Below are 72089 nucleotides of genomic sequence, written 5' to 3' on the forward strand. Positions count from 1 at the left end.
AATATTGATTTCTCTCCCTTCAGGTAGCCTCGGCATTCCTTCTCTCTCTATCTCTCTCCCACCCAGTCACACTAGCTTCTCATTTTCACCCTACAAACAGCTTACAATGGCCTGTTTCCTTTATCATCATTACTTGTTTGTACATCAGTCATTCATTGTTCTTCATCTCTCCACATCACCGTCTACACACCTTGTTTCCCTTATCCCTAACCAATCTGAAGAAGGATCTCAACCCGAAACGTCACCCATTCCTCTCCAGAGATGTTGCCTGTCCCACTGAGTTACCTCAGCTTTTTGTGTCTATTCTCTGTGCTCTTTCCAGATTAATGGCATTTTTCCTATAGCAAGGTGACCACAGATGCACGCAATGCTCCAAGTGTGGCCGCTTCAATGTCTTGTATACTTGTCCTTAATGGGACCTAGTCTCTCCCTAGTTATCCTTTCTTCTTAATGTCATGGAATCTTTTAGATTTCTACTTTACTCTATCTGCCAAAGCCATTGCATGACCCCTTTTACATAGATACATAGATATAGATACAAGGACAATCGGTGCAGGAGTTGGCCATCCACAATCAGTACCCTGTTCCTGCCATCTCCCCATAGTGCTTGATTCCACTGGTCCTGAGAGCACCATCTAATGCCCCTGTCCCACTTAGGAAACCTGAACCGAAACCTCTGGAGACTTTGCGCCCCACCCAAGGTTTCCGTGCGGTTCCCGGAGGTTGCAGGTGGTTGCCGGAGGTTGCAGGTAGTGGAAGTAGGTAGGGAGACTGAGAAAAACCTCAGGGAACCTCCGGGAACCGCACGGAAACCTTGGGTGGAGCACAAAGTCTCCAGAGGTTTCCGTTCAGGTTTCCTAAGTGGGAGAGGGGCATAACTCTCTTTGGAATACATCCAGTGAATCGGCTTCCACTGCCTTCTGAGGCACCCACAAATTCCCAACACCCTGTGTGAAAAAGTTTTTCCTCTTCTCAGTTCCAAATAGCCCTTTATGCCTTCATATTTATCTTTGTATGTGTGTTCCAAATCCCTTAAATTCTTAAGGGACTAGCTTGATCCCAGCCGACTATACCTGATATATGCCTCTGTGATATGCTTCAACCATATAACAAACCATACAACAATTACAGCACAGAAACAGGCCATCTCGAACACTTATTCTCCCCTAGTCCCATCCACCTGCACTCAGACCATAACCCTCCATTCCTTTCCCGTCCACATACCTATCCAATTTAATTTTAAATGATAAAATTAAACCTACCTCCTCATCAACCTGATTCTTCCCACCTTGTCTTCAATCTCACAGGAGATACAGTGAGGAAACAGGCCCTTCGGCCCACCGAGTCCATGCTAACCCACGATTCACTCACATTAACACTCTCGCAAACACAGCAGGGACAATTTACAATTTACCAAGCCCATGGCGCAATGGGCTAAGCGTTCGGCTGGCGACCGGAAGGCAGCCGGTTCGAATCCCGCTTGGAGTGCATACTGTCATTGTGGCCTTGGGCAAGACACTTCACCCACCTTTGCCTGCGTGTGAATGTGTGTGAGTGATTGGTGGTGGTCGGAGGGGCCGTAGGCGCAGATTAGCAGCCACGCTTCCGTCAGTCTGCCCCAGGGCAGCTGTGGCTACAGAAGTAGCTCACCACCACCGAGTGTGACTGAGGATTGAATGAATAATGCGATGTAAAGTGCCTTGAGTATCTAGAAAGGCGCTATATAAATCCCATCCATTATTATTATTATTGACCTACAAACCTGTATGCCTTTGAGGTGTGGGAGGAAACTGGCGATCCTGGAGAAAATCCACGCATGTCACGGGGAGAACATACAAACTCCATACTGCCAGCACCCAAGCACAAGAGTTGTGACATCCTATTACAGATGTACAAAATGTTGATGAGATCACACCTGGAATATTGTATACCTAGAAATGTAGAAACATAAAAAATCGGAGCAGGAGTAGGCCATTCAAGCTTTCGAGCCAGCCATTCAATATGATCATGGCTGATCATCCAAAATCAGTACTTCCTGCTTGTTCCACATATCCCTTGATTCCGTTGCCTCCACTGGTTTCTGTGGCAGAGAATTCCACAGATTCACAACTCTCTAAGTGAAAAGATTTTTCCTCATCTTAGTCCTAAATGGCCTATCATTTATTCTTAAAATGTGACCCCTGATTCTGGACCCTCCCAACATGGGGAACATTGTTCCTGCATCTAGCCTGTACAATCCCTTAAGAATTTCACATGTTTCTGTAAGATATCCTGTCATCCTTCTAAATTCTAGCGAATACCAGCACAGTTGACACATTCTTTCATCATATGTCAGTCCCGCCATCCCTGGAATTAACCTGGTGAACCTACGCTGCACTCTCTCAATAGCAAGAATGTCCTTCCTCAAATTAGGAGACGAAAACTGCACACAATACTCCAGGTGTGGTCTCGCCAGGCCCTGTACAACTGCAGAAGTGCCTCCTTGCTCCTAATTTCAAATCCTCTGTACAGTTCTGTGTTGAAGCTAGAGGGATGTAGAAGAGTTTCATAAATATGTTGCTGGTACTGAGGGCTTGATTTATAAAGCCAGAGACTTTAAGATTTTGCCTTCCACCACAGTGAGGAGGTGTTTGGTGAACTCACTGTGGTGGATGTTAAATTTGTGTTGACTATGTGTTTTGTCATTTTTTTAAATTATATGTATGACTGCAGGGAAACAGAATTTCGTTCAGACCGAAAGGTCTGAATGACAATAAACGAATCTAATCTAATCTAATCTAATCTAATCTAACGAGAGATTGGATAGGCTGTGACTTCTGCTGCTGGAGCAGTGAAAATTCCAAGATACAGGTGTATAAAATCATGTGGGCCATCGAATCACAGCAGCAGAGTTGCTGCCTCACTGCGCCAGAGGCCTGGGTTCGACCCTGACTACAGGTGCTGCCCGCGTGGAGTTTACACGTTCACGCTGTGACCACGTGGGTTTTCTCCAGGTGCCCCGGTTTCCTCCTACACTCCAAAGACGTGCAGGTTTGTGGGTTAATTGGTGTAATGCAAGTGTTGAACAGACTGTGAGCTAAAATGGAGTTGGCAGGTAAATTAGCATATCCAGCTTGGGAAAACAAGTAGAATTTTCAAAGAATGCTTAGGCTAATACAAAGGGAGCTGTACATCACAAGGACACCTGCGAGATCCCTGAGATAAAATTAGCCTTCCCAGAGACACCCATAACTTCCTCAGTCTGACAGATCACATAATTCACGCTATTATGATACCAAGGCGTATAACTAGCTTGACACATGTTGATCACCTGGTGTTCTTAGAGATAAAGTTATGATGTAAACACATGCTTCTACCACGACAGCATGAGCTTCGTCTTCAGGGAGGGAAAAGACATTCGCCAAGAAGAGAGAGGGAGAGAGAGGAAGAGCTTCAACCGTGGTGTGTGCCGGTGCCAGCCAGTGTAGACAGGAGACTCCAATAGGCAGAGGGGCATAACATAGAAACATAGAACATAGGTGCAGGAGGAGGCCATTCGGCCTTTCGAGCCAGCACCGCCATTCATTGTGATCATGGCTGATCGTCCCCTATCAATAACCCGTGCCTGCCTTCTCCCTATATCCCTTGACTCCACTAGCCCCTAGAGCTCTATCTAACCCTCTCTTAAATCCATCCAGTGGTTTGGCCTCCACTGCCCTCTGTGGCAGGGAATTCCATAAATTCACAACTCTCTGGGTGAAAAAGTTTTTTCTCATCTCAGTCTTAAATGACCTCTCCTTTATTCTAAGACTGTGACCCCTGGTTTTGGACTCGCCCAACATTGGGAACATTTTTCCTGCATCTAGCTTGCCCAGTCCTTTTATAATTTTACATGTTTCTATAAGATTCCCCCCTCATAAGAGTTATTTTGTATTGTTTCTTTATTGATAGTTGATAGATTTTCTATTTCACTTGTGTTTGCTTGAATAGTTATTTGTGTTCTTCACCATGTGCTTCCTCCATTCATTGATCCGAATCCTTGAATCCTGCATATATTTAATTACAATAGGCTTCTGTAAATTGGCCCTTTATGTGCGGGATAGAACAAGTGTGACCTCGGTGGGCCGAAGACCCTGTTTCCACGCTACATCTCTAAACTAAATGGTCACAGTCTTTATCCCGAGTTAGTGGAGTCAAATAGCCCTGTCTCACGGTACGAGTTCATTCCAAGAGCTCTCCCGACCATTAAAAAAATCAAAGTTGTGGTAAGCACAGAGAATGAGCGTAGCGGGTACGTCGGAGCTTAGGGACGTCACTTAGCGGCTCATAACGCTAACAGCAGGTAAGAGTCATGAGGGTTTTTCAACATGTTGAAAAATGTCCACGAGAGCCCCGATTACCGATGAGTGGCCATTACCTTAAATCTCAGAGTTCGAATCGGGGCGAATTCGGGAGAACTCTTGGAATGAACTCGTACCGTGGGACAAGACTTTAAAACTAGATGCCATCGATGTAAGGTGGAAGGAGGATAGATTTAAAGGGTACACAAAATTGCTGGAGAAACTCAACGGGTGCAGCAGCATCTATGGAGCGAAGGAAATAGGCGACGTTTTGGGCCGAAACCCTTCTTCAGACAGATGGGGGGTGGGGGGAGAAGGAAGGAAAAAGGGAGGAGGAGGAGCCCGAGGGCGGGGGGATGGGAGGAGACAGCTCGAGGGTTAAGGAAGGGGAGGAGACAGCAAGGGCTAGCAAAATTAGGAGAATTCAACATTCATGCCATCAGGACGCAAGCTGCCCAGGCGGAATATGAGGTGCTGTTCCTCCAATTTCCGGTGTTGCTCACTCTGGCAATGGAGGAGACCCAGGACAGAGAGGTCGGATTGAGAATGGGAGGGGGAGTTGAAGTGCTGAGCCACTGGGAGTTCAGGTAGGTTGTTGCGGACTGAGCGGAGGTGTTCGGCCAAACGATCGCCCAACCTCCGTTTAGTCTCCCCGATGTAAATCAGCTGACAGACATTTTTTTCACACGAAGAATGGTGCACAAGAGGTAGTGATAGAGGTGAGTACATTTAGAACGTTTAAAAGACATGTACAGGTTCATGGCGAGGAAGGGTTCAGATAGATCAGGCCCAAACACAGACTGATGTGCCTTGGTCGGCATGGACGAGTTGGGCCAAAGCGTCAGTTTCCCTGCTGTATAACTCAATGACTTGATAACTTATTCACTCAGAAGGCAAACCTCCAGGGAGGTGCCTAATCTGAAGCTGAAGCTCAACTTTCATGCCTTGGACAAAGCCCAGATTCTTACAATAAAAAATAAACATTCACATGAGGTGTGTAATAATTTAAACCAAGTCTAGTTGGTGCTGTAACTTAGACATTCACAATAGCCAGCCTCACTGGGAAGACAATCACAACCTTTTCCCAATTGTGAACATATCTAAGATACAAGTGGCACAGGGGTAGAGTTGCTGCCTCACAGCGCCAGTGACCCGGGCTCGATCCTGACTATGAGTGCTGTCAGTACGGAGATTGCACCTTCTCCTCGTAACCTGTTCAAGAAGGAACTGCAGATGCTGGAAAATCAAAGGTACACAAAAAAGCTGGAGAAACTCAGCGGGTGCAGCAGCATCTATGGAGCGAAGGAAATAGGCATCGTTTCGGGCCGAAACCCTTCTTCAGTCTGAGTTTCTCCAGCTTTTTTGTGTACCTCCCCGTGACCTGTGTGGGTTTCCTCCGGGTGCTCCAGTAACCTCCCACACTACAAAGACGTACATCCTTGAAGGTGGAATCTCATAGGGTGGTAAAGAAAGCTTTTGGTATGCTAGCCTTTATAAATCATAGCATTGAGTATAGAAGCTGGGATGTAATGTTAAAATTGTACAAGGCATTGGTGAGACCAAATCTGGAGTATGGTGTACAATTTTGGTCGCCCAATTATAGGAAGGATGTCAACAAAATAGAGAGAGTACAGAGGAGATTTACTAGCATGTTGCCTGGGTTTCAACAACTAAGTTACAGAGATAGGTTGAATAAGTTAAGTCTTTATTCTCTGGAGCGCAGAAGGTTAAGGGGGGACTTGATAGAGGTCTTTAAAATGATGAGAGGGATAGACAGAGTTGATGTGGACAAGCTTTTCCCTTTGAGAATAGGGAAGATTCAAACAAGAGGACATGACTTCAGAATTAAGGGACAGAAGTTTAGGGGTAACATGAGGGGGAATTTCTTTACTCAGAGAGTGGTAGCGGTGTGGAATGAGCTTCCAGTGGAAGTGGTGGCGGCAGGTTCGTTGGTATCATTTAAAAATAAATTGGATAGGCATATGGATGAGAAGGGAATGGAGGGTTATGGTATGAATGCAGGCAGGTGGGACTAAGGGAATAAAGTTGTTCGGCACGGACTTGTAGGGCCGAGATGGCCTGTTTCCGTGCTGTAATTGTTATATGGTTATATGGTTATATGTTAGTAGGTTAACTGGCTTTGTTAATAATTGTAAATTGTCCCTTGTGTCTGTAGGTTAGCGTAAGTGTGCGGGGATCGCTGGTCGGCGCGGACTTGGTACCCTTGTATCTCTAAACAAAAACTAAATTAGAGAGCATAGCATTAAATATTAAAGTTTAAATAAGATGTGCCGGGAATGTTTTTTACACAGGGAGTGGTGGTGCCTGGAACGGGCTGCCAGAGGTCGTGGTGGAAATAGATACAATAGTGGCATTTCAAAGGCTTTTAGATAGGCACATGGATAGAGGGGGATACATAACACATGAATCTTAGAATAGTACAGCACAGGAACAGGCCCTTTCTCCCACAATGTATGTGCTGAATATGTGCCAAGACCATTACTTATCCACCTGCACATAACGCATATTCCTCCATTCCTTGCAAATCCACAGGCCTTTCACACAAAGTGTGGTTGGGTGCATGGAATAAGCCGCCAGAGGAGGTAGTTGAGGCAGGGACTATCCCAATGTTTAAGAAACAGTTAGACAGGTATATGGATAGGGCAGGTTTGGAGGGATATTGGGCAAACGTGGACAGGTGGTACTAATGTAGATGGGACGATAGGCATGTTGGGCCGAAGGGCCTATTTCCATGACTCTTTTAAATACCATTATCATATCTGCTTCAACCACTCATGGCAGCACGTTCCAGGCACTCACTGTGTAAAAGCCTTGCCTCTGCACATCTCCTTTAAATCTTGCCACTCCCCCTTAAAGCTGTGCACTCTAGTATTTGATTTTTGTATTTGGAAAAATAATGATTCTGACTGTTTGATAGCTTAAAGGGGATGCGTTGGGACAATTTTTTTGGCAGATATTGGAGGGTGCCTTGAACGCCCTGCCAGGGGTGGTGGTGGTGGTGGAGGCAGATACAATAGTGGTGTTTAAGAGGCTGTAAGATAGGCACATGGATATGCAGGGAAGTGCCTCATGTGCACGGAGAGGGAGATTAGTTTCACTTGACACTGTGTTTAGCACAGACATTGTGGGCCGAAGGGCCTATTCATGTGCTGTACTCTTCTATGTTCCCGCCACATCATCTTTCTTTCTTTGGACTGAATCCACACAGACGGACAGCAAGGACAATGCTGGGGAATGACCTGGTGAGCTGAAATCACTGGTGGGAACGTCATTGAGAGTGTCTCTTAGAGACAGGATCCATCAGCATTTCGAAGGGCAAGAGTTGATTAAGGATAGTCGGCATGGCTTTGTGTTGGGAAACTGTATCTCATGATCTTGAGAATTTCAGAATTTTTCCGAGAGGTAACCAAGAGAATTGGTGACGTGAATTGGTGGGGTAATGAGATGGTGCAGTGGGTTGCAGTGGTGGCACGGTGCTCGGGTTGGGATGGTGAGATAGTGCTGGTGCTGGACCCTTCCAAATGTGAAACCATGCGTGTCACCAGAAAGAGGAATCCAGGCGAAACATCTTACAATATACTTGGTGCCATCCTTGAAGAATCCAAACAAACCAAGTATCTTGGCATCAAATTGCAGAATGATCTGCGTTGGAATGGTCAGACTCATCGTGCAACGGTGAAAGCAACAGGTGTCCTAAACTTTCTGAGGCGCAACTTTCATCATTGTTCAACTTCTGTCAAGGAGAAGCTATACTTCACCCTCATTAGACCTCATTTGGACTACGCAGTTGCAGCATGGGACCCATACACAAATAAAAACATTTCATCCATCGAACGTGTCCAAAGACAGGCAGCTCGATTTGTTACTAACACCTATGAGAGAGAAGCGAGTGTCACCAAACTTCTGAATTCTCTGGTCGGGGTGGAACCCTCTCCAAGACAGACGTGAAGCTCACCGTTTGACCTGTTTTTACAAAATGTTAAATGGTCAGCTCGACATAGACTACAAGACCTACACCAAACCCAAACCAATTAGGAGCAGACGAAGGCATTCGATCCAATTTGTGATCCCAGCTACAAAGACAGATGTGTACAGCAATTCGTTCTTCCCCCGCACAATTAAAGCATGGGATAATCTCCACCCAACTATAGTTACCCAACCAGATGCAACTAAATTTAAAGTAGCTCTTTCTTCCCAATAACCCTTTCTGGCTTAAGCCCTCCCTTCACCACCTCCACAGTTTAAATTCCATTTTGGAATATTTTGGAGGACCAAGAAATCAAGAAACCAAGAACCAAGCTCTGGGGTGGTGAGATGGAGGAGATGAGGAGAAATGTCTTTCGTCAGAGGGTGGTGAATCTGTGGAATTCCTTGACATAGAAGGCAGTGGGGGCCAAGTCAGTGGATATTCTTAAGGCAGAGATAGATAGGTTCCTGACTAGCACACGTTTCAGAGGTTATGGGGAGAAACATAGAAACATAGAAATTAGGTGCAGGAGTAGGCCATTCGGCCCTTCGAGCCTGCACCGCCATTTAATATGATCATGGCTGATCATCCAACTCAGGAGGCAGGAGAATGTGGTTAGAATGGCAGAGTAGATTTGATGGGCCGAATGGCCTCATTCTGCTCCTATTCCTTATGATCCTTATGACCTTATGACATGGGTCTGGTGAATGTGGAGGAGAGATGGTTCTGGTGAATGTGGTGATGAGACGGTGATGAAAGTCTGGTGTGCTGAGATGGTGATGGAGGTCTGGGGTGAAGAGATGCTCCTGGGCATTGGGATGGGGTGTTGTGGTCTGAGATGGTGGGATGGTGCTCTGGGGGGTTGGGCTGGAGAGATGAGTTTGGGATGAGGATGGTGAGGTGGTCTGGGCGTGGGGGTGTCGAGATGGTCTTTGGTGTGGGGTGGTGAGAAGTTGTTGGAGGTTAGGATAATGAGATAGCACTAGGATAGCGCTAGGAGACAGATTGTGAGATGGTGGCATGGTGAGATGGTGCTGGGATGGTGAGATTTGTTTTGGACGATGAAGGTGCTCGGGGTTGAAATTGTGAGATGGTCCTGGTGGGGGCAAGGCTCAAGAGATGTACATGAGATTGGGATGTTGAGGTTTTTGGGGGGGTTGGGGTGATGAGGGTCTGGGGTGGTGAGATGTTGGTGTGGGTCAAGATGATGAGATGGTGCTATGTATTGGAATGGTCAGATGATGCTGGGGATTGGGATAGTGAAAGGGTGGTAGGGTTAACATGGAAATATTACGCTGGGGGTTAGTGTGGAGATATTGCTGGGGGGGTAAGCATGGGGAGATATGCTGCAGGGTGGGGAGATGGTGCTGGGGTTGGGGTGGCATTAAGGTGCGGGGGTTGGGGTGGTGAAATTATGTGGGGTTCGGGTGGTGAGATGGTCTAAGGTTGGGATGGTGTGATGCTGGGGGTTAGGATAATGAGATAGGGCGAGGGAATTGGAATGGTGAGATGGTGCTGGGGTTGAGATGGTGAGATGTGCTTGGAGTTGGTCTGTGGTCTGGGATCGTTAGATGGTCTGGGATGATGAGGTTGTTGTGGGGCTTGGGGTGGTAATCATCTGTGGAATTCTCTGCCTCAGAAGGCGGTGGAGGCCGGTTCGCTGGATACTATCAAGCGAGAGTTAGATAGAGGACTTAAAGATAGTGTAGTTAATGGGATATGGGGTGGTTGAGATGGTCGGTGGTCTGGTACAGTTCGATGGTCTGGGATGACCATGCTTAGGTCTTGGGTGATGAGTTTGTTCCAGAGTTCGGCCAGAGAAATGGTGCAGAGTATAGGGGTGGAGATAGAAACATAGACACATAGAACATAGGTGAAGGAGTAGGCCATTCGGTCCTTCGAGCCTGCACCGCCATTCAATATGATCATGGCTGATCATCCAACTCAGTATCCTGTACCTGCCTTCTCTCCATACCCCCTGATCCCTTTAGCCACAAGGGCCACATCTAACCCTCTTAAATATAGCCAATGAACTGTGGCCTCAACTACCTTCTGTGGCAAAGAATTCCACAGATTCACCACTCTCTGTGTGAAAAATGTTTTTTCTCATCTCGGTCCTAAAAGACTTCCCCCTTATCATTAAACTGTGACCCCTTATTCTGGATTTCCCCAACATCGGGAACAATCTTCCTGCATCTAGCCTGTCCAACCCCTTAAGAATTTTGTAAGTTTCTATAAGATCCCCCCAGTTTCTATAAGATCCCCCTGTATTCTGGGATGGTGAGATGTTGTTGGGGTTGAGGTGGGGAAATGACCTGGAGATTGGGCTGGTGAGATGGTGCTAAGGATTGAGGTGGTGAGATGGCCTGTGCTCTGGAATGATGTGGTGCTGGAGGTCGGGGTGGTGAGATGCTACTGGGCATCGTGGTGGTGAGATGGTTTGGGGTTGGGGTGTGAAATGGTCTTGGGGGTTGACATGGGGCTAGACATTGGCCTAGGGTGATGGTCTGGGTTTGGGGTGGTAAGGTGATGACAGGGTTTAGGTGACCAGTGGAAGAGTTAGTTCCAACACACAATGGCCATAATATTTCTCCTGGTCTACATTGACCCCGTCCAGAACACACTGTACCCTTCACTCCCAAGTCCGTCTGGATTTGAACATTAGGAACAATAAGACTTTTCTTTGGGAATTGGAGTTTTCTTTATTCCTTCGATCACTGCCAACCTTCCCACCCTCCCGCCCCATCCACTGAGTGGAGGGGGGGTATCGCCGGCCTCTCCACGAAATCGATCTCAGTCACGTTCATCGAGGGGCAGTGCAACAGGCTGCGCCATGGAGTGTGGTGGACGGGCTTTCCCCAAGGTGAGACGGTGAACAGTGAGCCCGGGGGGAGGAATTCCCCGACCTCCCCCCACGACAGTCAGTCCAAAGACCAGGCACCAAGGATCCAGGGGCATCGCCACCCCTCAGACGTACGCATTCTTCCCGTAGTTACTGGAGTTGTCCACCTCGGAGGGGTAGTTCCGAGACACTGGTCGCAGGGAAGACCTGGGGGCTCGGTACTTGTATGCGTACTCCCTGAAACAGACACAGACAATGAATGCAATGCGGAGGAGGTAATGCCCCTAGCGGGGAATGGTGTGCATGGAGGATCAGTGCCTATAGAGGGGCAGCAACCATGGGCACAAAATGCTGGAGTAATTCAGCAGGTCAGGCAACCTCTCTGAAGAAAGGGAATTGGTGAAGTTTCGGGTTGAGAACCTTCTTCAGACCAGGAAGTCTGAAGGTCTGAAGAAGGGTCTCAAACCGAAGCGTCACCTATCCCCTTTCTACAATAAAGATGCCTGACCCTGGTGAATCTGAGTTACTCCAGCATTTTATGTCTACCTAAGATATACATGTATTGGGAAAGGCAAGGATTGCTTAGGAATATTCAGCATGGTGTTGTATGTGGGTGACCTTGTGTCGTGGATTTGATTGTGGTTATTTGGAGAAGTAGCCAAGAAGGTTGACAAGGGCAAGGCCATAGCAGTTGTCTCTATGGATTTTAGCAAAGCCTTTGATAAGGTTCCTTATGAATAGAGAACTGGCTGCATCAAAGGCAGCAGAAGGTGGTGTGGAAGGTTGATTTTCAGACTGGAGGCCTGTAACTAGTGGTGTGCCTCATGGATTGATCCTGGGTCCATTGCTGTTTGTCATCTCCATCAATAATTTGGATGAGAATGTAACAGGCTTGATTAGTAAGTTCACAGATGATACAAGATAGTGAAGATAGTTATCAAGATCTCGTTCTTGAGGCTGTGCAGCGTAGGTTCACGAGATTGATCCCTGGGATGGCGGGACTGTCATATGAGGAAAGATTGAAAAGACTAGGGTTGTATTCACTGGAGTTTAGAAGAATGAGGGGGGATCTTATAGAAACATATAAAATTATAAAAGGACTGGACAAGCCAGATGCAGGAAAAATGGTCCAAATGTTGGGTGAGTCCAGAACCAGGGGCCACAGTCTTAGAATAAAGGGGAGGTCATTTAAGACTGAGGTGAGAAAAAAAAATTTCACCCAGAGAGTTGTGAATTTATGGAATTCCCTGCCACAGAGGGCAGTGGAGACCAAATCACAGGATGGGATGGATTTAAGAGAGAGTTAGATAGAGCTCTAGGGGCTAGTGGAGTCAAGGGATATGGGGAGAAGGCAGGCATGGGTTATTGATAGGGAATGATCAGCCATGATCACAATGAATGGCGGTGCTGGCTGGAAGGGCCAAATGGCCTCCTCCTGCCTCAATTTTCTATGTTTCTATGTTTCTATGTTCTGCTGGGCAAGTGTGTTGCGGAATGATAAGTATGAGGTGTTGCATCTTGTGAAGTCAAATGATTGCGATTTTCACAGCGAACAGTAGGAACCTGAGGAGTGTTATAGAACAGGGAGTTCACGTACGGGTGTCACGGGTTTTGGGGTGAAGGCAGGAGAATGGGATTAGGAGGGAGAAATAGATCAGTAATGAGTGAATGACGGAGTCGACTTGATGGGCCCAATGGCCTAATTCCACTATCACTTATGATCTACATAGTTTACTGAAATTGGTGCCACAGATAGATAGGGCAGTAAAAAAAGTTCAGACAATAGGTACAGGAGTAGGCCATACGGCCCTTCGAGCCAGCACCGCCATTCAATGTGATCATGGCTGATCATCCACAATCAGTACCCCGTTCCTGCCTTCTCCCCATATCCCCTGACTCTGCCTTCTTTAAGACCCCTATCTAGCTCTCTCTTGAAAGTATCCAGAGAACCGGCCTCCACCGCCATCTGAGGCAGCAAATTCCACAGACTAATAACTCTCTGTGTGAAAAAGTGTTTTCTCATCTCCGTTCTATATAGCTTACCCCTTATTCTTAAACTGTGGCTCCTGGTTCTGGACTCCCCCAACATCGGGAACATGTTGCCTGCCTCTAGCATGTCCAAACCCTTAATAATCTTATGTTTCAATAAGATCACCTCTCATCCTTTTAAATTCCAGAGTGTACAAGCCCAGCCGCCCCATTCTCTCAGCATATGACAGTCCCGCCATCCCGGGAATTAACCTTGTGAATCTACGCTGCACTCCCTCAATGGCAAGAATGTCCTTTCTCAAATTTGGAGACCAAAACTGCACACAATTGCCATAGAGGGAATGCAGAGAAGGTTCACCAGACTGATTCCTGGGATGTCAGGACTGTCTTATGAAGAAAGACTGGATAGACTTGGTTTATACTCTCTAGAATTTAGGAGATTGAGAGGGGATCTTATAGAACCTTACAAAATTCTTAAGGGGTTGGACAGGCTAGATGCAGGAAGATTGTTCCCGATGTTGGGGAAGTCTAGGACAAGGGGTCACAGCTTAAGGATAAAGGGGAAATCCTTTAAAACCAAGATGAGAAGAACTTTTTTTCACACAGAGAGTGGTGAATCTCTGGAACTCTCTGCCACAGAGGGTAGTTGAGGCCAGTTCATTGGCTATATTTAAGAGGGAGTTAGATGTGGCCCTTGTGGCTAAGGGGATCGGAGGGTATGGAGAGAAGGTAGGTACGGGATACTGAGTTGGATGATCAGCCATGATCATATTGAATGGCGGTGCAGGCTCGAAGGGCCGAGTGGCCTATTCCTGCACCTAATTTCTATGTTTCTATGTTTCTACAATACTCCAGGTGTGTTCTCACCATGGCTCTGTACAACTGTAGAAGGACCTCTTTGCTCCTAGACTCAACTCCTGCTGGCCTTCACCAGTCCAGGAATTGAGAGTAGAGTTCAGATCATTTAGTTTTTCGTCACCTGTACTGAGGAACAGTGAAAAGCATTTGTTGCGTGCTATCCAGTCAGCGGAAAGACAGCCAGTAATGTCCGATCAAAGATCGTCCGAGGTAGATTGTAGTTCACACCACTGTGGTAGGATGGTTCAGTTGCCTGATAACAGCTGGCAAGAAACAGTCTCTCAATCTGAAGGTGTGTGTTTTCACACTTCTATACCTTTTGCCCGATAAGAGACAGAAGAGGGTGTGACTTGTCCTTGATCATGCTGCTGACCTTGCCGAGGTATAAATGATGTCAAATGGAAGGGAGATTGGTTTGTGTGATGGTCCCACAATTCGCTCCAATATCTTGCCGTCGTGGATGGAGCTGTTCCCAAACAAAGCTGTGATGCATCCCGATGAAATGCTTTCTAAAACGCAGAAGCAGAAGTTCTGGAAGTTGAGCCAAATAGCCTGTTTCAATGCCATGGGACTATGACTACAGCCAAGCTTATGGGAGGTCTATTCAGTTGCCTCATGTAGGGTTAGTGGTACGTGCTTTCAAGTTTTTGTACCTTCTGCCTGATGGGAGAGAGGGGAAGGGGGAATGATGGCGATGTGAGTAGACTTTGATTTCTTCATAAGTTCATAAGTACAAGCAGTGGAATTATGCCATTCGGCCCATCAGTTCCTTCCTACACATTGGTACCAGAATAAATCAAGCAACCAGTATCAGAAGGGGATTGCCAATTTGGGGTAATGTCGGATCACATTCAAGAGTGTTTGAACTGAGAGACGAGTGGGAATAAGTTGCAATGTAGACGTATATTGATTAGTAAGGGAGTCAAAGGTTACAGGGAGAAGTCAGAAGAATGGGGTCGAGAAGGAAAAGTAGATTATCCATGATCAAATGGTAGTGCGGCCAGCTCCAACTCAATAATCAAGTTTGCTGATGACACTGTGGTGGTGGGCCTGATCTCAGACAACGATGAGAAGGCCTTCCGGGAGGAGGTGGTTGATCTAGAACTCTGGTGTCAGGACAATCTTGAACATCAAAAAAACTAAGGAGCTGATCGTGGACTTTAGGAGGGCACATCATCCGAGGATGTACACTCCATTGAAGATAAATGGGGATCCTGTGGATAGGGTGAACTGTTTTAAATACCTGGGAGTCCACATCTCTGAGGATATGGCATGGACATCACATGCCACAGCACTCGTCAGTAAGGCAAGGCAGCGCCTTTACTACCATAGGCAATTGAGGAAATTCAGAGTGTCTCTGAGGATCCTCCAGTGTTTCTATTCAGCGGCTGTGGAAAGCATCTTGTCCGGAAATATCACAAATTTGGTTTGGGAACTGCTCTGCCCAGGACAAGAAGGGTCTGCAGAGAGTAGTGCGTTCGGCCAAATGCACTATGGGAACTACACTCGCCCCCCTGCAGGAACTATACATCAGAAGGTGCAACTCCAGAGCCAACAAGATCATGGGAGACCCCTTCCACCCCTGCAAAGGACTGTTCCAGCTGCTATGTTCAGGCAAACGCCTCCGTTGCCATGCTGTGAGAACGGAGAGGTTGAGAAGGAGTTTCTTCCCAGAGGTCATTAGGACTGTAAACTCCTATCTCTCCAGGTACTAACCTACTGAACCACTCTACTGTTGTGTGGTGTCTTTTTTAAATTGCTGTTTTTTTTTCCTTTTTCTTCCCTCCCACAAATATGTAATATGTGAATATGTCATTCTGTTCCATTCTGTTTGTACTTTGTTTGTTTTTTTGCACAATTCGCGAGCATTGCCACTTTTCATTTCACTGCACATCTCGTACGTGTATGTGACGAATAAACTTGACTTGACTTGACCTGACTTGATGGGCCGAATGGCCCAATTCTGCTCTGACGTCTTATGGTATCATAATATCAATGTTGGAAGGAATTGCAGGTGCTGGTTTAAACCGAAGATAGACACCAAATACATCCGTAGGTCCTTGGGCAAGAAGGAACTGCAGATGCTGGTTTAAACTGAAGATAGACACCAAATGCTGGAGTAACTCAGTGGGACTGGCAACGTCTCTGGGGAGCAGGAATGAAGAGGGAGAAGAGGGAGTCTTCTGAAGAAGGGTCTTGACCCAAAACATCACCGATTCCTGCTCTCCAGAGATGCTGCCTGTCCTGCTGAGTGCTCCAACATTTTGTGTCAATAATATCAATGTTGTTGGGCCAATATTAGTCAAGCAATTAGTGACGGAAGGGGAACTCCAGTTTTGGGAAGTGTGTGAATGGGGTCCAGATCGAAGGGCGGGGTGGTTGTATTGACACCTGGGGCTGGGGGTTCCTCTTTAGACACTTACGCAGTTGCACCCGTGGCTCTTTTACAAGCAAGACAGAGACAGATCCCTCCGATCAGCTGCAGTGTTCCACCCGCCCAGCCAATGTAGAGTGCTGGTCCCAGTTCAAACCTTCATCAGAGAGGAAGAGTAAGTATGGTCAGTGGCAACAACCTCAGCATCTCTCGCTCCTTCACACTCACAGGACGTAGAGTTGCTGCCTCCCAGCACCAGAGACACAGGTTCGATCCTGACTACGGGTGCTGTCTGTACGGAGTTTGTGACCGCATGGGATTTCTCCGAGATCTTCGGTTTCCTCCCACACTCCAAAGACGTACAGGTTTGTAAGTTAATTGACTCGGTGTAAATGTAAATTGTCCCTAGTGTGTGTAAGGTAGCGTTTTACCCCACACTCCTACTGTGTACAGATTTCTGGGATATTTGGCTTGGTAAAATTGTAAATTGTCCCTAGCGTTAGTGTGCGGGGATCGCTGGTCAGCGCGGACTTGTTGTGCCGAAGGGTCCATTTCCGCGCTGTATCTCTTAATTAAAGTAAATGCGAGGACGGACATGCTGACCAAGTGAGACAATGTTTGAAGGCTTCGACTCTGTGTCCCACCCTATCTCTGTCTCACAGCCCACACTATCTCTGTTGCGCAGCAAGAGTGGCTGGGTCCCAACCCAGGCGAAGCCCTCTTAATTAACCCATGGTTTACCCAAATGCATTATTTGATGTACTGTGCAGACGGACATGCCTCAGATATAAAGGACTTTTAGGAAGGAATGAGGAGAAATGTATTTTTTGAAGGTGGTGAATCTTCGAAACATTGCCACAGAGGGCTGTGGAGGCCGTCAAAGGGCATTTTTAAAGCAGAGATGAATAGATTATTAATTAGTACGGGTGTCAGGGGTTATAGGGAGAAGGCAGGAGGGATAGACCAGCTACTATTGAATGTCAGAGTAGACTTGAACAGCCTAATTCTGCTGCTACCACTATGTTTTTAATTTTTTTTTAAATCTTTCAAAGCACCAAACAAGAATAAAACATAAGTTAAAACGTTGTCCTCAATCACTGCAATGCCCAGCCGGCGATTTGTGGCACAGTGGCGCAGAGGGTAGAGCTACTGCCTCACAGCACAAGAGACCCAGGTTCGATCCTAACTACGGGCGCTGTCTGTACGGAGTTTGTACGTTCTCCCTGGGACCGCATGAGTTGTCTCCGGGTGCTCACACCAAAGACGTACCGGTTTGTACGTTAATTTGCTTCTGTAAATTGTAATTTGTCCCAAGTGTGTAGGATAGTGTTATTGTACGGGGTGATTGCTGGTCCTCGTGGAATCAGTGGGCTGAAGGGCCTGTTTCCATGCTGTAACCCTAATGTAAAACATAAGTAAAGACACCAGACTGATTCCTGGGATGGCAGTACTTTCATTTCAAGAAAGACTGGATAGACTCAGCTTGTACTCGCTAGTATTTAGAAGATTGAGGGGGGATCTTATAGAAACTTATAAAATTCTTAAGGGTTTGGTCAGGCTAGATGCAGGAAGATTGTTCCCGATGTTGGGGAAGCCCAGAACAAGGGGTCTCAGTTTAAGGATAAAGGGGAAATCTTTTAGGACCGAGATGAGAAAAACATTTTTCACACAGAGAGTGGTGAATCTGTGGAATTCTCTGCCACAGAAGGTAGTTGAGGCCACAGTTCATTGGCTATATTTAAGAGGGAGTTAGATGTGGCCCTTGTGGCTAAAGGGATCAGGGGGTATGGAGAGAAGGCAGGTACGGGATACTGAGTTGGATGATCAGCCATGATCATATTGAATGGCGGTGCAGGCTCGAAGGGTCGAATGGCCTACTCCTGCACCCAATTTCTATGTTTCTGTGTGTTTCCCCCTTCCCACACGGAGTTTTCTTGTTCTCTCCATTCCCTACATATCCGTATGCATATCCAAAGGTCTCCAAAACGCTGCTGTCATATCTGCCTCCACCACCACCCCTGGAAGATCATTCCAGGCCTCCACACCTTCTGTGTAAAAATAATTGCCCCTTAAACATTGAACTCCTTTAAACATTGTCTCTTTCACCTTAAAACTATGCGCTCAAGTATTTGATATTTACACCCTGGGGAAAATGGTTGGCAGTCTTCTCTCTCTGCCTCTCATAATTGTGAGTAGTTGGCACATTGCATTATCCAAAGACCAGAGGGGGCAGAGAGGCATCCTGCCCTGTCCGGTCCAGTTTTGAAGCCATGGCCTGTCCAAAACCCTGAAATACAGCGTGGACATTGTGCCCCATTCAAAGTCCAGAGATGTGGTAGACATTATACCCCATCCAAAGTCCATAGGCACCTTGCCCCATCCACAGTCTAGAAGATATAGTGTGGCATCATGCCTGTTCAAAGTCCAGAAGATGTAGTGTGGATACAGTTCCCCATCCATCGGTACCCCGTCCAAAATCTAAAAGATGCAGTGTAGATGCTGTACCCCATCCAAAGATATAGAGAAATATCGAAAATAGGTGAAGGAGGAGGCCATTTGGCCCTTTGACCCTGCACCACCATTCATTGTGATCATGGCTGATTATCCACAATCAGTAACCTGTGCCTGTCTTCTCCCCATATCCCTTGATTCTGTTAGCCCCTAGAACTCTGTCTGACTCACTTTTAAATCCATCCAGTGAATTTACCTCCACTGCTTTCCGTGGCAGAGAATTCAACAAATTCGCAACTGTATGGGTGAAAAGGTTTTTTCTCATCTTAGTTTTAAATGGTCTCCCCTTTAGTCTAAGACTGTGGCCCCCGGTTCTGAACTCCCACAACATTGGGAACAATTTTCCTGCATTTAGCTTGTCCAATCCTTTTATAATTTTATATGTTCCTTTAAGATTACCCCTCATCCTTCTAAATTCCAGTGAGTACAAGCCCAGTCTTTCCAATCTTTCCTCATATGACAGTCCCGCCATCCCGGGGATTAACCTTGTGAAGCTCAGTGTGGTACAATGAGATACAATGTAGCATTGTGCCTCATCCAAAGTCCAGAAGATGTCGACACTATGCCATGTCCAAAGTCTAGAAAATGCAGCGTGGGCATTGTGCCCCATTAGTTCATAAGTTATAAGAGCAGAATCAGGCCATTCGGCCCATCAAGTCCACTCTGCCATTCAATCATGGCTGATATATCTTACCCTGTCAAGCCCATCTCCTGCTTCCTTCCCAGACCCCTGACACCAGTACTAATCAATCCTCAACCATCTTAAAAATATCCATTGACTTGGCCTCCTCAGCCTACTTTGGCAATGAATTCCACAAATTCATCACTGACTAAATAAATTTATCTTCAATTCCTTTCTAAAGTTACGGCCTTTTATTATGAGGCTATGACCTCTGGTCCTAGATTCTCCCACTAGTGGAAACATCCTCTCCACATCCACTCTATCCAAGCCTTTCACTATTCGGCACGTTTCAATGAGGTCTCCCCTCATCGTTTGAAACTCCAGCGAGCACTGGTCCATTGCTGTCAAACGCTCATCATACATTAACCTAATCATTCCTGGGATCATTCTCGTAAACCGCAATGCCAGCACATCCTTCCTGAGAAATGGGGCCCAAAACTGCACACAATACTCCAAATGCTGTCTGACCAATGCCTTTTCAGGCTCAGCATGATATCCCTGATTTTGTATTCCAGTCCTCTCGAACTAAATGCCATTGAATGATGATACTGTGTGGCATTGTGTCTCATCCAAGGTCCAGAAGATGAGGTAGACACCATGCCCGATCCAAAGTCCAGAAGATGCAACAGCCACCTTGCCCCATTGACAGTGTAGAAGGTACAGTGTGGCACCATGCCCAACCAATGTTCAGAAGGTGCAACAGCCACCCCTTTCAAAGTCCAGAAGATGAAATGTCCCACTATGCCCCATCCAAAGACCATAAGATATTGCGTTGGCACAATGCTCCATCCAACTGTGCCCTCTATGAAGTCCTGAAGGTGAGGTGTGGGCACTGTACCCCATCCAAAGATATAGTGTGGCATTATGCCTCGTCCATGGTCCAGAAGATGAGCTAGACACAATGATCCATCCAAAGTCCAGACCTTACCATGTGGGCAATGCACCCCATCCAAAGTCAGTATCCAGTAGGCACCATGCCCCATCCACAGTCTAGAGGTGAGGCATGCTGTCCTGTCTAGAGTCCACAAGGTGTAGAAGCCATGCCCTATCCAAAATCCTGAAATGCAGTGTGGGCATCGTGGCCCATCAAAAACCCATAAGATGAGATAGGCACCGTGTCCCTTTCAAAGTCCAGAAGATGTAATGTGGTATCATGCGCCATCACAAGCCCAGAAGATACAATAGGCATCTTGTTCCATCCACAGTCTAGAAGACACAGTGTGGCATCATGCCTGTCAAAGTCTAGAAGGTGTAGACACTAGGCCATGTCCAAAGTCTAGAAGATGGAGTGTGGGCATTGTACCCCATAGGTTCATAAGTTATAAGAGCAGAATTTATCTTTCCCTTTCAACACCATTCTCCTGCCTTCTCCCCGCTTACTAATAAAGCATTTGTCAATATCCACCTTTAAAATATCCATTGATGGCCACCACAGCCGTCTGTGGCAATAAATTCCACAGATTCACCACCCTCTGACAAAAGACATTCCTCCTCATTTCCATTCTAAAGGTACGTCCTTTTATTCTGAGGCTCTGGCCTCTGGTCCCAAACTCTCCCACGAGTGGAAATGTCCTCTCCGCCTCCTCTTTGTCCAGGCCTTTCACCATTCGGTAAGTGTATATACAGCAAGTGGAGTTGAGTATAGGAGCAAGGAGGTCCTACTGCAGTTGTACAGGGCCCTGGTGAGACCACACCTGGAGTATTGTGTGCTGTTTTGGTCTCCTAATTTGTGGAAGGACATTCTTGCTATTCAGGGAGTGCAGCGTAGTTCACCAGGTTAATTCCCGGGATGGCAGGACTGATATATGATGAAAGAATGGATCGACTGGGCTTATATTCTCTGGCATTTACAAGGATGAGAGGGGTTCTTATAGAAACATTAAAAAATTCTCATGGGATTGGGCAGGCTAGATGCAGGAAAAATGTTCCCGATGTTGGGGAAGTCCAGAACCAGGGGTCACAGTTCAAGAATAAGGGGCAGGCAATTTCGGACTGAGATGAGAAAAAAAGTTTTCAGCCAGAGAGTTGTGAATTTATGGAATACACTGCCACAGAAGGCAGTGGAGGCCAATTCACTGGATGTATTCAAGAGAGAGTTAAGGGCCTGTCCCACCAGCATGCGACTGCATGCGGCAAGCACGACCAAACCGGAAGCGTGGGCCGCGCAGATGTCGGGTGAATGACGTGAAGTTCGAGCGAAGTCCGTGGGAAGTTCGCGTGTGACATACGGCGTCAAGACGCTGCGTCTGGCGTCGAGACGCGGCGCAAGCCCGTCGAGACGGTGCGTTATGGCATCGAGGCGGCTGCCGCGTCTTGCCGCGTGGAATTTTTGAACACAAAAGTCAGTTTTTCGGAGCCCCGCGCGATGATGGGACCAGCTCCGCACAACTCCATACGGCTCCGGCGATCAAAGTGGGACCGGCCCCGCGAGGCCGTACGGCTCAAGCGACCACGTTAGGTCGCGCTTGCCGCACGCAGTCGCATGCTGGTGGGACAGGCTCTTTAGATATCGCTCTTAGAACTAATGGAATCAAAGTAGGTATGTTACAAAACGTACCTGAATCGCCATTGGGGATCTGCCCACAGCCAGGTCCGCGATTTTGGCGCTGTTTGGAGGGGGCGGGTTTAAAACGCGATTTTTACTAGGCTGTACTAATCGCAGATGTTCAGCCTAGTAAATCATTAACGAAAAATCGCTGCAAGACCCGGTCGCAAAAGGTATTATTAGTTTTATAGGCCTCGATAATATAGTTATTAATAGTTTAAAATTACTGTCTCATTCCGCAACATCTCGCAGCCCCAGGGTTTTATAAAGCAAACAATTAAAGGTATGTACCTTATTTTTACATTAAATGGGGCATATATATAACCCTATATATCAAGTTATCTATAGCGAGTAGGTCATTTTGGGCTTTTTATATCCCGCAGTATTTTTCTCGGCATTTGAGGGCACTAATCCAGCGCGCTGTCAACATTCTAAACCAGCGCGTTCCACATGAACCCACTAGAAAGCCGATTTAAATGGGCATTTATTTACAGCAATTGAACACTAAATTCCTTCCATTTGGCCTATAAATTAATGTAAATTAGATATAAAAATCATGTTATATTGTGAATTATTTGTGAATATTATTTGGACACTTAGGCTATTTAAAAATGTTAATCTTTCCTTAAGAAATGGGCCTTTGATTATCCAAGATCACAGCTTTTTTGTAATGTCCATTGAAAATCAATAGGGAACAAGATGCTAATTTCCGAGTATGAAAATGGCCATAACTTTTTTAATACTTGAGATATGAAAGTGAATTTGGTGTCAAATTAAACTTATTGTTATGCTTTATCTGATGGGATAAATTGCAGACTTGATTTTTAAAATCTCAAAATTTTGTAACATTGCTAATCAAAGGATATGGGAAGAAAGCATGAATGAGGTACTTATTTTGGTTGATCTTCCATGATCATATTGAATGGCGGTGCTGGCTCGCCTACTCCTCCACCTATTTTCTATGTTTCTATGTTTCTATATTGTACAGTTTGGTGTTCTACCTCCTTAGCTCAATGTGTGGTTTAAAGTTGACAAATTCAAATGATGCACTGGACAGTGTTATATATGGACTGGACACTGCCCTTCCATCAGAGAAGGTGAACAAACCACAGCGATTAAGCCACAACTGTCCCAAGGCATGACACCCAAGGCAGTCCAAGATAGCAGAGGACAAGGAGAGTACAAGGCCAAGGATAGTATTAACAAAGTCCTTTGTCAACGGATCCACAGACACCTGCAGCTCATGAAGTGGGCTTGACATACCAGAGCTGCCTGGGTATTTCCATCCTTCCAACCAAATGCAACTCAGATTCTCTTCAGCTCATCAGCTCCAAACAGACACCTTGCTCGGAAAACAGGTGCTTCGGACCCAACTGTGTAGGGAAGAACTGCAGATGCTGGTTTAAATCCAAGATAGACACAAAATGCTGGAGTAACCCGCGGGACAGGCAGAATCTCCGGAGAGAAGGAATGGGTGACGTTTCGGCTCAAGACCCTTCTTCAGACTGAACATTTGGAGCATAGTATGCAGTTCTGGTCGCACCAATACAGGAAAGATGTGGAAGCTTCAGAGAGGGTGCAGAAGAGGTTTGCTGGCCTGAATTGAAAGGTATTAGTTATCAGGAGAGTTTGGATTGTTTTAGCTGGAATTGGCTTTGGTAAAATTGTAAATGTCCCTAATGTGTGTGGGATAGTGTTAATGTGCAGGGATCGCTGGCCGGCACGAACTTGGTGGGCAGATGTGCCTGTTCTCTCACTGTATCTCTTCATTCAACTAAAACTAAACTAAACAACTTCCTCTGGCAGCTCGTTCAATACACTATGGTGGCACGGTGGCGCAGCGGTAAAGTTCCTGCCTTACAGCGCTTGCAGTCTTGGAGACCCTGGTTTGATCCCGACTATGAGTGCTGTCTGTACAGAGTTTGCACGCTCTCCCCGTGACCACATGGGTTTTCACCGAGATCATCGGTTTCCTCCCACACTCCAAAGACGTACAGGTTTGTAGGTTAATTGGCTTGGTGTAAATGTGAATTGTCCCTAGTGTGTGTAAGGTAATGCTAATGTGCCGGGATAGCTGGTCGACGAGGCAGAAGGGCCTGTTTCTGTGCTGTATCACTAAACTAAGCTCTGAGCTCACAGATTCCTCTTGCAGCCCACACCATCGATCAATCATCAGCTCCTGCGGAAGGTGGGACTCACCTTGTTCCTGGGTAGAGTGGATCGTAGAACTGCTGTGTGATGTTAAAGGCGTACCAGGAGACCGGGACCATCGCGGACAGCGCTGTGGAGAGGGACGCACACGGGTAAGGAAACAGTCTGAGCCCAGAGCTCACTGCCACCCACCCACACGTTGAAATCTCAACCCCTTCACACCTGCCCAGTCCTTGTGCATGCATGTTCGGCATGGACTTGTGGGCTAAAGGGCCTGTTCCTGTGCTGTACATTTTTATGTTCTATCAAGTATAGCATGGACATTGTGGGTTGAAGGGCCTGTTCCTATGCTGTACTGTTCAAATATTCACACAGAAGGTGGTGGGTAAATCGAATGATCTGCCAGAGGAGGTAGTTGGGGCTGAAAGCAGACAAGATTAACTAGGCAGCATGTTCGGCATGGATAGTGTGGGCTGAAGGGCCTCATCCTATGATGTGGTGTTCTATGTTCTAAGTTCTATTGTGTTCAGTATGAAGTCATAGAAATATAGAAACATAGAAAATAGGTGCAGGAGTAGGCCATTCGGCCCTTCGAGCCATTCAATATGATCATGGCTGATCATCCAACTCAGTATCCTGTACCTGCCTTTTCTCCATACCCCCTGATCCCTTTAGCCACAAGGGCCACATCTAACTCCCTCTTAAATATAGCCAATGAACTGGCCTCAATTACCTTCTGTGGCAGAGAATTTTACAGATTCACCACCCTCTGTGTAAGAAATGATTTTCTCATCTCGGTCCTAAAAGACTTCCCCCTTATCCTTAAACTGTAACCCCTTGTTCTGGACTTCCCCAACATCAGGAACAATCTTCCTGCATCTAGCCTGTCCAACCCCTTAAGAATTTTGTAAGTTTCTATAAGATCCCCCCTCAAACTTCTAAATTCTAGCGAGTACAAGCCGAGTCTATCCAGTCTTTCTTCATATGAAAGTCCTGCCATCCCAGGAATCAGTCTGGTGAACCTTCTCTGTACTCCCTCTATGGCAAGAATGTCTTAGTCATGTAGCACAGAAACAGGCCCTCTGGCCCAAAGTATCCATGCCGACCCCAATGCCACACCTCCCAGAACCCTTGGAACCCTTCCTAACCACAATGGTCCAGATGTCTTTTAAAGGACAAAATTACATCCACTTCTATGGCTGACATGTCTGCAGAATGTCCAATTGTAGGCGGCACAGTGGCGCAGAGGTAGAGTTGCTGCCTTACAGCGCCAGAGACCCAGGTTCGATGCTAACCACAGGTGCTGTCTGTACAGAGTTTGGACGTTCTCCCCGTAACCTGCGTGGGTTTTCTCCAAGATCTTCGGTTTCCTCCCACACTCCAAAGAGCACAGCTATGTAGGTTAATTGGCTTGGTATAAGTGTGTGAAGGATAGTGTAGTGATCGCTAGTCGGTGAAGACTCTGTGGGCCGAAGGGCCAGTGCCCGCGCTATATCTCTAAACTAAACTACAACTATAGCTTCCTCTGGCAAGGATAGGCATGTATTCACTGGAGTTTACAAGGACGAGGGGTAGATCTTATAGAAACATATAACATTATAAAAGGACTGGACAAGCTAGATGCAGGAAAAATGTTCCCAATGTTGGGCGAGTCCAGAACCAACCACAGTCTTAGAATAAAGGGGAGGTCATTTAAGACTTAGGTGAGAAAAAAACTTTTTCACTCAGAGAGTTGTGAATTTATGGAATTCCCTGCCACAGAGGGCAGTGGAGGACAAGTCACTGGATGGATTTAAGAGAGAGTTAGATAAAGCTCTAGGGGCTAGTGGAATCAAAGGATATGGGGAGAAGGCAGGCACGGGTTGTTGATGGGGGACGATCAGCCATGATCACAATGAATTGCGGTGCTGGCTCGAAGGGCCGAATGGCCTCCTCCTGCACCTATTTTCTATGTTTCTATGATATTGTGGGCTGAAGGGCCTATTCCTGTGCTGTTCTATTCTATGTTTCACACAGAGGATGGTAGGTATACGGAAGGAGCTGCCAAGGAGGGTAGTTGAGGCAGAAGTTGAGGTAGTTGAGGAGGAACATTTAATAGCACTTGAACAGGTACAGGAATAGAAGTCCAAAAGGGGGCGCTGTCCTGTCCACGGCTGCCCAGCCAGCAGCTGTTTGTCTCTTCATCTTTTTATTTTTTATTTTAGTTAGTTAAGTGTTTTGTTGGAGGTCTAGACTTTTTTTATGTGGGGGGTGGGGGGGGGTGGGGAAGGGGGAAACTACCTTTCAGGGTCCCTACTTTGTCGGAGTGGCAGCTTTTCTCAGGGCTGCAGCTTCGACCCGTCCTTGCGGCCTACCAGCGGGCCTGGAGCGGCGTTTCCTGTCGGGGACCGCCCAGAACCACGGCTTTCGGCGGCGGCACAGTGCTGGAGCGCTATCGCGGAGCGGGTGATGCCTTGCCCGGGTCGCCGCGCTGGAGCTCCGGTGAGCTGAGGCTGCCGGGTAAAACATCGCGGAGCTGCGGGACTGCGGAGCGACCAGCTGTGGGCGGCGGCGCTGAACTTAACATCGGGAGCCTGGGATCTCGCAACGAGATCGCCAGTTGTGAAGCTCCAACCGGCCCGGCCTTGTTGGCTTCGGAAGCCGCGGCCTCCAGTACGGAAGCGGCCGTTCCAGGGTTCCCAGGCCGCTGGGAGGACTCTCCCGACGCCGGAGCAACATCACCCGGCGAGAACGGCCTGGAACATCGGGCCTCCGTAGAGGCAACTGTGGAGGCCTCAATAGGCCCGACTATGGATGAACTGGGGTTGGGGACTGGACTTTGTGCCTTCCCTCATAATGGGAACCATTGTGGGGGGATGTTCTATGTGTTTAAGACTCTCATTGGTGTTATGTCTGTATTCTTTTTTTGTGTGCTGCAAACTGGCAAAAAGCATTTCACTTCACTACACCTGGGTGTATGTGAATGTGACTAATAAAATACCTTTGATACCTTTGATACTTTGATACTGGACAAATTCGGGCAGGTGGGACTAGTGTAGAATGGGCCGAAGGGCCTGTTTCTGTGACAACGATATTATCACTCATGACGCTATCACTCATGACTATCGAGCGGGGGGGGGGGGCATGAATATCTGGAGCCCTCTCACCAAGTACACCAGGGGCCACAGTCCTAGAATAAAGGGGAGGCCACTTAAGACTGAGGTGAGAAAAAACTTTTTCACCCAGAGAGTTAAGAATTTGTGGAATTCCCTGCCACAGAGGGCAATGGAGGCCAAATCACTAGATGGATTTAAGAGAGAGTTAGATAGAGCTCTAGGGGCTAGTGGAATCAAGGGATATGGGGAGAAGGCAGGCATGGGTTATTGATTGGGGACGATCAGCCAGCGCTAGAGACCCGGGTTTGATCCTAACTATGGCTGGTGTCTGTACAGAATTTGCACGTTCTCCCCGTGACTGCGTGGGTTTTCTCCAGGTGCACTGGTCTCCTCCTACACCTCAAAGATATAAAGGTCTGTAGGTTAATTTGGCTTTGGTATAAAAAAGTAGGATGGTGTCTCTATAAACTAAGAACTAAACCAAGTTGACCCAGGGTTTACGGTACAATGCTGAGCAAAAGAGATTAGAATGGACAACATTCAAATAACAAAGATTATCCTGAGATTTTTTTAGGGCAGCTGGAAGTATAACACAGAAGAGATTCCAACCCACAGAATTCACCTACACGCCCACAACTAACGATGTACAAAAAAGACACAAAGTGTTGGAGTAACTCAGCAGGTCAGGCAGCATATCTGGAGAACATGGATAGGTGACTTTTTATTTTGGTGGCAACGCCAGCAAGCCGAGTTCGATCCTGACTACGGGTGCTGTCTGTACGCAATTTGTACGTTCTCCCCGTGGCCTGGGTGGGTTTTCGCCGAGATCTTCGGTTTCCTCCCGCACTCCAAAGATGTTTAAATGTCTTGGTAAAAGTGTGTGCAGGATAGTGTCAATGTGCGGGGATTGGATTGCTGTGGTAGGCCGAAGAGCCTGCTTCCGGTAGCCGAGCCAGAATGGGCCTGATTTTCCGCACTGACTACCAGAATGAAGCCGAGTTTCTATCCAGTGTTTCTTCATATGCAGGCAGTCCCATTTAAAAATAAATTGGATAGGCATATGGATGAGAAGGGAATGGAGGGTTATACCAGACTGGGACTTCCTGGGACTTGTCGAGATGGACTTTGCTGTAATTGTTATATGGTTAAAGAAAGACTGGATAGACTCGGCTTGTACTCGCTAGAATTTAGAAGATTGAGGGGGGATTTTATAGAAACTTACAAAATTCTTAAGGGGTTGGACAGGCTAGATGCAGGAAGATTGTTCCCGATGTTGGGGAAGTCCAGAACAATGGGACACAGTTTAAGGATAAGGGGGAAATCTTTTAGGACTGAGATGAGAAAAACATTTTTTACACAGAGAGTGGTGAATCTCTGGAATTCTCTGCCACAGAATGTAGTTGAGGCCAGTTCATTGGCTATATTTAAGAGGTGGCTCTTGTGGCTAAAGGGATCAGGGGGTATGGAGAGAAGGCAGGTACAAGATACTGAGTTGGATGATCAGCCATAATCATATTGAAGGGCCGAATGGCCTACTCCTGCACCTATTTTCTATGTTTCTATGTTTACATATTCTGTTGTGCTGCAGCAAGTAAGAATGTCATTGTTCTATCTGGGACAATATGGCAATAAAACACTCTTGAATCTTGACTCTTGACTGGGAAGTTCCCAAACCAAGCTGTGATGCAACTCAACAGTATGCTTTGAATAAAGACATAGAATGCTGGAGTAACTCAGCAGTTCAGACAATACATCTGGAGCACATGGATAGGTGATGTTTCAGGTCGAGACCCTTCTTCGGAAGGAAAAGTCTAAAGAAGTGTCCTGGCCCGAAACGTCACCTATGCTTGTTCTCCAGATATGCGGAGTAAACTTGATGGGTCGAATGGCCTAATTCTGCTCCTACAACCTATGAAATTTTGGTGCATCTGTAGAGGTTTGTAAGAGTCACTGCAGAATTTCCTAAGTCTCCTAAGGAAGGAAGTAGAGCTGTTGGTGTGGACAGGGTGGGCCGAGTGGCCTGTTTCCTCGCTCCCGGACTCCATACCCCCCCACACCTCCAGCATCAGGCCATTCTCCAGCCACTGACATTGATGCACACCGAGCAATAAAACCCAGAGTCATCTCACTGGGCCGTTTCCCCAGCAGCCACGCACCTTTGCCACGATAAACTCAGCATTTCCCCCATCTGGAGCACAGGCTATGTTTTGCTTTTCGGAAGGAAAAGTCCACAGGGTCCGTCGTCACCGAACTTGTTCTCCAGATATGCACTGCAGCCCGAATAGATTCTGATGATACAACGCAAAGAACCTTCCAACAGAATGGAGTATGATCATCAGGGCCTGGGAGGCAGGAAGGACGTAAGCTGTTCTACAAGACGAGGGCCTGGCTCCCAGACATAGCCCCCCCACACCTTTTTCAGCCACTTTAGTTGACTGAGCACACCAGCCACCCAGAAGTCATCTAGCCCCACAGCCACGCATAGAAACAGCGCTCCCCTCCCCCCCCGGAGGCTATCTTTGCCATTCAGGGCCCGTCCCGAAGCCTGCACTGCCCCATTCAATATGATCAATGATCTAAAGACCGGCAGCCCAACTCAGTATCCCTGGTACACTGCCTTAATCTCCATACCCTCTGATCAGACTTAGCCCAGGGTGGGCCACATCTTTAGTTTAGAATACAGCACAACAAGCCTTTGCCCCTCCTAGTCCCCACTGACCAATGGCCCCCACACATTTACGCTATTCTACACACACTAGGGACAATTTACCCTCGTACCAAGCCCATTAACCTACAAACCCCTACGTCTTTGGAGTGTGGGAGGAACCCAAGGATCTTGGAGAAAACCCACGCAGGTCAGGGTGGGAATATAGAACCTCCATACAATAGGCAATAGGTGCAGGAGTAGACCATTCAGCCCTTTGACATAGCACCGCCATTCAATGTGATCATGGCTGATCATCCACAATCATTACCCCGTTCCTGCCTTCTCCCCATATCTCCTGACTCCGCTATCTTTAAGAGCCCTATCTATCTCTCTTTTGAAAGTATCCAGAAACCTGCCTCCACCGCCCCCTGAGGCAGAGAATTCCACAGAATCACAACTCTCTGTGAGAAAAAGTGTTTCCTCGTCTCCGTTCTAAATGGCTTAGCCCTTATTCTTAAACTGTGGCCCCTGGTTCTGGACTCCCCCAACATGGGTGACATGTTTCCTGCCTCTATCGTGTCCTCTGACTAAAGGCATTTCTCCTTTCACCACCAGTGACTATCAGTGTCATTTCCATTATCATTCTACTTTAAGCTTTACTGCCAGATATCCCATCCTGTCATAACTTTATTACGCAATATAATCTAATTTTATTGAGGGTGGATTATTATTTCATTATATTATTAAAGGATGATCTTACTAATGTCTGGCAGTCCTCAGTTGACATCGGACTGAGGTCTGAGAGGGAACAATTTGTCGTGGAGTCATACAGCATGATAACAGGCCCTTCGGCCCATTCGAGTCCATGCCGGCCAAGTTGCCCCATCCAAGCTATCTTCTACGGTACCGTGTGCTGGGTCAGCAGGGCAAAGGCTGCGGGTGCCTATACAATCAACAAACTCACCAGGAAAGCTGGCCCCATCCTGTGAGTGTCGTTGGATTCATGGGAGGAGGTCTTGGAGGGGAGAATGCACCTCAAACTGCGGAGCATCCTGGACAAGTTTTGAAGAATGAGTGGGGGGTGGGGGGCGGATATTGAAACATACAAAATAGTGAATAGCTTGGATAGAATGTATGTAGAGAGGATGTTTCCACTAGTGGGAGAGTCTAGGACAAGAGGTCATAACCTCAGAATTAAAGGATGTTCTTTTAGGAAGGACATGGGGAGAAATGCCTTTAGTCAGAGGGTGGTGAATCTGTGGAATTCTTTGTCATAGATGGCTGTGGAAGCCAAGTCAGTGGATATTTAGAGGGATTCCTTGTTATCCCATTTGCCCATGGTTGGCCTATATCCCTCTAAACCTTTCCTATCCATGACCCTGTCCAAGTGTCTTTAGAAATTGGAGGAGCAGCACCTCATATTTTGCTTGGGTAGCCTACACCCCAGCTGTATGAACATTGACTTCTCCAATTTCAGGTACTCCTTGCTGTCTCCTCCCCTTCCCAGCTCTCCCACAGCCCACTGTATCCGCCTTTTCCTGTCTTCTTCCCGCTCCCCCCCCACCCCCACGCCAGTCTCGACCCGAAACGTCGCCTATTCCTTCGCTCCATAGATGCCGCCTCACCCGCTGAGTTTCTCTAGCGCTTTTATCTACAAACGAAATATGAGGTGCTGATCATCCAATTTGTACTTGGCCTCACTCTGACAATGGAGGAGACCCAGGACAGAAAGGTCAGTGTGGGAACGGGCGAGGGAGTTAAAGTGTTGAACAACCGGGAGATCATGTAGGTTTTGGCAGACCGATACTGAATATTCTCATTAGATAAGACACTTATTACATAGAACGGTGAAGCGCAATGAATAGACCCTTTGGCCAACAATGTCTGTGCCGAACATAGAAACATAGAAACATAGAAATATAGAAAATAGGTGCAGGAGTAGAGGCCATTTGGCCCTTCGAGCCTGCACGGCCATTCAATATAATCATGGCTGATCATCCAACTCAGTATCCTGTACCTGCTTTCTCTCCACACTCCCTGATCCCTTTAGCCACTAGAGCCACATCTAACTCCCACTTAAATGAACTGGCCTCAACTACATTCTGTGGCAGAGAATTCCAGAGATTCACCACTCTCTGTGTAAAAAATGTTTTTCTCATCTCAGCCCTCAGAGACGCTGCCTGTCCTGCTGAGTTACTCCAGCATTTTGTGTGTATCTTCGATTTAAAACAGCATCTGCAGTTCCTTCCTGCATAATTTATATGATGTTCGGGCAGATATATGGACATTGTGTTGAGAGGGCTATGATCCGAAAGCAGGAAAATGGGACCACCCTAGAATGTCAACATGGTCAGCATGGTCAAGGTGGGCCGAATGGCCTGTTTCCATGCTGTACAGGTCTACGACTCTACATCAAAGTCAGAATGTGCAGGGAAGAAAATGTCTTCTGCAGTTGTATAGGGCTCTGGTGAGACCTCATCTAGAGGATTGTGTGCAGTTATGGTCTCCTAATATGAGGAAGGACATCCTTGTGATTGAGGCAGTGCAGCGTAGGTTCATGAGATTGATCCCTGGGATGGTAGGACGGTCATATGATGAAAGATTGAAAAGACTAGGCTTGTATTCACTGGAGTTTAGAAGGATGAGGGGGTATCTTATAGAAACATATAAAATTATAAAAGGACTGGACAAGCTAGATGCAGGAAAAATGTTCCCAATGTTGGGCAAGTCCAGAACCAGGGGCCACAGTCTTAGAATAAAGGGGAGGTCATTTAAGACTGAGGTGAGAAAAAACTTTTTCTCCCAGAGAGTTGTGAATTTATGGAATTCTCTGCCACAGAGGGCAGTGGAGGCCAAGTCACTGGATGGATTTAAGAGAGAGTTAGATAGAGCTCTAGGGGCTAGTGGAGTCAAGGGATATGGGGAGAAGGCAGGCGCGGGTTATTGATAGGGGACGATCAGCCATGATCACAATGAATGGCGGTGCTGGCTCGAAGGGCCGAATTGCCTCCTCCTGCACCTATTTTCTATGTTTCTATGTTTCTATGAAACTTTCCACAGACGGTAACATCAATTAGTTCACTCAATTTAGAGTGTAAATTTGATGAACCCATAAAATAGTATGAAGTAATACAAAGATCAGGTTGGATTAGATTAGTGTGGAAACATGCCCTTTGGCCCACCGAGTCCACAGCAACCAGCAACCCTCTACACTAATTCTATCCTACACACTAGGTAACAAGTTACAGAAGCCAATTAACAATATGATACAATACGATAGAACTTTATTTACCCCTGGAGGGAAATTAATCTGCCAACAGTCATAAAACACAAAGGTACACAAAATTGCTGGAGAAACTCAGCGGGTGCAGCAGCATCTATGGAGCGAAGGAAATAGGCGACGTTACGGGCCGAAACCCATCTTCAGACTGATGGGGGGTGGGGGGGGGAGAAGAAAGGAAAAGGGGAGGAGGAGGAGCCCGAGGGCGGGCGGATGGGAGAGTGGGAGGAGACAGCTAGAGGGTTAAGGAAGGGGAGGAGACAGCAAGGGCTAGCAAAATTGGGAGAATTCAATGTTAATGCCATCCGGACGCAAGGTCCCCAGGCGGAATATGAGGTGCTGTTCCTCCAATTTCCGCTGTTGCTCACTCTGGCAATGGAGGAGACCCAGGACAGAGAGGTCGGAATGGGAATGGGAGAGGGAGTTGAAGTGCTGAGCCACCGGGAGGTCATAAAACACAAATGCATGAAACATGAAATCAAAGTGACGAGTGGAAAGAATTGGAAATGTGCAAAGAGAGGTGGGGAAATGGGGGGGGGGGGGGGGGGGGGGGGGGGGGGGGGGGGGGGGGGAGGGGAGGGGTCAGTCTACCCCACGACAGAAGGGAGAGGAGTTGTACAGTTTGATAGCCACAGGGGAGATGGATCTCCTGTGGCGTTCTGTGCTGCATCTTGGTGGAACCAGTCTGTTGCTGAAGGTGCTCCTCAAGTTGACCAGTGTGTCATGGAGGGGGTGAGCTGTAATGTGCAGGATGCTCCGCAGTTTGAGGAGCATCCTCCCCTCCATGATCAATCTCCCATTAATCCAACTCCAACTCCGCCCCCAGGACGGAGCCGGCCTCCCTGATGAGCTTATTAATCCCACAAACCCGCATGTCTTTGTAGTGTGGGAGGAAACTGGAACACCCGGAGAAAACCCACGCAGGTCACGGGGAAAATGTACAGACAGCGTCCGTAGTCAGAAACGGACCCGGGTGTCGGATGCTGTAAAGCAGCAACTCTCCTGCTGTGCCACCCTTATTCATAGAAACATAGAAACATAGAAACTAGGTGCAGGAGTAGAGGCCATTCGGCCCTTCGAGCCTGCCCCGCCATTCCATATGATCATGGCTGATCATCCAACTCAGTATCCTGTACCTGCCTTCTCTCCATACCCCCTGATCCCTTTAGCCACAAGGGCCACATCTAACTCCCTCTTAAATATAGCCAATGAACTGGCCTCAACTACCTTCTGTGGCAGAGAAAGGCCGAATGGCCTCCTCCTGCACCTATTTTCTATGTTTCTATCTCATACAGCATGGAAACTGGCCCTTCAGCCCAACTCGCCCACACCAGCCAACATGTCCCGCCTGCATTAGTCCCACCTGCCTGCATTTGCCCATATTCCTCTAAACCTGCACTATCCTTCCACCTGTCTAAATGTTTCTTAGACATTGCAATAATACTGCCTCAACTACCTCCTCTGGCAGCTCATTCCATACACCCACCATCCTTTGCGTGAATGTGGGACCGATTTAATAAGAATCGGATGGGCACCTTTTACACAAAACCCGGCATGGGTTTGCTCCAGGTGCTCCGGTTTCCTCCCACATTCCAAAGAGGTGCAGCTTTGTAGGTTAATTGGCCCTCTATAAATTGTCCCCAGTGTGTAGGATTGAACGAGTGTGTCAACACAGACTCGGTGGACCGAACGGCCTGTTTCCACTCTGTATATCTGAACTAACCTGATTTATATGTAACAGATATTTGCAAGGAACATAGATAGGAAAGGTTTAGAGGAATAAGGGTCTGATGAAGGATCTCGACCCGACACCTGTTCCTTTTCGCCAAGATGCTGCCTGACCCACCGAGTTACTCCAAGATTTTTTGTGTCTCTGTAAGGAAAATGGGGCTGGTTTTAGATGGGGCATTTTGGTCAGCATGGATGAGTTGGGCCGAAGGGCTTGTTTCCACACTATCTTAAAATTACATTAAACAAAATAAAATGTAACAGATGTTTGTAAGGAACATGGATAGGAAAGGTTTAGAGAGATGAAGGTTAATTGCAGGTAAATGGAGCAGGTTTAGATGGGGCATTTTGGTTGACATGGATGAATTGGGCCGAAGTGCCTTTTTCCTTGCTGAGTGACGTATTGTGTACAGTTTTGGTCTCCTAATTTGAGGAAGGACATCCTTGTGATTGAGGCAGTGCAGCGTAGGTTCATGAGATTGATCCCTGGGATGGCGGGACTGTCTTATGAGGAAAGATTGAAAAGACTAGGCTTGTATTCACTGGAGTTAAGAAGGATCTTATAGAAACATATAAAATTATAAAATGACTGGACAAGCTAGATGCAGGAAAAATGTTCCCAATGTTGGGCGAGTCCAGAACCAGGGGCCACAGTCTTAGAATAAAGGGGAGGTCATTTAAGACTGAGCTGAGAAATTTTTTCTCCCAGAAAGTTGTGAATTTATGGAATTCCCTGCCACAGAGGGCAGTGGAGGCCAAATCACTGGATGGATTTAAGAGAGAGTTAGATAGAGCTCTAGGGGCAAGTGGAGTCAAGGGATATGGGGAGAAGGCAGGCACGGGTTATTGGTAGAGGACGATCAGCACTGATCACAATGAATGGTGTTGCTGGCTCGAAGGGCCGAATGGCCTCCTCCTACACCTATTTTCTATGTTTCTGTGACTCTGAGACTCAATGACAACATCCTACCCCTTTGCTGATGTAAGGAGAGCAGTTAATATTATCTAAATTAATTGACCTGCACTTTGTGAAAAGGACATTCCCAGGTGATTTTCCATATTGTCAGCAGAATTAAAATTTTGCAACTTAATCAGTTCAGCAAGATGCAAGTCTGGATTGCAACAATTAGTTGTAAAGGTGACATGACGTCTGGTTGAAAACACAACCATTCTATTCCACTTGCGATATCACCGAGTGAATCATATGCCTGGTAAACAGAGAGGGTCTCTGCGGGATCTAGCGCATGGGGCAGCACGGTGGCGCAGCGGTAGAGTTGCTGCCTCACAGCGCCAGAGACCCGGGTTCGATCCTGAGCATGGCTCCTGTCTGTACCGAGTTTGCTCATTCTCCCTGTGACCTGCGTGGGTTTTCTCCGGGTGCTCCAGTTCCCTCCCACACTCCAAAAACGTGCAGGTTTGTAGGTCAATTGGCTGAGGCAAAATTGTAAATTGTCCCGAGTGTGTGTGGACTATAGTATGAGCCCTGGTCGACATGGTCTCGGTGGGCCGAAGGGCCTGTTTCCACACTGTATCTCTGAAATCTAAAGTCTATTTCTGGTGCAAGTGGTCTCTACATTGGTGAGACCAAGCATAGACTTGGTGATCGCTTCACCCAACACCTCCACTCAGTTTGCAATAACCAACCTGATCTCCCTGTGGCTGAGCACTTCAACTCCCCCTCCCATTCCCAATCCAACCTTTCTGTCCTGGGCCTCCTCCATGGCCAGAGTGAGTCCCACCGCAAATTGGAGGAGCAGCACCTCATATTTTGCTTGGGTAGTTTACACCCCAGCGGTACGAACATTGACTTCTCCAATTTCAGGTAGTCCTTGCTGTCTCCTTCCTTCCCCTCCCCTTCGCAGCTCTCCCACAACCCACTGTCTCTGCCTCTTCCTTACTTTTACCCGCCCCCCCTCCCGTCATCAGTCTCAACCCGAAACGTCGCCTATTCCTTCAGTCCATAGATGCTGCCTCACCCGCTGAGTTTCTCCAGCTTTTTTTTATCGATCTGTCCTTCGATTTTTCCAGCATCTGCAGTTCTTTCTCAAACATTTAGTTTATAGCACAGTGACTTATCAAAAGTCTTTTAAAACTTAGCGAATTACATCTGCTTACCTATTCTGCTCTTTATTGAGTTCAATAAGTCTCGTCAAGCAAGGTTTTCCCTTTGGATACAGGGAACCGCAGATGATGGCAAGCAACAAAAAAGACACAAAGTGCTGGAGTAACTCAGTGGGTCAGGCAACATTTCTGGAGAACATACATAGGTGACGTTTCGGGTCGGGACCCTTCGTCAGACTGTTTGTAGGAAAGGGCCTTGGAACGCTGGAAGAGAGGAGGAACAGGACAAAGCAGAATAATATTCAAATGAATATTGATTTCTCTAACTTCCTCCACCCAAGTAGCACCGGCTTCTCGTTCTTACTTAGCAAACACTAACATAGAAACATAGAAAATAGGTGCAGGAGTTGGCCATTCGGCCCTTCAAGCCTGCACCACCATTAAATATGATCATGGCTGATCATCCAACTCAGTATCCTGTACCTGCTTTCTCTCCATACCCCCTGATCCCTTTCGCCACAAGGACCACATCTAACTCCCTCTTAAATATAGCCAATGAACTGGCCTCAACTACCTTCTGTGGCAGAGAATTCCACAGATTCTGTGTAAAAAATGATTTTCTCATCTCAGTCCTAAAAGACTTCCCCCTTATCCTTAAACTGTGACCCTTTGTTCTAGACTTCCCCAACATCGGGAACAATCGTCCTGCATCTAGCCTGTCCAACTCCTTAAGAATTTTGTAAGTTTCTATAAGATCCCCCCTCAATCTTCTAAATTCTAGCGAGTACAAGCCGAGTCTATCCAGTCTTTCTTCATGTGAAAGTCCTGCCATCCCAGGAATCAGTCTGGTGATCCTTCTCTGTACTCCCTGTATGGCAATGTACTCCCTAACAATGGCCTGTTTCCTTTATACTTTTGTGCATATCTTACATTTTGATCCATATCTCTGTCCATCACCATCTATATCTCTCATTTCCCTAACGGCCCAACCCCTGACTCTCAGTCTGAAGAAGGGTCTTGACCCGAAACGTCACCCATTCCTTTTCCCCAGAGATACTGCCAGTCCCGCTGAGTTACTCCAGCATTTTGAGTCTACCTTCGGTTTAAACCAGCATCTGCAGTTCCTTCCTACACAAATAATAGGTGGATACAGGTGAGGGGAGTGTCGATGAGCAGGTAATTGGACAAAGGCCAGAGATGAACATACAGAAGTTGTGAGACAAAAGGAGACTTGTGAATTGTGAAGCTGGAGGAAGGAATGTAGTGGGAGGGGGAGGGGGAAGGGAATATGCACAAGATCAGTAGAGTGATGGTGGCCTAGTGGTGAGCATAGCTGTCTTCCAAACTCTTGACCCAGGTTTAATTCCCAGCATCCCAATTTGAACCATTTTGCGCGGCACGGTAGCACAGTGGTAGAGTTGCTGCCTCTCAGCACCAAAGGGTTATGAAATGTTACTACAGGTGGTTTGCAAGCTACCCACGAAATATGTCTTCCCTATGCTTACTTAAGGGCCTGTCCCACCAGCATGCGCCCTGCATGCGGCGAGCGCGACCAAACCGGAAGCGGGGGCCACGCGGAGGTCGAGTGAGTGAAGTGATGTTCGAGCGAAGTCCGCGGGAGGTTCGCGCGTGACGTACGGCGTCGAGGCAGCTGCGGGCCGTTGCCGCGCAGAATTTTTGAACACGGTCAGTTTTTCGGTGCCCCACGCGATGTCGGAACCAGCTCCGCACAACTCCATACGGATCCGGCGATTGAAGTGGGACCGGCCCCGCGAGGCCGTACGGCTCAAGCGACCACGTTAGGTCGCGCATGCTCGTGGGACAGGCCCTTAACCACAGTTCATTCAGTAGTATCCTTGTACAGCATGGAAAGAGGCAGAGAGGAACAGCATCTCATATTTCGCTTGGTATGAATTTTGATTTGTCTCCCTTCAGGTAGCCCCGGCATTCCCTCTCTCTACATCCCTCCCCCACCCATGTCCCACCAGCTGCTCGTTTTCAGGAAAAGTTACGAAAGACACCCGATTTAATGGGATGAGAGGTTCAAGAAGGGATAGAAACATACATAGAAACATAGAAATTAGGTGCAGGAGTAGGCCATTCGGCCCTTCGAGCCTGCACCGCCATTCAATATGATCATGGCTGATCATCCAACTCAGTATCCTGTACCTGCCTTCTCTCCATACCCTCTGATCCCCTTAGCCACCAGGGCCACATCTAACTCCCTCTTAAATATAGCCAATGAACTGGCCTCAACTACCCTCTGTGGCAGAGAGTTCCAGAGATTCACCACTCTGATAGGAGATAAGAGAATAAGGTCAGGTGAAATAGGAAACAGTGTGAAAGAGGAGGTGTATACCGAATTAAAAGTGTCAGATGAATGCGTGAAGTATAAGAAATAAAGTGGATGAGCTTGGGGCTCAGTTAGAGATTGGTAGGTATGATGCTGTGGGAATTACAGAGACATGGCTGCAAGGGGATCGGAGGTGGGAACTGAATATTCAGGGGTAAACGTCCTATCGCAAAGACAGACGGGTGGGCAGAGGGGGTGGGATAGCTCTGTTGGTAAGGAATGAAAATCAATCCTTTGTGAGGGCAACATAGAATCAGAAGATGTAGAGTCATTGTGGATAGAACTGAGAAATTGTAAGGGCAAAAAAACCCTAATGGGAGTTATCTACAGGCCCCCAAACAGTAGCCTGGAAAAAGGGTGCAGGTTCCATCAGGAGTTAAAATTGGCATGTAACAAAGGTAATGCTGCGGTGGTTATGGGAGATTTCAATATGGCAGACTGGGAAAATCAAGTTGGTACAGGATCCCAAGAAAGGGAGTTTGTGGAGTGCCTCCGAGATGGATTCTTCGAGCAGCTTGTACTGGAGCTTACCAGGGAGAAGGCAATTCTGGATTTAGTGTTGTGTAATGAACCGGATTTGATAAGGGAACTCAAGGTAATGGAACCATTAGGAGATTGTGATCATAATATGATAAGTTTTAATCTGCAATTTGAGAGGGAGAAGGTAACATCAGAAGTATCAGTGCTGCCGTTGAACAAAGGGGACTATGGAACCATGAGGGAGGAGCTATAAAGGGACCCGAACAGCCATGACAGCAGAACAGCAATGGCATGAATTTCTGGAAATAATCCAGAAGATGCAGGATCATTTCATTCCAAAGAGGAGAAAAGATTCTAATACCCCTGTCCCATTTAGGAAACCTGAACGGAAACCTCTGGAGACTTTGCGCCCCACCCAAAGTTTCTGAGCGGTTCCCGGAAGTTGCAGGTGGTTGCCGGAGGTTGCAGGTAGTGGAAGCAGGTAGGGAGACTGACAAAAACCTCTGGGAACCGCACGGAAACCTTGGGTGGGGCGCAAAGTCTCCAGAGGTTTCCGTTCAGGTTTCCTAAGTGGGACAGGGGCATAAGGGGAGTAAGAGGCAACTGTGGCAGAACAGGGAAGTCAAGGACAGTAAAAAACTAAAAGAGAAGAGGTATAACGTAGCAAATATGAGCGGGAAGCCAGAGGATTGGGCAACTTTTAAAGAGCAACCGAAGGTAACTAAAAAGGCAGTACGGGGAGAAAAGATGAATTATAAGATAAATTATAAAGATAAGCTAGCCAAGAATATAACGGAGGAGAGTAAACGCTTCTTTAGGTATGTGAAAAGGAAAAGATTAGTTAAGACAAATGTGGGTCCCTTGAAGGCAGGAACAGGTGAATTTATTATGGGGAACAAAGAAATGGCAGATGTTGAACAGGTGCTTTGGATCTGTTTTCACTAAGGGAGACACAAACAATCTCCCAGATATACTAGGGGACATAGGATCTAGGATGACGGAGGAACTGAAGGAAATTCACATTAGTTAGGAAATGGTGTTGGGTAGACTGATAACTTCCCAGAGGCCGATGATCTGCATCCCAGGGTACTCAAGGAGGTGGCTCTAGAAATCGTGGATGCATTGGTGATCATTTTCCAATGTTCTATAGATACTGGGTCAGTCCCTGTGGATTGGAGTGTAGCTAATGTTATCCCGCTTTTGAAGAAAGGAGGGAGAGAGAAAGCAGGGAATTATAGACCAGTTAGCCTGACATCGGTAGCGGGGAAGATGCTGTACTCAGTTATTAAAGATGTAATAGCGGCGCATTTGGACAGTGGTAACAGAATTGGCCCAAGTCAGCACAGAGTTACAAAGGGGGATACTAATCTTCTGGAATTTTTTGAGGATGTAACAAGTAAAATGGATAAGGGCGAGCCAGTGGATATGGTATATCTGGACTTTCAGAAAGCCTTTGATAAGGTCCCACACAGACTAGTGGGCAAAATTAGAGCACATGGTGTTGTGGGTAGGGCATTAACATGGATAGAAAATTGGTTGGCAGACAGTAAACAGAGAGTAAGAACTAATGGGTCCCTTTGAGAATGGCAGGTAGTGACTAGTGGAGTGCCTTGCTGGGATCGCAGCTATTTACAAAATATATTAATGATTTTGATGAAGGAATTAAATTTGCAGATGACACCAAGCTGGGTGGCAGTGTGAACTGTGAAGAGGATGCTATGAGGATGCAGGGTGACTTGGATAGGTTGGTTGAGTGGGCAGATGCATGGCAGATGCAGTATAATGTGGATAAATGTGAGGTTATCCACTTTGGTGGCAAGAACAAGAGGGCAGATTATTATCTGAATGGTAAACACAAAATGCTGGAGTAACTCAGCGGGACAGGCAACATCTCTGGAGAGAAGGAATGTGTGACGTTTCAGTTCGAGACCCTTCTTCAAACTGGCAGACCATTATCTGAATGGTGCCAGAATAGGAATAGGGGAAGTGCAACCTGGGTGCCCTTGTACATCAGTCATTGAAAGTAAGCATGCAGGTACAGCAGGCAGTGAAGAATGCTAATGACATGTACACAAAAAGGCTGGAGAAACTCAGAGGGTGCAGCAGCATCTATGGAGCGAAGGAAATAGGCAACGTTTCAGGCCGAAACCCTTCTTCAGACTGATCGGGGGTGGGGGGGGCAGGGACAAGAAAGGAAAAAGGAGGAGGAGCCCGAAGGCTGGGGGATGGGAGGAGACAGCAGGGGGACTGAGGAAGGGGAGGAGACAGCAAGGACTAACAAAATTGGGAAAATTCGATGTTCATGCCCCCAGGATGCAGACTCCCCAAACGGAATATGAGGTGCTGTTCCTCCAATTTCCGGTGTTGCTCGCTGTGACCATGGAGGAGACCCAGGACAGAGAGGTCGGAGATGGAGTGGGAGGGGGAGTTGAAGTGCTGAGCCACCGGGAGGTCAGCTTGGTTATTGCGGACCGAGCGGAGGTGTTTGGCGAAACGATCGCCCAACCTCCGCTTGGTCTCATCGATATAGATCTGCTGACATCTGGAGCAGCGGATGCAATAGATGAGGTAGGAGGTGATGCAGGTAAACCTCTGTCGCACCTGGAACGACTGCTTGGGTCCTTGAACGGAGTCGAGGGGGGAGGTAAAGGGACAAGTGTTGCATCTCTTGCGGTTGCAAGGGAAAGTGCCCGGGGAGGGGGTGGTACGAGAGGGAAGGGAAGAATTAACAAGGGAGTTATGGAGGGAGCAGCCTTTGCGGAAGGCAGATATGGGGGGAGATGGGAAGATGTGGCGAGTGGTGGGGTCACGTTGGAGGTGGCGAAACTGACGGAGGATTACTTTTTGCATGTGACGACTGGTGGGGTGAAAGGTGAGACTAGGGGGACTCGGGGGACTAGGGGGACTCTGCCCTTGCTGCGAGTGGGGGGATGGGGGGGATGGGGAGAGAGAGCAGTGTTGCTCTCTCTCCCCATCCCCCCACTCGCAACAAGGGCAGAGTCCCCCTAGTCCTCACCTTTCACCCCACCAAAGGTTTCTCCAGCTTTTTTGTGTACCTTCGATTTTCCAGCATCAGCAGTTCCTTCTTAAATGCTAATGGCATGTTGGCCTTCATGACGAGAGGATTTGAGTATAGGGGCAAAGAGGCCCTTCTGCAGTTGTACAGGGTCCTGGTGAGACCACACCAGGAGTATTGTGTGCAGTTTTGGTCTGCTAATTTGAGGAAGGACATTCTTGCTATTGAGGGAGTGCAGCGTGGGTTTACAAGGTTATTTCCTGGGATGGCGGGACTGTCATATGATGAAAGAATGGAACGACTGGGCTTGGATTCACTGGAATTTAGAAGGATGAGAAGGAATCTTATAGAAACAAATAAAATTATTAAGGAATTGGACTCAATAGATGCCGGAAACATGTTCTTGATGTTGGGGGAGTCCAGAACCAGGGGCCACAGTTTAAGAATAGAAACATAGAAACATATAAAATATGTGCAGGAGTAGGACATTCGGCCCTTCGAGCCTGCACCTCCATTCAATATGATCATGGCTGATCATCCAACTCAGTATCCTGTACCTGCCTTCTCTCCATACCCCCTGATCCCTTTAGCCACAAGGGCCACATCTAACTCCCTCGTAAATATAGCCAATGAACTGGCCTCAACTACCTTCTGTAGCAGAGAATTCCACAGATTCAACACTTTCTGTGTAAAAAATTAATTCCTCATCTCGGCCCTAAACATAGAAACATAGAAACATAGAAATTAGGTGCAGGAGTAGGCCATTCGGCCCTTCGAGCCTGCACCGCCATTCAATATGAACATGGCTGATCATCCAACTCAGTATCCTGTACCTGCCTTCTCTCCATACCCTCTGATCCTTTTAGCCACAAGGGCCACATCTAACTCCCTCTTAAATATAGCCAATGAACTGGCCTCGACTACCCTCTGTGGCAGAGAGTTCCAGAGATTCACCACTCTCTGTGTGAAAAAAGTTCTTCTCACCTCGGTTTTAAAGGATTTCCCCCTTATCCGTAAGCTGTGACCCCTTGTCCTGGACTTCCCCAACATCGGGAGCAATCTTCCTGCATCTAGCCTGTCCAACCCCTTAAGAATTTTGTAAGTTTCTATAAGACTTCCCCCTTATCCTTAAATTGTGACCCCCTGTCCTGGACTTCCCCAACATCGGGAACAATCTTCCTGCATCTAGCCTGTCCAACACCTTAAGAATTTTGCAAGTTTCTATAAGATTCCCCCTCAATCTTCTAAATTTTAGCGAGTACAAGCCGAGTCTATCCAGTCTTTCTTCATATGAAAGTCCTGTCATCCCAGGAATCAGTCTGGCGAATCTTCTCTGTACTCTATACTCTAATAAAGAAGTAGCCCATTTAGAACTGAGATGAGGAAAAACTTTTTCACACGGAGAGTTGTGAATTTGTGGAATTTTCTGCCTCAGAAGGCAGTGGGGGCCAATTGACTGGATGCATTCAAAAGAGAGTTAGATAGAGCTCTAAGGGATAGTGGATTCAAGGGATATGGGGAGAAGGCAGGAACGGGGTACTGATTGTGGATGATCAGCCATGATCACATTGAATGGCGGTGCTGGCTGTGTATCACCTTTATCATCGTTACTTTTTTGCATATCTTTCATTCATTGTTCTTTATCTCGCTACATCACCGTCTGTCTCTCGTTTCCCTTATCCCGAACCAGTCTGAAGAAGGGTCGCGACCACAAAACATCACCCATTCCTTCTCTCCAGAGATTCTGCCTGTCCCGCTGAGTTACTCCAGCATTTTGTGGCTATCTTCTGTTGAAACCAACGTCTGCAGACCCTTCCTACAAATGGAAAGAGGTCCACCTTGTCCATACCAACCAGGTTGACATACTGTGCCAGTCCAACTTGCCCACATTTGATCCGTATGCCTCTAAACCCTGCCTATCCATATACAGTATCTTCCCAGATGTCTTTTTAAAGTCCTATTTGTATTTGCTACCATAGTTTCCTCTGGCAACTCGTTCCAGATACAGACTGCCCTCTGAGTGATAAAGATACCCTGAAGTCCCTCTTAAATCTCTCCCCTCTCACATGGTAACTGGGTATTTTTATAGCAGAGATTCTTGATTAGTCATGCCCGTGTCCCACTTAGGAAACCTGAACGGAAACCTCTGGAGACTTTGCGCCCCACCCAGGGTTTCCGTGCGGTTCCCGGAGGTTGCCAAGCCAATTAGCCTACAAACCTGTACATCTTTGGTGTGTGGGAGGAAACCGGAGCACCCAGAGAAAACCCACAAGGTTCCGGGGAGAAAGTACAAACGGGGTAAGACACCCATGGTCAGGACGAACCCAGGTCTCTTGCGCTGTCAGGCAGCAACTCTACCGCTGCACCACCATGTGGGCGGAGACCGGAGCACCCAGAGAAAACTCACGTGGTTACAGGGAAAACGTACAAACTCCACAAAGACAGCATCCGTGGTCGGAATAAAACGCGGGTCTCTGGCACTGTATGGCAGCAACTCCACCACTGTGCCTCGGTGTGGGAGGAAACTGGAGCACCCGGAGAAAACCCACACAGTCACAGGGAGAACGTGCAAATTCCACACAGAACACACCCGTGGTCAGGATCGAACCCAGGACCCTGGTGCTGTGAGGCAGCAGCTCTTCCAGCAGCACCACCCCTTAGCATCATCTATGTCTTTACTGACTGAGGTATACAAGTTCTGCCATCTTGTGACTGTGGCTAAATTCTTGGCATTGTCTGAGAACAGCCTTGGCTGCACAAACACTCTTTCCAACACATCCACCCCAGAGTTCTCGGGATACTCAATCAATGCTTTCTATGGCGCATCTGTAGAAGTTGGGGAGAGTTTGCCGAACTTCCTTAGAAGGCTTGGGACATTTGGCATGTGTTCCCCAACAACTCTCACCAGCATATACAGATGCGCCGTAAGGGAGCATTTTATTGGGATGCATCACAGCTTGGTTTGGGAACAGCTCCCTCCAAGACCACAAGGAATTGCAGAGAATAGTGGACCATCACACAAACCAACCTCCCTTCCATTGAATCCATCCATACCTCACGCTGCCCTGGCAAGGCCAGCAGCATAATCAAGGCCATGTCACACCCAGGCCACTCCCTCTTCTCCCCTCTCCCATCAGGCGAAAGGTATAGAAGTGTATCGACAGGCTGTAAATAGCTCGATTGTAATCATGTATAGTCTTTATATATAGGCAGTTGTACAGGGTCTTGGTGAGACCACACCTGGAGTATTGCGTACAGTTTTGGTCTACAAATCTGAGGAAAGACATTCTTGTCATAGAGGGAGTACAGAGAAGGTTCACCAGACTGATTCCTCGGATATCAGGACTTTCATATGAAGAAAGACTGGATAGACTCGGCTTGTACTCGCTAGAATTTAGAAGATTGAGGGGGGAATCTTATAGAAACTTACAAAATTCTTAAGGGGTTGGACAGGCTAGATGCAGGAAGATTGTTCCCGATGTTGGGGAAGCCCAGAACAAGGGGTCACAGTTTAAGGATAAGGGGGAAATCTTTTAGGAATGAGATGAGAAAAACAGTTCATTGGCTATATTTAAAAGGGAGTTAGATGTGGCCCTTGTGGCTAAAGGGATCAGGGGGTATGGAGCGAAGGCAGGCACAGGATACTGAGTTGGATGATCAGCCATGATCATATCATACACACACTGCGGACAATTTACAATACCAAATAGCCAATTAACCTGCTAACCTGTAGGTCTTTGGAGTGAGCATATCCATGTGTTTGGAGTGTGGGAGGAAACTGGAGATCTTGGAGAAAACCCAAGCAGGTCATGGGGAGAATGTACAAATTCCGTTCAGACAGCACCCGTAGTCAGGATCGAACCCGGGTGTCTGGCGCTGTGAGGCAGCAACTCTACCGCTGCTTCACCTTGCTGCCCTGATGGAGGCATAATGAGTATAAAGGCATGAGGGGAAGAGATGGGGTGAATGCACAGAGACTTGGTCCCCATATGGTGATCGAGAACCAGAGCACATCGGAGGGGAAAAGATATAATAGGAACCTGAGGGCCAGTGTTTTCCACACAAAGGGTGGTGGGTGTATGGAACGAGCTGCCAGAGAAGGTAGTTGAGGCAGGAGCAATAACAACATTTCAAAATATATAGGATAGGTAAGTGAATAGGAAAAAATACAGGGTCTGGACCAAATGCGGGTAGGTGGGACTGGCTTAGATGGGCACCTTGGTCGGCTCAGTTGGGCCGAATGGCCTGTTTCCATGCTGTATGAATCAAGAGAACAAAGATCACTACAGCACAGGAACAGGCCCTTCGGCCCACAATGTTCCTCCCGAACATGATGCCAAGTTAAACTGATCTCATCTGCCTGTATATGATCCATATCCCTCCATTCCCTGCACAACCACGTGCCTGCCTAAAAGCCTCTCAAACGCCACTGTCGTATCTGCATCCACCAACACCCCTGGCAGCGTGTTCCAGACACCCACCACCCTCTGTGTAAAATAAAACTACATTAACCTTCCCCCCTCACACCCTTATACCTGTGCTCTCTACCGGTGGAAATTCCCACCCTGGGAAAAAAGTTTGTGACTGCCCTATCATGCCTCATCTATCTATCTATCTATCTATATACTATTAAAACTCTGATTGTGGGTTTATTTGTGGGTGTCAGATTTGGCCTTTGATTCCTTGGTCCGCCAAAACCACACACAAAAACTCTGCGATGTTTTCCATTTTGCTTTTACATTCACGCATGCACTTCTCAAAACATTTGTACATTTTCATGTACACATTTTTAAATAAAATCCTTCCCCCCCCCACTCACTCATTTTGTCGCCTCCTGCTGGCCAGCGACCATAACGGCTGCTGCCGCCCGGCTCTGCTCGAAAAACGCCGACATTTTCCCCAACCGGGGTCTGAAGCGCGTTCGGGGACCAGACCCAATGGGTCTGCACTTGGTCTAGTATACTATTAAAAGTCTCGTCTTTTTTCTATGTGAGTGTGTGTGGATGATTGAGATTGTGTCTACGCCAAAACAATACACAGTAGCGCTAGAATATTTGCAGAACCTCACTCAGCTTTTTTCCGTCGTCGATCTTGTCATGTTTCCTTCAGATTTGATGTTATAGTTCACAAGTTATTGATATTTACAAGTTTCAAAAAGCCCAGTTTGAGAAGAATAACTGTCCCTCTGCCGTGAGTTTTCTGGCAGCTTTCAGTGATGATGACAGAATGGCATCTCACAGTCCTCTAATCACAATGGGATCATATTTACACAAGCTGCCGTGAAGATGCAAACAACCAAAAATGACATCACAATGTGATCTCAGCTGCCAATACACAAGATGTGAGAGTGTTTTTACATTGTTGTAAGGAGAGGGTCGTAGTGGGGAGATATTTAAAAGTTGGATTTTTTTAAATCTGCACTGGCAGTTAGGCAGTTATGACGTCACAAGGCCCTACTGGTCACAATGTTTCTATCCCAGAACACTGAGTCCTTCACAGCAAATGTCCTTCAGAGAAAGAATGAACGGGTTGCATTGGTGGAACGGGTGAGTGGTGGAATCTTACATTGGGGAACGGGTTGCATTGGGGGACCAGGCCTCCCATGGGGGTGTGGGTGAGTGATCGAATATTGTGTTAGAAATGAGCCGACCTCCACATATGGAGGCCATGGGTGAGTGGTGGAATATTGCATTGGGGGAACGGGTTGTGTTGGGGGAACGGGTGAGTGGTGGAACCTTACGTTGGGGAACAGATTGCGTTGGGGGACCAGGCCTCCCGTGTGACAGGAACCCAATGGGTGAGTGGTGGAATTTTACGTTGTGGAGCGGTTTGCGTTGGAGGACCGGACCTCCCATGGGGGGCTATGGGTGTGTGGTGGAATATTGCGTTGGGGGAACGAGACCCAACGGGTCCCACTCGGTCTAGTAACTTTATATATTTCTATCAAATCTGGCCTCAACCTCCGATTGTCCAGTGAAATGACTCAATGACACGGCCGAAGTATTAGGCCATTCAGCCCATCGAGTCTACCCCATTTAATCATGGCTGATCTATTTTCTTCCAACTCAGCTCTATTCCCCTGCCTTCTCCCCATAATCCCTGACGCCAATACAAATCAAGAATCTATCAATCCCTGCTTTAAAAATACCCAATGCCTTGGCCTTCATAGCCGTCCGTAGCAATGGGTTCCGCCGATTCACCACCCAGATGAAGTGTGTGTGTGTGTGTGTGTTTGTGTGTATATATGTGTGTGTGCCTGTCTACCTCACCTCCTCCCCTATTCCTACTTCCCTCTCTCTCTCCTCCTCCACTCTCTCCCTCCCTCTCTCTCTCCCTCCCCCCCTCTCCCTCACCACCTCACCCTCTCCCTCATTCTCTTTCTCTCCCCTCCCTTCTTCCCCCTCACTGCCTCCCCCTCCCCTCCTTTCCCCCCTCCCTCCCTCACCTCCTCCCCTATCCCCCACACCACCTCTCCCTCCTTCCCACTCTCTCCCCTCCTCCTTTATCTCTCCCTCCTCCGTTACCTCCTCTCCCTCCCCCTCCCTCCTCACACCCCCCTCACCTCCCCCTCTCCCCTCCCTTCTTCCCCCTCACTGCCTCCCCCTCCCCTCCTCTCCTTCCCTCTCTCCCTCACATCCTCCCCTATCCTCCACACCACCTCTGCCTCCCTCCCTCCCTCTCTGTCCCCTCTTTCCTTCTCTCCCCCTCCTCCTTCCTCTCCCCCTCCTCCCTTCTGCCCTCCTCTCCCCCCCCTCCCTCCCTCACCTCCACTCCCTCCCTCATCGCATCCCCTCTCCCTGTTTCCCCCCCTCTCCCTCTCCTTTCTCACCCCCTCCATCTCCCTGCCCCCAACCCCTCTCCCCTCATTACCTGACAGACCAAACAGCGAGAGGAAATCCCTGCAGTTGTAGACGCCGGTAGAGTCGCTGGCGCAACTCATCCATAGGTTCTCGTAGATGGTGGAGGTAGTGATCACACTGCCGTCCAGGGTGGACACCTTCCACTGGTGGTGCCCCAGACATACCCCCGTCAGCACCCAGCCGACCATCCCCAGCGAGAAGCTCACTGTGTCTCCCACGGACATCGAGCAAACCTCCTTCCCTCCCGGGGCTCAGCCTCTCGGTTTGACCGCGGGGAGGGAGAGAGGGAGGGAGGACGGAGAGGGGGGAGCTAAAACGTTCCCCGCAGCGACCTTTCATCCGACCAGACAACAGGTTTAAAGTTGCACAAGAGGCGGGGCGCGTAGAGTACGAATTGCAAGAACGGCAAAGGACATAGAAACATTAGGGTTAGGGTTAGAAAATATGTGCAGGTGTCCCATTGAGCCAGCACCGACATTCAATAAGAACATGTACTGATCATCCAAAATCAGTACCCCGTTCCTGCTTTTTCCCCATATCCATTGATTCCTTTAGCTCTAGGAGCCAGAGCTAGGACAGAGAGTCATAAACATAGAAACATAGAAACATAGAAATTAGGTGCAGGAGTAGGCCATTCGGCCCTTCGAGCCTGCACCGCCATTCAACATGATCATGGCTGATCATCCAACTCAGTATCCCGTACCTGCCTTCTCTCCATACCCTCTGATTACCTTAGCCACAAGGGCCACATCTAACTCCCTCTTAAATATAGCCAATGAACTGGCCTCAACTACCCTCTGTGGCAGAGAGTTTCAGAGATTGACCACTCTGTGTGAAAAAAGTTCTTCTCATCTCGGTTTTACAGGATTTCCCCCTTATCCTTAAGCTGTGACCCCTTGTCCTGGACTTCCCCAACATCGGGAACAATCTTCCTGCATCTAGCCTGTCCAACCCCTTAAGAATGTTGTAAGTTTCTATAAGATCCCCCCTCAATCTCCTAAATTCTAGAGAGTATAAACCAAGTCTATCCAGTCTTTCTTCATAAGACAGTCATGACATCCCAGGAATCAGTCTGGCGAACCTTCTCTGCACTCCCTCTATGGCAATAATGTCCTTCCTCAGATTTGGAGACCAAAACTGTATGCAATACTCCAGGTGTGGTCTCACCAAGACCCTGTACAACTGCAGTAGAACCTCCCTGCTCCTATACTCAAATCCTTTTGCTATGAAAGCCAACATACGATTCACTTTCTTTACTGCCTGCTGCACCTGCATGCCTACTTTCAATGACTGGTGTACCATGACACCCAGGTCTCGCTGCATCTCCCCCTTTCCCAATCGGCCACCATTTAGTCATAAGGTCATAAGTGATAGGAGTAGAATTAGGTAATTCGGCCCATCAAGTCTACTCAGCCATTCAATCATGACTGGTCTATTTCTCCCTCCTAACCCCATTGTTCTGCCTTCTCCCCAAAGCTCCTGATACTCCTTCTAATCAAGAATCGATCATTCTCTGCCATAAAAATATCCACTGACTTGATCACCACAACCTTTTTGGGCAAAGAATTCAACAGATTCACCACCCTCTGTCCAAAGAAATTCCTCCTTCCTAAAAGAACATCCTTTAATTCTGAGGCTGTGACCTCTAGTCCTGGACTCTCCCATTAGTGGAAACATCCTCTCCACATCCACTCCATCCATGCCTTTTACTATTCTGTAAGTTCCAATGAGGTCCCCCCTCATTCTTCTAAACTCCAGCGAGTACAGGCCCAGTGCTGGCAAACGCTAATCAAAGGTTAATCCACTCATCCTGGGATCATTCTTGTAAACCTCCTCTGAACCCTCTCCAGAGCCAGCACATCCTTCCTCAGATATGGTGGCCAAAATTGCTCACAATGGCATCCATTGACTTAGCTCACCATATTCCAAATGCTGCCTTCCCAGCACCTTATAGAACCTCAGCATTGCACCTCTGTTTTTGCATACAAGCCCTCTTGAACTAAATGCTAGGGAGAGGAGAGGATGATGGAGAGACCAGGGAAGGACTGAATGGGGAGGAAATTATCTGGCTTATTGCCCAAAACAGAGGGATAGAAGTGAGTGGCTGCAACACAAAACTCAGCAGGTGCTGAAATCTACAATAGAAAATCTGGAATAATAGGAGCTACCTTTAAGAAGGAGATGAGGAGAAATTTCTGTAATCATAGGTGGTGAATCTGTGGAATTCATTGCCACAGAAGGCTGTGGAGGCAAAGTCAATGGGTGTTATTGTAAAAGGATTTGAGTATAGGAGCAGGGAGGTTCTACTGCAGTTGTACAGGGTCTTGGTGAGACCACACCTGGAGTATTGCGTACAGTTTTGGTCTCCAAATCTGAGAAAAGACATTCTTGCCATAAAGGGAGTACAGAGAAGGTTCACCAGACTGATTCCTGGGATAGCAGGACATTTATATGAAGAAAGACTGGATAGATTCAGCTTGTACTCGCTAGAATTGAGAAGATGGAGGGGGGATCTTATAGAAACTTACAACATTCTTAAGGGGTTGGACAGGCTAGATGCAGCAAGATTGTTCCCGATGTTGGGGAAGTCCAGAACAAGGGGTCACAATTAAAGGATAAGGGGGAAATCTTTTAGGACCGAGATGAGAAAAACATTTTTCACACAGAGAGGGGTGAATCTCTGGAATTCTCTGCCACAGAAGGTAGTTGAGGCCACAGTTCATTGGCTATATTTAAGGGGGAGTTAGATATGGCCCTTGTGGCTAAAGGGATCAGGGGGTATGGGGAGAAGGCAGGTACGGGATACTGAGTTGGATGATCAGCCACGATCATATTGAATGGCGGTGCAGGCTCGAAGGGCCGAATGGCCTCCTCCTGCACCTATTTTCTATGTTTCTATGGATATTTTTAAGGCTGATATTGACAGATTCTCGACTAGTGATAAGGATGTCAGGGGTTATGGAGAGAAGGCAGGAGAATGGGGTTCAGAGGGAAAGGTAGATCAGCTATGATTGAATGGCAGAATACACTTGATGGCCTAATTCTGCTCCTATCACTTATGAAACTGAAACGGGAAGGCCCTACACAGTGAGCGGTAGGGCTCTGGGGAGTGTTGTAGAGCAAAGGGATCTAGGAGTGCAGGTGCATAGTTCATTGAAAATGGTGTTACAGGTAGACTGGGTCAAAAAGGTTTTCGACACGTTAGCCTTCATTAGTCAGGGCATTGTATCGAAGTTGGGAGGTCATGTTGCAGTTGTATAAGATATTGGTGCAGCCACATTTAGAGTATTGTGTTCAGTTTTGGGCACCATGTTATAGGAAAGATGTTGTCAAGCTGGAAAGGGTGCAGAAAAAACTTTGAAGATGTTGCCAGGACTCGAGGGTTTGAGTTCTAGGGAGAGGTTGAGCAGGCTGGGACTCTGGAGTTCAGGAGGATGAGAGGTGATCATATATAGATGTATAAAATCATGAGAGGAATAGATTGGGTCGATGCACAGATTCTCTTGCCCAGAGAGGGGGAATCGAGAACTGGAGAAGATGAGGGAAGATAAGATTTAATAGGAACCTGGAGGGGTAACTTTTTCACGCACAGGGTGGTGGGTGTATGGAATATGCTGCTGGAGGAGGCAGTTGAGGCAGGGACTATCGCAACGTTTAAGAAATATTTAGACAGGTACATGGACAGGATAAGTTTAGAGGGATATGGGCCAAATGCAGACAGGTGAGGCTCGTGTAGATCAGACATGTTGGCCAGTGTGGGCATGTTGGGCTGAAAGGTCACTTTCCATGTTCAATGACTCTATGACTCTATCTGGCTAATTGTTGAAAACTGGAGGACACACACACAAAGTACAGTAATAACTCAGCGAGTCAGGCAGTGTCTCTGGAGAATGGGGATAGGTGATGTTTCTGGTCGGGACCCTCCTACAGACCTTCTGAAAACAGTCAATGGGTCAGACAGTCTCCAAAGGTACAGAGACAATTTCTTTGTGTCTCTCATAGAGTCGTACAGAAACAGGTTCTTCGGCCCATCACATCCAGGCTGATCAAATAGAAGTGTGAAAATGCACACCTCCAGATTCAGGCAACTGCACAATCCTACCAACAACTAGAGAGCAGTCCTGAGCTACTGTCCACCTCATTGTAGACTCGCAAACTATCTTTAATCTGACTTTACTGGACTTTATCTTGCACTAAACGTTATTCCCTTTATTATGTATCTATAGACTGTGGATAACTCGATTGTAATCATGTATAGTCTTTCCGCTGACTGGATCGCACACAATAGCTTTTCACTGTCCCTCTGTACACGTGACAATAAGCTAAACTAAACTAGACTAAACTAAACGCCCCATCTACACGTCCCATTTGCGCGCATTTGGCCCATATCCCTCTCAACCTTTCCCATCCATGTACCTGTCCAAGATTCTTTAAAATACTATAATAGTCCCTGCCTCAACTACCTCCTCTGGCAGCTCGTTCCAGATACCATCCACCCTCTGTGTGCAAAAGTTGCCCCTCATGTTCCTATGAAACCCTTCCCTCTCACCTTAAATCTATGCATTCTAGCTCTTGATTCGCCTACTCTGGGTAAAATACTCCATCTATTCACACTTTCTGTTCCCCTATCGCATACTTTCTGGAGCGATAGTATGGGTATTGTGGGCTGAAGGGACTGGTTTCCAGAGTTCCAGAGCGCTAGTATTGTAGGCCAAATGGATTCTTGGGGTGACAGCTCAGTCACTCAAGCCTGATGTGCTGTCAGCTCACTCACAGCTGGTGGGCGAGCAGTTGACTCGCGGCTATTCCTTGAAATTCCATTTCGAGCAGGGTGCAAGGCCACCAAATTCAAATGCAGTTTCCTACCATTTCAAGCACAGTGCAAGGCCACCATATTCAATTGCAGTTTCATACCACTTCAAGCAGGGTGCAAGGCCACCAAATTCATGTGCAGTTTAATACCATTTCATGCAGGGTGCAAGGCCTCCACATTCAACTGCAGTTTCATACCATTTCAAGCAGGGTGAAACCACCATACAACCACACAAAACACTACATAAGCATCACTTCACAGTTCAGTAGACATTCAGTGTGTTCAGTTGATTCACAGCTCAGACAGAGTCGTGACTTCTCCCTCCCCCATCTTGCAGAAACTGAGCCACAATTATACTTCCGGGTTTTATAACCCCTCCCCCTCCCACCAGAAGGGGCGTGATTGACAGGAGACAGATTCTCAACATTTTTTTAAACACTAATAACACTTTTATTTTTCATTGATGGGAAGAACCCTCTGCACCCGATGAGCGGAGGAGGACTGTCAGACAGCCATAAATCACAGCCGTAAGTGGTAGCGTTTTATCTAAAATCAATATACAGTGCAAACAGGAAGTTGTCAAGTTACCACCAGGAACAACCATTTGCAGTGCAGCATTTCAAACCAGTTACCACCACCACCAACAACCACCACCACTAACAACCACCACCACAAACAACCATTTGCAGTGCAGCATTCCAAAGCAACCAGATTTTCATTTTCAAACCATATTAAGGGCACTCACAGTTGAGTAGACATCTTTTCAGTGTTATTTACAGCTCAGAGAGACGTGACCCTCTCGCTTCCTCCATCTTGTAGAGACCGAGTGAGGCACAACACTTCCGGGTTTTATAGTCCCTCCCTCCTCCCACCAGCAGGGGCAGCAAAGAGAATATCATCATTTTTTAAACATTAATAACTCTTTTATTTTTCATCAATGGGAAAAATCCTCATGTCCTGCACAGCGGAGGAGGACTATGAGTAAGATGGCCAAAACTCACAGCCGTAAGTGGCAGTGTTTTTTCAAAAATCATGAAACAGAAAAACAGGAAGTGGTCAAGTTCTTACTTTTAGTGATATAAATGAGAGAGATTTTTTGTTGTAAAGCTCATGTGCATTTCCTTGTATTTACATGGATCGCTGATGCATCATTTCCAAATTTAGAGATAATTCAGTAATCTATTTTATGATTGTGTCAAAGTTGCTATAAATGATTGCTATCTATATATCCATATACAGGTGCCAACCTTTTATCCGGAGTTCCAGAAACTGAAAAGCTCCATGCTGACTATCCTTAATCAGCTCTTGCCCATCCAAATGCCTGTATATCCTGTCCCTCAGAATATCCTCCAGTAACTTACCAACTACAGATGTTAAGCTCACCGGCCTATAGTTCCCAGCATTCTTCCTGCAGCCCTTCTTGAAAAGAGGCACAACTTTCCCACCCTCCAATTTTCCGGCACCTCTCCTGTATTTAAGGACGACTTGTAAATTTCAACCAGGGCTCCCGCAATTTCCTCTCTAGTTTCCCACAATGTCCTCGGATATATCAGGTCAGGCCCTTGAGATTTGCCTGCCTTCAAACATGAGAGTACCATCAGTACTTCTTCGACAGTGACCCTGACTGCTCTCAAGACACTTCCAGTGACTGCTCCAATTTCCTCCATCTAACAATTGCAATTGAGGAGGTGGAAAAGCTATTCCAGAGACATAATTCCTGTCGCACAAATCATGAAGACCCATGAAAGATGTGCAGTTTGCATACCGGGCAAATAGATCGGTGGATGACACAGTCAACCTAAGCCTGCACTTCATCCTCCAGCACCTAGACCGCCAGGGGACCTATGCAAGGATCCTGTTTGTGGATTTTAGCTCTGCATTCAACACCATTGTGCCAGAGCTACTACACCACAAACTTTCCGAGTTGACTGTGCCTGAACCCCTCTGTCAGTGGATCACCAACTTCCTGACAGACAGGAAGCAGCATGTGAGACTGGGAAAGCACATCTCGGACCCGCAGACCCTCAGCATAGGAGCACCGCAAGGCTATGTACTCTCCCTTCTCCTTTGCTCTCTCTATACCAATGACTGCACCTCCACTGACTCATCTGTCCAGCATCTCAAGTTTGCGGACGACACAACCCTGATTGGACTGACCTGGGAAAATAATAATAATAATAATAATAAATTTTATTTTCGGGTGCCTTTCAAATCTCAAGGACACCTTACAAAGATTAACAGAAGAGAAAAATAACAGTCGGAGAAAAATAAATAATAAGGACATCATCAATATACAAATTAAAGATAGAAATCGCTCCAAAGACACTCTCCCTTCCGACAGCCATCTTGGACACAGACTAACATAGTAACTACATACAAAAAAATCATAACCCCACAGTGGTTACCACTGTGGGGGAAGGCACAGAATACAGTCCCCAACCCCAGTTCTCCCAAAAGTCAGGCCTATTGAGGCCACCGCTATTGCCTCTACGGAGGCCCGATGTTCCTGGCCGTTCTGGCCGGGTGTAGTTGCCCCGCGTCGGGAGAGTCCTCACAGTGGGTGGGCCACCCGGAACGGCCGCTTCCTAGCAGGGGATGGGGAGGAATCTACCTACAGACAGGAAGTGACACAGTTGGCGTCCTGGTGCCATCGCAACAACCTGGAGCTCAATGATCTTAAGACAGTGGAATTTATTATAGACTTTAGGAGAGCTCCCCCCACTCACCATCAACATGTGAGGCTGAGAAAGCACATCTCGGACCTCATGCTCCATAGATGCTGCCTCACCCGCTGAGTTTCTCCAGCATTTTTGTCTACCTTCGATTTTCCAGCATCTGCAGTTCCTGCTATCAACAACACCACAGTCACATATGTGAAGTCTTTTAAGTTCCTTGGAACCATCATCTGCAGTGACATTAAATGGGAGGCCATCATCGACTGGTCTGGTTTGGCTCAGCCACCAAGCATGACATCCGGAGGCTGCAGCGAATCATTCGATCAGCCAAGAAGGTTGTTGGCTGCAACCCCCCCCCCCATTGATGAACTGTACACTGCAAGGGCCAGGAAGCGAGTGGGTAAGATCATCTCTGACCCCTCTCACCCTGGCCACAAACTCTTTGAATCACTTCCCTCTGGAAGGCGACTCCGGATCAAAGCCGCCACAGCCAGACATAAACACAGTTTTTTTCCATTAGTGGTAGCTCTACTCAACAGCCATAAGTCTGTAGCCTCCTTTTGCTCTGGTAGTTTATTTAATTCATCACCTGTTTAAATTGTAATGTTTTATTTGTAATTGTCTACTGCGCCCCGTGTTGTTACTTATGAGCAAAGCACCAAGGCAAATTGTATTGTATATCTTTATTGTCATTTCCTGAGTATTCACATACCCAGAGGAAACAAAAAAACGTTGCTCAACCAGTGACCATTCAGTGTGCATTAAAAATAAATAGAAATAAAAATACATATATCATGAACAAATTTAACACTCTACTAAACATTCAACAGGCGTTCCGATCGGCAGCGGCACGACAGTGGCTCTGCTGCAGTGTGTCCAGGTTGGTGGTTGGTGCGCGATACTTTGGCAGGGGGCAAAGTCAGTTTAACAGTCTTATAGCCTGTGGGAAGAAGCTGAGGAGCATCCTGCTGGTTTTGCAGCTAATGCTCCTGTACCTCTTCCCAGATGGCAGGATGGAGAATATGTGATGCGATGGGTGGTAGGGTCTTTGATGATGGAGATGGCTCTGCTGATACATCTCTTCCTGTATATGTCTAGCAGGAAAGGGAGTGGAGCACCAATAATCCTGCTGGCGGTCTTCACAATCCTGTCTAGTTGGTGCCGTTCGTACGCCTTGCAGCTCCCGAACCAGGAAGTGATGCCGTAGGTCAATGTGCTCTCGATTGTCCCCCTATAAAAAGTCCGTAGGTGTGTAGTGGGGAGACCTGCTTTACGTAGTCTTCGGAGAGGGTGTAGTCGCTGCTGGGCTCTCTTGACCAGTGCTGTGGTGTTGGCCGTGGACGTCAGGTCATCTGACAGGTGTAGTCCTAGGAACTTCACGCTGCTGACCCTTTCCACATCAGCTCCATCGATGTGCAGAGGTGTATGGTGTTGTTTCCCCGCCCTCCTGAAGTCAACCACCATCTCCTTAGTTTTTCCCACGTTGAGAATGAGGTTGTGGAATTTGCACCAACCTGTGAGCAGCTCCACCTCCATCCTGTACGCCGATTCATCATTGTCACTGATGAGACCCACCACTGCTGTGTCATCAGCGAACTTGGTGATGAAGTTGTTGTTGAGTCTAGCAGTTATTGTTGAGTCTAGTCAAATTCCTTGTATGTATACATATTTGGCTAATAAAATGCATTCAATTCAATTCAATTCTTACTATCTTTCTCCTCAGTAAATACAGAGGAGAAATACTAATTTAGGACCTTGCCCATCTCCTGTGGCTCGACACAGAGGTGACCTCTTTGATTCCTGAGTGGCCCCACTCTGTCTCTCTAGTTACCCTTTTCCCCCCATATGTATTTATAAAAAAATTTGGGATTGTCCTTAATATACTCTTTTCCCACCTGATATCTTCTGGCCCATTTTTGCCCTTCTGATCTCCTTTTTTAGTTTGCTACTTAGTTCCCGAAAGTCCTCCAGGGATGTACTTGATCCCAGCTGCGTATACCTGTCCCATGCATCCTTCTTGTTTTTGACTAACGTCTCAATTTCCCTCGTCAGGCAAGCTTCCTGTCACTCTAACGGGGACATATGCATCCTGAGCTTTCGTCAGTACACTTTTAAAAACATCCCACTTAGCCAATGTTCTTTTCCCCTCAAATAACCTGCTCCAGTCAACTTGAGCGAGACCTTCTCTCATACCCTCAAAGTTGGCCTTAACCCAATTGTGCATTTTAACACTTGGACCCTCTCCGTCCCGATCCATAACTATCTTAAACCTAATCGAACTGTAGCCACTAGTCCCAAAAAGGCTCCTCCACACACACTTCATTAACTTGCCTTCCCAATTTCCCAATACTAGATCCAGTGTTGCCCTCTCACATGTTGAGGCCTCCACACACTGTTTAAGAAAACTCTCCTGAACACTTTTGAGGAATTGCACCCCATCTGAACCCTTCACACTATGATTTTCCCAGTCTATATTTGGAAAGTTGAAATCCCCTCCTACAACAAACTTCTTTGACCTGCAGCTGTCGGCAATCTCCCGGCACATTTGTTCTTCTAATTCCCATTGACTATTTGGGGGTCTGTAGTTCACCCAACAAGGTGATCATCCCCTTTCTTGTTCCTCAGCTCCACCCATATAGCCTCACTAAACAAAATGTCCGTAATGTCACCTCTGAACTCAGCCTTGACATCCCACCAGTGCAGCATTAGCAAACCATCTCGCTAGGATGTTGGTCCCCCTCCAGTTACGGTGTAACCCGTCCCTTTTATACAGGTCACCCCTGCCCCAGAGAAGATCTCAATGTTCCAGAAATCTGACTCTCTGCTCCCTGCAACAACTCCTCAGCTACACATTCATTTCCCCAGTCCTCCTATTCTTACCTTCACTAGCACGAGTGTTAGTGTGTGGGGATCGCTGGCCGGTGCAGACTTGATGGGCCAAAAGGGCCTGTTTCACGCTGTATCTCTAAACTAAACTAAACTAAACTAAACTAAACTAAACTAAACTAAACTAAACTGAACTGAACGTCTTATTCCCAATCTTTGCCTTTAATCTGTTAAATAACCCATGCTGGGATATCAGCCCAATTCCATGTGCTCTGACCTTGTTTACATACAGGACCTGTTTACAAGTCTGGCCAGCTGCAAAATCAAGGACAAGTCTCACCCCAGTCACTCCTTCTTTTCCCCTCTCCCATCAGGCAAGAGGTCATAAGTGATAGGAGCAGAATTAGGCCATTTGGCCCATCAAGTCTACTCCGCTATTCAATCATGGCTGATCTTCTCTCCTTCCTAACCCCATTCTCCTGCCTTCTCTCCATTACCCCTGACACCCATACTAATCAAGAATCTATCTACCTTTGCCTTAAAGTACAGAAGTGTGAAAACCCAGACCTCCAGATTCAGGGACAGATTCTTCCTCGCTGTCATCAGACAACTGAATTATCCTATCACCAATTAGAGAGCGGGTCCTGACCTACTATATTATCTCACTAGAGACACTTGGACTATCTTTAATCAGACTTTACTGGAATTTATCTTGCACTAAACATTATTTACTCAGAGAGTGGTAGCGGTGTGGAATGAGCTTCCAGTGGAAGTGGTGGAGGCAGGTTCATTGGTATCATTTAAAAATAAATTGGATAGGCATATGGATGAGAAGGGAATGGAGGGTTATGGTATGAGTGCAGGCAGGTGGGACTAAGGGGAAAAAAAAAATTTTGTTCGGCACGGACTTGTAGGGCCGAGATGGCCTGTTTCCGTGCTGTAATTGTTATATGGTTTATATGGTTAAACATTATTCCCTTTATCCTGTATCTGTACACTGTGGACGGCTTGATTGTAATCATGTATAGTCTTTCCGCTGACTGGTTAGTACGCAACAAAAGCTTTTCACTGTACCCCTGCATAGGATAGTGCGAGTGTACGCGGTGATCACTGGTTGAAGCGGACTCAGTGGTTCGAAGGGCCTGTTTCCGCGCTGTATCTCTAAACTAAATTGACATTAACATTTTAACATAGTCCAAACAGCTGGTTAAATAAGAGATCAGTAAATCCTGGTTTTCTCTTTTCTTGCTTTCTTAAATATACTTTGTTTGTGCTGGACCTGCAGATTCCCCAACAACTGAACACCCTGCAATTCTGGTCACCATGAGGCAGGGACTATGGCAACGTTTCAGATCAATTAGACAGGAACTTCTTCTGAGCTACAGGTAGAGGTTGAGTAGGGTGGGACTCTATTCCTTAGAGCGCAGGAGGATGAGCGTTTGATAATATATGATGAGAGATTGATGGCACTGGCCCTGTACTCACTGGGGTTTAAGAGAATGAGGGAGGGATCTCATTGAAACATAGAATAGTGAACGGCTTTGATAGAGTAGATGTGGAGAGGATGTTTCCACTAGTGGGAGAGTCTACGACTAGAGGTCATAGCCTCAGAATTAAAGGATGTTCTTTTAGGAAGGCGATGAGGAGGAATTTCTTTAGTCAGAGGGTGGTGAATCTGTGGAATTCTTTGCTGTGGAGGCAAAGTCAGTGGATATATTTTAGGCAGAGATTGATAGATTCTTGATTAGTACAGGTACTAGAGGTTATGGGGAGAAGGCAGGGGAATGGGGTTGGAAGGGAGAGATACATCAGCATGATTGAATAGCGGAGTAGACTTGATAGGCCGAATGGTATTACTTATCACTTATGACCTTATGAGGATCTTATAGAGGTGGATAAAAGCATGAGAGGAATAAATCGGGCAGATGCACAGAGTCTCTTGCCCAGAGTTGGGGAATCGAGGATCAGAGGACATAGGTTCAAGGTGAAGGGGAAAAGATTTAATAGGAATCTGAGGGGTAACTTGTTTACACAAAGGGTGGTGGGTGTATAGAACAAGCTGCCAGAGGAGGTAGTTGAGGCTGGGACTATCCCAACGTTTAAGAAACATTTAGACAGGTACATGGATTTGGAGGTATGTGGACCAAATGCAGGCAGGTGGGACTAGTGTAGATGGGACATGTTGGCCGGTGTGGTGAAGTTGGGCTGAAGGGCCTGTTTCCACGCTGTATCACTCTATATGTCTCTATGTTCAGTTCAGTTTAGTTTAGTTTATTGTCACGTGTACCGAGGTACAGTGAAACACTTTTGTTGCGTGCTAACCAGTCAGCGGAAAGACAACACTCAAGCCATCCACTGTGTAGATCCAGGATAAAGGGAATAACGTTTAGTGCAAGGTAAAGCCAGGAAAGTCCGATCAACGATAGTCCGAGGGCCACCAATGAGGTAGATAGTAGATCAGGACCGCTCGCACATAGTGGTGGCATGATTCAGTTGAGGATAGGATAGGAGAGGTTTAGAGGGATATATATCGGCCAAATGCAGGCAGGTGGGACTAGTGTAGATGGGACATGTTGGCCAGGGTGGGCATGTTGGGCTGTAGGGCCTGTTTCCATGCTGTATCACTCTAAAGCTCTCTGACTCTGTCCTGTAGGAATGATTATGATTAGGTTTAGTTTGGTATCTCTCCATGGCTTTACATTCTACTCATCTTTCTCTCCTTATCTTTGCTCTTTGTCTCGTGTTCACATCTAGCCTTTGTCACATACTCCACCCACCTGTAAGTGTTCCTTCCTCACCTGTAGCTAACCTTACCACTTGGCAGACTTGGTCACGCCCTCACCTCTCTCTCTTCCACCTTTATCCCCCGAATACGAAGGGTCCCGACTCGACGCAGAGCCTATCCATCCCCCCACAGCTACTGCGTGACCTGCTGAGTTCCAACAGTGGTGAGAATTTTACCCAGAACAATGACAGTAACTGTTCCAAAAGGAGGGGCAGACAAACAAGTATAATGGGTATCTTTATGATCCCGCTATTACATTCTGACGATCAGCACATTATTGCCACCCATATTATTGTTACTGAATAACCAAGGCATTGCCATCTATCGTTACTTTTTAATAGTTATTTTGTCAGACAATTTAGTTTAGGTTTAGCTTAGTTTAGACATCCAGCGCGGAAACAAGCCCTTCGGCCCACTATGTCCACGCCCACCACAGATCCCCGCACATTAACACTATCCTACACATACTGGGGACAATTTACATTTATACCAAGCCAATTTAACAACAAACCTGTACGCCTGATTGAGGCAGTGCAGCGTAGGTTCACCAGATTGATCCCTGGGACTGTCATATGAGGAAAGATTGAAAGGACTATGCTTGTATTCACTGGAGTTTAGAAGGATGAGGGGGTGTTCTTATAGAAACATATAAAATTATAAATGGACTGGACAAGCTAGATGCAGGAAAAATGTTCCCAATGTTGGGCGAGTCCAGAACCAGGGGCCACAGTCTTAGAATAAAGGGGAGGTCATTTAAGACTGAGGTGAGAAAAAACTTTTTCTCCCAGAGAGTTGTGAATTTATGGAATTCTCTGCCACAGAGGGCAGTGGAGGCCAAGTCACTGGATGGATTTAAGAGAGAGTTAGATAGAGCTCTAGGGGCTAGTGGAGTCGAGGGATATGGGGAGAAGGCAGGCACGGCTTATTGATAGTGGACGATCAGCCATGATCACAATGAATGGCGGTGCTGGCTCGAAGGACCGAATGGCCTCCTCCTGCACCTATATTCTATGTTTCTATGTTGCTATGTCTTTGGAATGCGGGAGGAAACCGAAGATCTCGGAGAAAACCCACGCAGGTCACGGGGAGAACGTACAAACGGCGTCGAGATGGCACCGGTCGTCGAGATCAAACCCGGGTCTCCAGAGATGCAAGCGCTGTAAGGCAGCAACTCTACCGCTGCGCCCCCATGCCGCCCTGGGGAGAAATAACACAGAACAGGTCATAGAGTCACACAGCACAGAAACAGACCCTTCAGCCCAACTCGTCCATGCTGACCCACTTCCCTGCTTTTGGCCCATATCCCTCTAACCATTTCCCATCCGTGTACTTGTCCAAATGACGGTTAAATGTTGTTATAGTCCCAGCCTCAACTACTTCCCCTGGCAGCTTGTTCCATACACACATCACCCCTCTATGTGTGAAACTGTTGCCTTTCACTTCCTATTCAATCTTTTTCTTCTCACCTTAAACCACTGCCCTTTGGATCTTTCAGTCCTGGGTCTTGTCCGTGGCCAGAGTGAGCACCAACGGAAATTGGAGGAGCAGCATCTCATATTCCGCTTGGGCAGTCTGCACCCTAGTGGCATAAGCATTGACCTCCAATTTCCGGTAACCCTTGCTGTCTCCTCCCCTTCTCAGTCCTTCCTCAGCCCTCAGGCTCCCCTCTTCCTTTCTCCTTTCTTTCCCCCCCCCACCCCCCCCCCCCCCCCCCCCCCTCCCCACCCTACATCAGTCTGAAGAAGGGTTCCGGCCCGAAACGTTGCCTATTTCCTTCACTCCATAGATGCTGCGGCACCCGCTGAGTTTCTCCAGCATTTTTGTCTACCTTCGATTTTCCAGCATCTGCAGTTCCTTCTTAAGCCCTTTGGATCTTGACCTCTACCCTCAAAGGTTCAAAGGTATTTTATTGTCACATGTACCAATTAAGGTACAGTGAAGGTACACAAAAATGCTGGAGAAACTCAGCGGGTGCAGCAGCATCTATGGAGCAAAGGAAATAGGCAACATTTCGGGCCGAAACCCTTCTTCAGATAAGGTACAGTGAGACTCGATTTGCCATAAAGCCATACCAAAAAAAAGCAACAAGTCACACTGCCACATAAAAGTTAACATAAAGAGAAGTCTAATCTTCTTCCGTCCTTTATTCCCACGGTCGGGGCAGTTGAACCATCCGCAGTCGGGGCGATCAAAGCTCCCGCAGCCGGAGATCGACGCCCCCGTGGTTGGAGCTCCCGAAGTTGATCTCCAGCAAGAGGCCGGCAGCTCCACAATGTTCGGCCACAGTGCGGACGTATACGATACAGGAAAAACACTCGCATCTCCGTCCAGGTAAGAGATTCTTAAAAGTTTCCCTGACCCCTCACATGAAACAAGTTAAAGAACACTAAAACATTCATACTAGCAAACAACATAGAAGGAAAGGAAGAGACAGACTGTTGGCGAGGCAGCAATTGTGGGTGCCACAAAAAAAGCTTGAAAAAAGACTGTGCATTCACCTGTCTATGCTAGTCTCACTTGCCTCTTGGTGCAGTACCTGCCTCAACTACCTCCTCTGGCAGGTTATACCCTCTACCCACCACCCTATGTGTGAAAATGTTATTCCTACCATCTCTCACTTTCAATCTATGCGACAAAATAGAGAGAGTACAGAGGAGATTTACTAGAATGTTGCCTGGGTTTCAGCAACTAAGTTACAGAGAAAGGTTGAACAAGTTAGGGCTTTATTCTTTGGAGCGCAGAAGGTTAAGGGGGGATTTGATAGAGGTCTTTAAAATGATGAGAGGGATAGACAGAGTTGACGTGGATAAGCTTCCCCCACTGAGAGTAGGGAAGATTCAAACAAGGGACATGACTTGAGAATTAAGGGACAGAAGTTTAGGGGTAACATGAAGGGGAACTTCTTTACTCAGAGAGTGGTGGCTGTGTGGAATGAGCTTCCAGTGAAGGTGGTGGAGGCAGGTTCGTTTTTATCATTTAAAAATAAATTGGATAGTTATATGGATGGGAAAGGTATGGAAGGTTATGGTCTGAGCGCAGGTGTATGGGACTAGGGGAGAATACGTGTTTGGCATGGACTAGAAGGGTCGAGATGGCCTGTTTCCGTGCTGTAATTGTTATATGGTTATATGGTTATGTCCTATGATTCTCGATTCCATTACTCTGGGCAAAGGTCTCTGTGCATTCACCCCATCTATCCCCTTCATGATTTTGTGTGCGTCCATAATCACCCCGCAGCCTCCTGTGCTCCAAGGAATAAAGTCCCAGCCTGCCCAACCTTACCCTATAGCTCAGGCCCTCAGGCCCAGCAACATAGATACATAGTGCCGTAGTGATACAGTGTGGAAACAGACCCATCCCGACCAACGTGCCCACACTGGCCAACGTGTCCCCGCTACACTAGTACCACCTGCCCACACTTGGTCCATATCCCTCCAAACCTGTCCTATCCATGTACCTGTCTAACTGTTTCTTCAATGTTGGGATAGTCCCTGCCTCAACCACCTCCTCTGGTAGCTCGTTCCTAGCACCCACCACCCTTTGTGTGGAACTGTTACCCCTCAGATTCCTATTCATTATTTTCCCCTTCATCTTAAATCCATGTCCTCTGGTCCTCGATTCACCCATTCTGGGCAAGAGACTCTGTGCATCTACGGATCTATTCCTCTCATGATTTTGTACACAAAATCCTTGTGAAATTTGTTGTCATTTTCAGGGAGTTGTGGACTTGGCCTCTATGGTCCCTCTGTACATCAATGCTGTTGAGGGTCATTGTATTAATTGTATATTTTCCCCTGTGAATTTGCCCTATCCAAGTGCACCATCTCACACTTGCTTGGATTAAAGTCCACCGGCCAATTCACCCCTCATTTCTGTAGCTGATCTATATATCTCACTCCACACTTTTCACTTGTACATTTGTAAATCCACTCCTCATTAAATGTCGTCATTTTTATGTACACATTTTTAATAAAATCCTTCCCCCCCCCACTCAATTTTGCGCCTCCTGCTGGCCATCCACCATAACGGCTGCTGCCGCCCTGCTCTCCTCTGTCCGAGGACGGCGAAAAGCAGCGGGTGAACAGCCGATCTTTGGCTTCAGCCAGCGTGACAGAGCTGGGCGTAGTCAGTGGCCTGTCAGCCTGCAGGCGCATTGAGGGTGTATGCAGCGTCTCGACGTGATACGCAGAGTCGTTACGGCATACGCAGCGTCTTGACGGCGTACGCAGCGTCCTGACAGCGTACGCCTGACCCACAGGCTCACTCGACATCACGCCCGCCCGCCCACTCCACCCTCACCCCCCCCCCCCCCTCCCCGTACTCGGGGTCTGAAACACGTTCGGGGAACAGGCCCAACGGGTCTGCACTTGGTCTAGTATACTGTTAAAAGTCTCGACTTGTTTGTCTGCCTTCTGTGATCTCAGTAGCTACGCCAAAACGGTACACAATAGCGCAACATTTTTTTGCAGAATGTTACTCGCTTTTTCCCGTGGTCGTTCGTATCAAGTTTCTTCACATTTGATGTTATATCTCACGTTATTAATATTTGATTTCAGATCAGCTTTCAATTTCACTGTACATGTATAGTGACAATAAATGGCATATCACATCATATCATTTAAAGTTCAAAAAAAGAGAACTATGAGAATAATAAATGACAGTGAGAGTGAGACTTTTTGAGCAGCTTCCAGTGATGATGTCACAATGGCATCTCACAGTCCTCCAATCACAATGGGATCTCATTTACACAAGCTGCCCTGAAAATTCCGACAACCGAAAATAACATCACATTGTGATCTCTGCTGCCAATACACAAGCTATGAGAGTTGACGGAGTGGGGGGTGGGAGGAGAAGAAATGTTATTTAACCATTGTCTTTAGTGGGAGAGTGTGAAAGGGGAGAGGTGAGGGATGGATTGACTGAGGGTAGGGAATGAATGAATGTATGTATGAATGAAAGGGGAGTAAGGAGAGAGTGATGTGAGATTCCCCCCCCCCCCCCTCCCGACCCCCCACGTGGTAAGGATTGATTGGCTCAAGGGAGCGCTTGTACCAACCCAAATGTCGAGTCCATTCATTGTCTCTGGGAAGCGCCAACTGTCCACCCCCCCCACCCCCCACATGGGAAGGATTGATTGAGTTGGGGGAAAGGGATGCGTTGGGAGAATGGGTGAGTGGTGGAATATTGCGTTGGGGAAACAGGTGAGTGGTGGAATAATGCGTTGGGGAAATGGGGCCCAATGGGTCAGGGGGGTAGGGAGGGTGGGAGGAAGTGACTGAGTGTAAGGAGTGACTGAGGGTAGTGTAAAGGAGAGGGAGGTAGAGGTGAAGGATGGAGTGGAGGAGGGAAGGCGGTGAGGGGAGAGAAGAGGGAGGGTGAAGAGAAGGGGGAGGGATTGTTGGGGATGAGGGGAAATGAGTCGTGCCTGCGCAGTTGGGGGCTATGGGTGAGTGGTGGAAATTTGTGTTGACGAATGCGTTACGTTGGAGGAACGGGTGATGGGGTGATTGGCTTTGGGGGACGCCTGTCTCCGGGTTGAATGGCAATGCAGCATTCGGGGACCAGACCTCCCATGGGATGCCGTGCCCCTCCCCCCCATGTTGGGGGACGGGGCCCAACGGGTCCCACTTGGTCTAGTATGTTACACTTATAGTCTTGTTGTGTTTGGATCTGTCTGCGTGCAAGTGAGCGATCTCAAGGAACTACGGCAAAACTCTACACAATAGCGTGAAAATGTTTGCAGAACCTTACTCAGCTTTTTCCTGTCGTCATTTTTCACGCTTCCTTCGGATTTGATGTTATATTTCACGTTATTGACATTTTAAGTTTAAAAAAAGCCAATTTTGAAAATAATACCTGCCTTTGAGAGTGCGACTCTTCCAGCAGCTTCCAGTGATGATGTCACAATGGAATCTCACAGTCCTCCAATCACAATGGGATCTCATTTACACAAGCTGCCGTGAAGATTCCGAAAACCAAAAATGACATCACAATGTGATCTCAGCTGCCAATACGCAAGATGTGAGAGTGTTTTTACATTGTTGTAAGGACAGGAATGCTGTGGGGAGAGTTAAAAGTTTTAAAGTGACATTTAAAAGTTGGATTTTCTTTCAAGTGGCACTGGCAGTTCGGCAGTTATGATGTCACAATGCCCTACTGGCCACAATGTTTCTATCCCAGAACACTGAGTCCTTCACAGCAAATGTCCTTCAGAGAAAGAATCTGCTAGCCTAACCCAGCACAGCAAAGTTCAATGATTAGATTTGGATAACAAAGGATGGCCTTGTCGGTGGCACCTACATCACATTAAATCTTAGTGCAATTGCATTTTATTTTAAGTTTAAAATGACCTGCACAGTTGGGGGCTATGGGTGAGTGGTGGAATATTGCATTGGGGGAACGGGTTGCGTTGGTGGAACGGGTGAGTGGTGGAATCGTACGTTGGGGGATGGGTAGATTTGGGGACCATGCCTCCCATGTGACAGGGACCCAACGGGTGAGTTGTGGAATCTTACGTTGGGGAACAGATTGCATTGGGACCAGGCCTCCCGTGGGGGGCTATGGGTGTTTGGTGGATTATTGCATTGGAACGGGTTACGTTGGGGGAACAGGTGAGTGGTGTAAACGGATTGCATTGGGGGAATGGGTGAGTGGTGGATTATTGCATTGGGGGACAGGGCCCAAGGGGTCCCACTTGGTCTAGTATATATACATACATGTATAAATAACGATATATCTAAGTCCACAAAGTCTGGTTGGCCCATGCGCTCGATGTACTGGAGCGGTTCCAGCGAACCAACGTCCCTCTCCTCTCCTCACCCGGCCATCTTTGTGTCCTGGGGGCACATCCTGCAGCTGACCTTGAAGGCACTCTGCCAATGCCTGCGCGTGTGGAGTTTGCACGTTCTCCGCGTGGGTTTCCCCCACGGGTGCTCCAATTTCCTCACAGGTGGAGTCAAGCAACACAGAAACAGGCCCTTCGGCCCAACATCTCTGCCCACGCTGATGTCCTGTGTAAGCTAGTACCACTTGCCCACATCTGCCCCTTATACATCTAAACCTATCCGAGCCATGTACCTGCCCAAGTATCTTTTAACTTGGAGGGCTATGGACAAAAGGCAGGCGGGTGGGACTAGTGTAGATGGAACATGTTGGTCTGCATGGGCAGGTTGGGCTGAATGGCCTGTTTCCACGTTATTGAAACATAGAAAATAGGCGCAGGAGTAGGCCATTCGGCCCCTCAAGCCTGCACCACCATTCAATATGATCATGGCTGATCATCCAACTCAGTATCCCATACCTGCCTTCTCTCCATACCCCCTGATCCCTTTAGCCACAAGGGCCACATCTAGCTCCCTCTTAAATGTAGCCAATGAATTGGCCTCAACCACCTTCTGTGGCAGAGAATTCCAGAGATTCACCAGTCTCTGTGTGAAAAATGTTTTTCTCATCTCAGTCCTAAAAGACTTCCCCCTTATCCTTAAATTGTGACCCCCTTGTTCTGGACTTCCCCAACATTGCGAACAATCTTCCTGCATCTAGCCTGTCCAACCCCTTAAGAATTTTGTAACTTTCTATAAGATCCCCCCTCAATCTTCTAAATTCTAGCGAGTACAAGCTGAGTCTATCCAGTCTTTCTTCATATGAAAGTCCTGACATCCCAGGAATCAGTCTGGTGAACCTTCTCTGTACTCGCTCTATGGCAAGAATGTCTTTCCTCAGATGAAGAGACCAAAACTCTACGCAATACTCCAGGTGTGGTCTCACCAAGACCCTGTGCAACTGCAGTAGAACCTCCCTGCTCCTATACTCAAATCCTTTTGCGATGAATGCTAACATACCATTCGCTTTCTTCACTGCCTGCTGCACCTGCATGCCTACTTTCAATGACTGGTGTATCATGACACCCAGGTCTCGTTGCATCTCCCCTTTTCCTAATCGGCCACCATTCAGATAATAGTCTACTATCCTATTTTTGCCACCAAAGTGGATAACCTCACATTAATCCACATTATACTGCAACTGCCATGCATTTGCCCACTCACCCAACCTATCCAAGTCACCTTGCAGTCTCCTAGCACACTCCTCCTATGATTCTATCAACATAGAAAGTAGAACAATACAGCACCAGAACAGGCCTTTTGACCCACAATTTGACCAATTCTGTCCAATATCTAAAGGGGCTGCTCCTTACCTTCTGGCTGCACTTCACACCCACCATCCTCATCTTTGAACTCCCCCCGGACACTTATTATTATTTATTCAAATCGTTTGCTATGTTGCTCTTCCAGGGAGATGCTAAATGCATTTTGTTGTCTCTGTACTGTACACTGACAATGACAATTAAAATTGAATCTGAATCTGAATCTGAACACCCTGTGCGTAGGGGAGGCAAAGATGTCCTGGTTCGGTTGCATCCTAGGCCTGGTCCAGCTAGTGATCTGCGAATCATACGCCAGGCGGAAGAGGGCTCTGCCCGAGCCAGCTGCCTGCCCCTTTCCCGGGTTAACGTCCGCTCCCGGGTGGCACGAGGGAGGGACTACACCACAGTGTACAGATATAGGATAAAGGTTTAGTTTAGTTTTGTTTATTGTCACGTGTACCGGGGTACAGACAAAAGCTTTCTCGCTTTGTGCTATCCAGTCAGCAGAAAGACTTTACACAATGACAAGCCTGTCGACCTGTCGACCCTTTTCTCCAGAGATGCTGCCTGACCCGCAGTGTTTCTTCAGCTTTCTGTGTCTATCTTACATGATTACAATCAAGCTGCCCACAGTGTGCAGATACAGGGTAAAGGGCATAACCTTCAGTGCAAGACAAAGTCCAGAAAAACCTAATGAAAGATAGTATGTGGATCTGCAATGTGGTAGATGGTAGCTAAACCCCTTTTCACGTCGTATGACAAGACAACCTGTTGTTTCGATGAATACCTCTGCTCAGTCCGCCTAAACCTATCTGATCTCTCGGTTGCTAAACACCATTCCCACACTGACCTTTCTGTTCTAGGCCATGGGCAGTCCTGAGGCCCAGCACAAATTGGAGGAACAGCACCTCATATTTCGCTTGGGTAGTTTACACCCCAGTGGTATGAACATCGACTACTCCAACTTCAAGTAACCTTTGTTTTCCCTCTCCCTCCATCCCTCGCCTTCCCAGTTCTCCGACCAGTCTAAAGGGCCTGTCCCACGAGCATGCGACTGCATGCGGCAAG

General features: G+C 47.3%; 1 protein-coding gene across 2 annotated transcripts; it reads right to left on the reverse strand.

Annotated features, from left to right (window-relative positions):
• Positions 1–10971: 10971 nt before the first annotated feature.
• Positions 10972–50104, reverse strand: LOC129694121 (claudin-15-like). Of its 2 annotated transcripts, XM_055630844.1 has the most exons (4): positions 49790–50097; positions 24308–24389; positions 16420–16527; positions 10975–11386 (listed from the first exon to the last, which is right to left on the reverse strand). In XM_055630844.1, the coding sequence occupies exons 1-4, from the start codon at positions 50001–50003 to the stop codon at positions 11275–11277; spliced, it is 516 nt and encodes a 171-aa protein (XP_055486819.1). In that variant the 5' UTR covers positions 50004–50097; the 3' UTR covers positions 10975–11274. The 2 variants fall into 2 exon arrangements, with proteins under 2 accessions (XP_055486820.1, XP_055486819.1); XM_055630845.1 differs by lacking the exon at positions 16420–16527 and having other exon boundaries at positions 10972–11386; positions 49790–50104.
• Positions 50105–72089: the final 21985 nt, after the last annotated feature.

Source organism: Leucoraja erinacea, unplaced genomic scaffold (assembly GCF_028641065.1).
Source record: "Leucoraja erinacea ecotype New England unplaced genomic scaffold, Leri_hhj_1 Leri_54S, whole genome shotgun sequence".
Taxonomy (NCBI): Eukaryota; Metazoa; Chordata; class Chondrichthyes; order Rajiformes; family Rajidae; genus Leucoraja; species Leucoraja erinaceus.

What these genes read in the sequence shown, in the direction of transcription:
- LOC129694121 (XM_055630844.1), bottom strand. Translation starts at nt 50,003, where the DNA reads ATGTCCGTGGGAGACACAGTGAGCTTCTCGCTGGGGATGGTCGGCTGG. An exon ending in CTCGCTGTTTGGTCTGTCAG is followed by an intron (nt 24,390 to 49,789) that starts GTAATGAGGGGA and finishes CCCTCTCCACAG; the next exon opens with CGCTGTCCGCGATGGTCCCG. An exon ending in AGAGCCACGGGTGCAACTGC is followed by an intron (nt 11,387 to 16,419) that starts GTAAGTGTCTAA and finishes TGTCTGTTTCAG; the next exon opens with GGAGTACGCATACAAGTACC.